The sequence below is a fragment of the Arachis hypogaea genome, chromosome 19, assembly GCF_003086295.3.
Source record: "Arachis hypogaea cultivar Tifrunner chromosome 19, arahy.Tifrunner.gnm2.J5K5, whole genome shotgun sequence".
Lineage (NCBI taxonomy): Eukaryota > Viridiplantae > Streptophyta > Magnoliopsida > Fabales > Fabaceae > Arachis > Arachis hypogaea.
This window is the reverse complement of record NC_092054.1, coordinates 146,711,305-146,783,393: the sequence shown is the minus strand read 5'-3', so window position 1 is coordinate 146,783,393 and position 72,089 is coordinate 146,711,305. Positions and strand designations below refer to the sequence as shown.

Below are 72,089 nucleotides of genomic sequence, written 5' to 3'. Positions count from 1 at the left end.
ATGGTACATTGATCAAATCTAGAATTTTCTAGGGACCAACTTCTGTGAAACAAAGACAAGTCTTATTAACATAGTGAAAAAGTTTTAATTTGGTCAGCAATCACAATTTGTATTATTTGATTAAGAGATAGACTTAAATGGCATGAATGATAACTTGAATGATAAGTTAAATGGCACAAATATATAAGATATGCTTGTTTTATTTGGAGTAAGAGTCACTTGTATAAATACACAGCAACAACAAGGAATTGTAACTATTCTAAAACAGAAAAGAAAAGGAAAGGAAACATAATTCTTTATCATATATATTAACAATTGGACCCTAATAATATCAATAAAGCATAGCAATGATATGATGATTAAAAGAAACAGTTAGTAGTTACCTTGGTAAGAGCACTTCTTGAGCATCTTTTCAAGGATCTTGAGCCATAATGGATCATCATCAACAACTAACACTCTCATCTAAAGGCTATTTTCGGATGTCGTCTTCTTCTTCTTGTATGTTTTTTACTCAGCAAATGTACAATAACAAAAAAAAAAATTCAAAACCTTTAACAAAAGACATCCAAAACACAAAAAAAAAAATATTCAAAACTTACGAAATAGAAACATTCAGAACATATAAAAAAGAAACATGCTATACCAATAGAGGAAGACACATCTGAAACCTCAAAAAACGAAAAATTCACGGCTTAAGGGTGTAAGATTACAAACATAATCAGTGCATTATAGAATGGAGTTTAAGCTAGAAATATTCATGTTTAAGCAACAACACTCACAGCTTTCCTTAGACAAATTTTGTTCTTCAGTAGGTGATACAAGTTAAAATCTTTACTGACTAGTCAAGATTTTAATTTATCTACAAAATAAGTCATGACTTTCAACGAGTAAAAAAAATGGCTCTACTTCTTATTACTCCATGAACACACACAACAGACCAAAATTCCTAAATTGAAAAATAAGAATCCTACTTATGGGATAGACAATCATTGAAAATTTGAAATTGCCCTTACATTGGATTGGAACACCCTCTTCCCTCTTTCTCTCAAATATTTAATATCAAATAAAATAATAAAAAAAGCAATTCTTCAATTCCATTGAGTTGGAATTTACCTAAAAAAACACAGTTTTTCCATAGTTGAACTGTATGCAGCGAGCCACCTTGGTGCGTGGATGAGTTGGGACTTGGGCTTGCAACCTTGCAAAATATTTAAAAATTCAAATACCATGCACATGTGGATTCACATATAACACCAACAAAAATTCCAAAAATAGTGAATAACATACTTGATCAACCAAAATTTAAACACCATAGACATGCACTTGGACAAATCAGAAATTTAGAGAGAGAGATTGAACCATTGAGTAACTGTACCTAGCGGCGGTCTACAACGACGACGGGAGCTCGTGGACTCTGACGGTGCAACGGCAAGGCGGGAATGCATCACAGCTGCGATGGAGGACGTGTGGCGGAAAGGCGACGAGTGGGAGCTTGGCTGCACGCAAGGTAGGGTGGCCGAAGGGACGCGATGACAGTGAAGCAGACGCGCGATGCTGGTTGTCTTCCCTGCACGAACGGCGGATGAAGCGGTGGCAACGGATGCAAGGAGACTAGGATGGAGAAAAGGCGGGAGATTTGGGAGAGAGATTAAGATTTTTAAGTGAAAATAAAAATAAAAGGATAAATTTTGATTAAATCCTGATTATTCAAATTTTATTTTTTAAAAAATTTAAAAAATAATAATTAATTATTATTGTCAAAAGTTGGTAGATAATATCTTAACAACGTATACTTTTCCTTCTTCTAATAATTAAATTCTTGACCTTGACAAAATGGTCATTTTGCTCCTTAATTTAAAATAACAAAAAATTTCTGAATCCGTATCACCTACAAAAATTGGAAACTTGAGAACCTAACACTGCATGGCTCTTCTTTTTTTTTGGGACATGGGCCTATAAAATTGCAAGGCTCCGATGAATTAGCCTGACATTAGGGGTGGCAAGCGGGGAAGCCCATCCCGCCCCGCCAAAAGCCCGCTCTTTGGCGGCTGGCCCGCCTCGTCCCACCTAGTGAGGCGGTCCCAGAATCCTAGCCCGCCCCGCCTAACGGCGGGCTGGCGGACCGGCGGGTTAAGCCCGCCAAATAACCTCTTTTTTTTTTGTATTTTTAACTATTAAATAATATATATAAAGGCATAAAAAAATCTCTCCTATTTTTTACTTTTAACTATTATAATTTCTAAAAGTATAAACAAATTATAATTTTTATTTTCACAAACATTAAAGTCTTTGTAATTATAAATATCTAATAAATATAATTATAAACCAAGTTTTCATCCAAAACATAATTATAAATATTGTTCCCAAAGCAAAATAAACATAATCCAAAACATAATTATAAATATTGTCTCTAAAACAAAATAAATATAATCCAAATACTCAATTTTCATTTTCATTTTCTTGTAAGTTGGGTTGGGGGAAATTGAGTTTTGGTAAAAAAATTGTAAAAATACCCCTTGTTAAAAAAATTCTAAGCCCGGCGGGGAAGCCCGCCCCGCCCCGCCAAAACCCGCGGTTTAAGCGGTGCGGGTTAGGCGGGCTTTTACTGTTTGGCGGTCCCAATTTTTCATCCCTGTCCGCCTTTTTTGGCGGGTTACGCGGGCCGGCTCGGCGAGTTTAGGCCCGTTTGCCACCCCTACCTGACAGTATGCTCAGTGTAAGCAATTTATACTATTTATTTATTACGATTTCTTTATTCTATTATGACAATTTAATTATTATATGTATAAATATATACAAATATTTCGTAATTAATTTAGGAGCTAAACGTTAACGTATATTTTTTTAAAAAAAATATACTTAAAAAGGAAGTAAATTAACACTAAATTTTTTATTAATAGTTTAAAAATGGGTTGGTTTCTAAAAAAATAATATGTTAATTTTAAATGGACAGCTTCAAATTACGTGATACGCCCAATCACCCATTAATTAGTTAGTTAATACCGTTTATTTTTTTTCATTATTTTAAAACCGTCCATCTTCTTATTATTTAAAACCGTCATCTTCGCTGTTATTTGAAACGTTCTTTGGTCCAATTTAAATTATTAATATTTTTTATTATTTTAAAAAATTATGTTTTTATATTTACAAATACAAATATCTCGTTTACAGTGTAAACGAGATAATTATTGTAAATGTATCTCATTTAGATATGTATATCTTTTTAAATTTCATATATCTCATTTACATTGTAAACAAAACTCATTTATAGTGTAAATGAGATAAGATTGGAAGACTTGTTTTTGTAATAATTTTTATAATTATTTATTTTAATAAATAAAATATTTATTTAAATAAAAAATTTCATACTTTAAAACACTAATGACTAACTAATGACTAAAAATAATAAATTTTGATAATGTTCTAGCATTTCTCAATTTATTTATTTATCAGAGCTATATATTTGTAACTAAATGATTACCAAAAACAATAAAATATTGGTAGCTAAATGATGAACAAAAACAATAAATTATGATAATACTCTTACATCTCTCAATTTATTAATATAAAATAATCTTTCGATACCCTAAGACCCTGCTACCAAAGGCTGGAGGCTACAAAAACAGTTCTACTCTTTGGGTGTCGGCTCCAAGAACTCTTAGCTTCGTATTAGCAGCACCGCACTGCAACTCTAGCTCTCTTGGATATAGAAACAGATCGTCACATTTTGAATTCCACTATATAAGAATAGGAAGATAGTTGGAATTTGGTAGCTATAGGATTAATATCCTTGCCTCATAGTCATGCATTCACATACACGTTGCAGACTTGCAGTACAAATAATTAAAAGTAGTTGGTAGTATAAGCATTTATCATCATGGACGACCGATCTAGCTAAACTAGAATGAAGGACTATATTAGCACGGTCTTCTTCTGGTATTAAGGGATCTCACATTGTAATCCTCAATAATTGAATCGAGTAAGTGATAACGCGTAGTATAGATAAGAAGCATTTATGATAGGTGATGAAGCTAGAGGGTGACGCCATATATATTACACTATGGACGTGACGTAGTGTTAAACTGTTAATGGTTGTTAAAGGCCATGCATGTGAAAAACAACGACCTATCTAATATCTTTTGTATTTTGTTTTTGTTGATCATCACTTGCTACACTACCTATTACGTACCTTAAGAAGGAAGCTAAGGTACTTAATTAGACCAATCGCCACACTATAAATACCGAGCTGGTGCAGTAGGCTTGGCATCCCATCCCAAACTCATACAGATCCCTCGCATCTCATTTCATTTCCAAAAACCACAAAATCATAGCCATGGGTGTCTCATTTAACTTGCACAAATTTGACCCTAAGCACTCCAAGGAGATCCAATTCCAAGGAGACGCAACCATTACCGATCACCATATCATTCGACTCACCAATCTGGACGACGATGGCAACCCACTGGGAAACAGAGTTGGCCGAGTCTTATTCTCCGACCCTGTGCACCTCTACGACCACAGTGGCCTCCGAGCAGGATTTGAAACCACCTTCGTCTTTCGCATCTCAAAACCCTATAACACTGAATATACACCTGGACCTGGTGATGGTCTTGCCTTCTTCCTTGCTAGTGCTGACACTGAAATTCCTCCTGAATCTTCTGGAAAGTTTCTCGGCCTCTTTAATGATGCATCTGACAGAATTGTTGCTGTTGAATTCGATACTTTTTCCAACTCCGATATTGGGGATCCCAATTATCCGCACATCGGAATTGATGTTAACTCTATCAGGTCATCAAAAGTTTGTTACTGGAATTTTCATGATGCAGCGATAACTACTGCAAAAATAACATATAACTCTGCTCATAAGAAGTTAACTGTCCATGTCTCTACATATCTCCACAGCCAACCCGACACTCTTACTTATGATGTCGATTTGAGCACTAAGCTGCCTGAAAAGGTTAAGATTGGAATATCTGCTTCCACTGGACAATTCTCGCAGACTACTGAGATTCTGTCTTGGATCTTCAAGTCTAACTGAAAAGGAACATCGATAGATGTTGACTTGTTGCCAAGTTTGTGTTGTGTCTTTTATTTTAATTCAATAAGGACAAGCCTACTCGTCTTTAGTTTGTCTCTGTAAGTGTTATGCCACTACTGATACAGGCAAGACTGTCCATTGTTGTTGTTTGTGTTTGGATTTGTTTCTTGTTTTATGTGATATATGCATGGATGCTTACTTTATTTTCTTAGTTTTTGCCTTTATTTCTTCCTTCTGTCTTTTCAAAAGTGCAAAACATCCCTTCTAGTAACTAATTTCCTAGCTAGTTAACTGCATGGACAAGGGATCGGGATCAAGCACCAAAGGGAAATATGGTTAGAACAACAAATTACCACAACCATGCTTGTTAGTATTTTGTTGTATGTAGTTTTGATTCACAACTAGTTTAATTATGCTTATGTTTTTGGGAGGCTAAAAGTTTTAGCTTTTAGGTTCACTTCTTACGTCCTAGGTTTGATTATTAGTTGAGAAATTATTTTTCAATCCTACTGAAGAGAGAATAAATTAAATAAAAAATTAATCATAAAATAATAATAAAATTATAAGTAATAAAAAATTATACTCTAAAATAGTATTAAATAAATGAGTACGAGAGTACTATAAAAAATATATATTCTATTTTTTTGTTTGATTTTATAAAATTTGTCATTGTAATTTAGGTGTTGATTTATCTTATTAGAAAAAATAAATTAAATAAAAAATTAATTATAAATAACAACAGACATAATTGGTAAAAAATTATAATTTAAAATTGTACTAAAAAATACCGAGAAAGTACTAAAAAAGTACGATGCAAGAAAGAATATTAAAAAAAGACAACTAACATTTTTACGTATATACCTAAAAAATGATAGAATAATAATATAAGAAAGTAATTTTAATTTTAACTATAATGTGAATTGTTGATCCCATTAAGTAGAGTAAATTAAACAAAAAATAACTATAACTAATAATAGTAAAAAATTATAATGTCCTAACAAAGAATGCTAAAAATATTTAAAAAAATACTATATAAAAAATATATTAAAAAATTATAAAAAATTAAATATATTTAAAAAAATAACATTATAATTTAATGTCATATCTATTTTAGTAATTATTTATCTAAATATGGTAGCTCTTGTTTAAATTTAATTACATGCTTTACTTTTTTCTTCATTTATATATAATAAATCTAAAGTATTTTTTTAAGAATAAAAAACCAAAGCAACCTTAATTAATTTTGGAACAAACCAAGATTGATATTATGTTTAATTGATATTACTTTAAGGATTCATTTAATTTGGTACCTTAATATTAGGCATGATAATACATGCTCATTATGTTAGACGTTACAACCTTATTCTATGTAGTCAATTTATCAAAATAGAAACCTACATATCATAACCTTCTTATATGTCAAGATGATATAAAAATTAACTATGTATATAGAAATGGTACAATGTCTAACAAATAAAAGATAAATATTAATTAAAAAAATGAATGAATATATATCAATAATAAGCTACCTAACCGTAGTAACAATCATTTTAACTTTGTTTATTTATGATTTGATTTTTAGATGTATTATTTTGATCCTCAACGTTCTAAACGTTCTATTTCAGCTTCAAAAATTTTCAAACGCTCTACTTTAATTTCAAAAAAAATTTAAACTGATTAAATATTGTTCTATTATTAAATTTAACAGAAACAATTAACAAATTTAAGAGTTAATAGTATTTGATTTTAATATATATGTAAATCGACCTATCAACATAAAAAAAATTCTTTAATTTTAAAGCATTGATGCTCGTTAGGATTTGGATTTTTTTTAAATAAGGAGATCAAGAAGAAGAAATATTACAAAAAAAAATTTTGGTTATATTTTTTCTAACATAAAGAAGAATATATGACTTAACAACAATGTTGTTAATATTTACATTACTCATTTCATTAATTATTCGTGTGAAATTTAATCGTATGACAACATTGAACCAATTTAAATTCTTTTAAGATAAAAATAAGATATTTAAAATGTTAAGAATTAACTTAGAATGACCCAAAGATGATAAAAAGGTATATATACTAACTAACACAAAAGATGATAAAAGGTATGCAGAGCTAAAATAAAAGACTAGAGTATATATAAGCAAAAGGTAAAGAGTCCGGTAAACTAAAGAGTATTCAAAGCAACAAATATATACAAAAGTCCAAAAACATACTAAAATAGAGATGCAAGTACTGAAATTTGAAATAAAAGTTCCTGGAATTAGAACAATTCACCACAAAATAATCTGGCCGATGTATGACGATCTCCCCACACTTAAAAATTAGCATCGTCCTCGATGCTCATCAAATCAAGCTGAGTGGAAGGAGTCGTCGCCGTCATCTCCACTGTCTCCTGCTGGGGCTTGGGGCTCTTCCGCCTCATTGGCCTGGGCCTCCTCTTCATCAATATCAGTGCCGCCCTCATAACGTTGCTTGTTGCGATGTTGTATCTCGTCAATCCTCTCAAAGAGACGCTGCACATGACGGTAAATTAGCTGCGAAGTAGATGATGGTGCTGTTGGTATAGATGGTGCTGAAGGTGTTGAACGTAGTGCTGAAGGTCTTGCTACTGCTGAGGATGTGGCTGCCTTTGTAGTGGTGGTGGGTGCCCTACGACCTTGGTGTCTGGTGGATGACTGAGGTCCGAACCAGTTGCCATGTGGAATGACTTTCTTCGCACCAACAACTACTGGCCTCTCATCCCCATCCTCCCAGGGTACCTCAGCCTGGTGACCCATCTGCATGATCAAGCAAGGGAATGCCAGATTGCCCTTGACATGGGTCTGGACTAGGGGTGGCAAATTGGCCTAAACCCACCAGACGGGCCCGCGTAACCCGCCAAAAAAGGCGGCTGGGCTGAAAAATTGAGACCGTCAAATAACAAAAGCTCGCCTAACCCACACTGCTTAAACTGCAGGCTTTGGCGGGCTTTGGCGGGCTTTGGCGGGCTTCCCCGCTGGGTTTAGTATTTTTTTGGCAAGGGGTATTTTTATAATTTTTTTTGTCAAAACCCAACTTCTCCCAAGGCCCCAACCCAACTTACAAGAGAATGAAGATGAAAATTGAGTGTTTTGGATTATGTTTATTTTGCTTTGGGAACAATAGTTATAATTATGTTTTGGATAAAAATTTGGTTTATAATTATGTTTATTAGATATTTATAATTACAAAGACTTTAATATTTGTGAATATAAAAATTATAATTTGTTTATACTTTTAGAAATTATAATAGTTAAAAGTAAAAAACATAAGAGATTTTTTATGCCTTTATATATATATTATTTAATAGTTAAAAGTTAAAAAAAAGGATATTTGGCGGGCTTAGCCCGCCGGCCCGCCGGCCCGCCTCACTAGGCAGGGAGGGCTTCTGGCAGGGTGGGGCGGGCATTCCTGCTTGCCACCCCTAGTCTGGACCATATACCACCTGATGAGTCTTGGAAGGTATAGTTGCTTTTATTTCAAGATACACCAGAGAAATACTGCCATATCTGTTGGAATCTCTGTCTCATGAGTGTTGGGAATTACATAGTTACTCATAATCTACTGCCATAGCCTAGCCTCGACGGTAAGATACTTGACCTTTATGCCCTTCGGACTCAGCTTTGACGGTCCATATGCCCATAGACTGTCAGGGTGGATAGCTATAGTTTGGAGGATGGCATCCCAATCAAACTCCATGAGGTAGAGATTGCCTCTTCAACCTTGTAAAAATCATCTTTATTAGTTACTTTGGGCTGAAAGTGGAGGATCTCTTCAATTGCTTCCTCTATGACTAGAATCTGCCTGCCTTGGAGTTGAACTACATCAAGGGTCACTCGGTAAAAGTTATAATAAAATTCTTTGACCTAAGATGCATTTAGCCCGACTAAGTCTCGGTCCAAAAATACCCAACCCCGCTGCTCAATCTGGTGTGTAATGCATTCCGCAGCTTGGGTGGTATTTGCAGCTTTCTCTCAACATGGAGGCTCCGCTTTTTCAGAAAATGCAGAAACCTCAGCTTGCAGTAGAGGTTGGCAAACTTGATTGCATCAGAAGAAGGGGTATTCTGATCAGCCTTCTCCTTCTCACTGAGTTGCCTTTCAGATAACAACTCATCCACTATTTTCAGCGGCTGGTTGTGTACGTTTCCTCTTGCTCGAGCTGGCCTTAGCCTTGCCTTTTCCTTTCCTGTCAGTCATCCTAAAAAATTACAGAAAATGGGGTATGAAATATAATCTAAGGCATACAAGGCAAAAACAATATAATAAGCAGGCAAGAAACAGAAAGACAGAGAAAAGAATAGCTTATTGTAATACCCGGTCTAACCGAAATTAATTAAATAATAAGTTAAATAAGAGCGAATATGGTTGGAAGATTTGGCAATTGGAATTTGATAATTCAAATATGATATTTGGATTCAGTGAATTTTTCCGAGTCGGAAAACATAGTTTTCTGCGTAAAAGCGCGCAGTGAAATTTTGACCGGCAGTACCGGCTGAGATCTGTCTGGTACTACAGCTGAGGAAATTGATTATGGGTAAATAAGATTAATAAATGAGGAACTATAATTAGGGAAGGTAGAAATATTTAAAGTGCAATTTAGAGCGCTAATCTTAAAGGTTTTGGCCCAAAATTGGGCCAATGGGCAAAAATAAGTGAATCGGGCCTAAGTAGGCCCAAGACCCAACATATATAAATATTAGTTATGAGTATTTCAGCTCATTTTGCCCTAAAGAAGGGGTGTTGGGCGCTGAAATTAGGAAGAGAGAAGAGAAGAGAGAAAACCTAACTCTCTTTGATCTTCAAACCACCATAACTTGAGCTACGGAGCTCCGATTGACGAGCCGTTTGCGGCCACGCATCGCTCTTCTCATCCTCTACAATTCTATCTAAGTTTTATGGTGAGTATTCCATTCATCTCTGCCCAGTTTTCGAAATTTCCCACTGTTACACGTTTTTGGGTAATTAGTGTTGAAATCTTGTGATTTTGGGTGTTTAGGGATACTCCAACATGGATTCTAAGTGGGTTCTATCCCTACTTCATATGGGCTGAGGTAAGAAGTGCTCAAACCCTTGTAACTTGTCATTTTTATGAGCCCTAGGTTGATGTATGTATGTGATATTGGTTATGTTAGTGTATTTGGTGATGTTGGTGCACAATTGGGAGATTGGTATTGCTTGAGGAGCTTTGGTGAGGCTTGGAGCTAAGGTTGGTGAAGACTTCCAAAGAAGAGGCTCAATTGGTTTGGCTACAAGAGGTACGGTTTAAGTTTCATTTAAGTACCGTGTGTTGTGATGAGAATTCCTAGGCTAGATGCCCCTAGGATTAAGTTTGGATTGTGTAAATGGTTGGTGCTAATATGCATAGTTGGTATGTAATGTGAATTAATGATTTGGGTTGAGAATTGTGTGGCCTTGTATGCTTGGTGTATTGAGAATTTGATGTACTGGGTAATGAGTATTGATTTGTAGTTTATGCATTTAAATTATGATATTGGGCCGGAGGCCGTGGATTTTGGGCCGGAGGCCGAAAAAAGGTGAGAAAGGTAAGTTGATGTGTGCATTGTATGATAACACAAGTGATTGGATGAATTTCAGATAATGAATATATGAATGATTGGGTTGGTTATTGAATAATAAGGTTTGAGGAGTTGAGGTGTGGGATTTGGTAAATTTGGGTGCAATTATATAGATGAGGTATGTTTGGTTTTGGTTGAGATATATTATATGGTCATATATGTGATTATGATTATTGATGCCTTGATGGTATGATGATGCATTAGAGATATGTTTGTCGTGATATATGCTTGAGGAATGATTAAGGTTGATTTGTGGGTAAAGCCACGTGATAGTGAGTACGATATTGATTATGTATAATGATGGTTGATTGGAAATAGTGTTGTTGAAATTTGGCATGAGAAAGAGTATATGATATGTAAATGTGTTTGAGTTTGAGAAAGTGTCAACGTGCGAGTTGAGGAGGCTTGATGTTGATTTTGGTATATTTTGATTGATTTCAAAGAAAAGGCTGAAATTGGCATGTTTTGATTGATTTTGAAAAGAGTTGAAAATGGCTTGTTTTGAAAATGGCACTTTGTGGTTTTGTATGGAAACATGGTTTTGGGGCATACTTTGACGGGATATAACCTGGACTACGGATCTCTGTTTTCTGCCAAATCTGTTTAGAAATGAAATTGGATCCGGGATGTCCATGCCGTTCGAAGGACGGGTGAAAAACGATTTAAAATGAGAGAGTTATGTCCGTCGGAAGATTGGGGGTTGAATCTGTAAATTCTGCAGCTTTTAACTTAGAAAATTTTTAGCAGAACGACCCTACGCGCGTAGGCGCACCTGGCGCGTGCACGCCGTTCTTCCAGAAAGCACCATCCACGCGTGCGCGTGGTGTGCGCGGGCGCGTCGATGCGCTGTACCAAATGCCCAGCTATTTTCCAGAGAGTTGTGCCAGGGTGGTGCCAGTTTTGTGCCTGGGCGCAAGAGCACCCACGCGTACGCGTGGCTGACGCTTGCGCACCGTTTGGATATTTTTCAACCCGCGCGTTCGCGCGTATGACGCTTGCGCGTCGATGAGTTTTTGGCCATCCACGCGTGCGCGTACGCGTGGCCCTGTTTTCATGCCAAAGTTGATTTTTGAGTTTTTAAAGCCAAACCTCATACTTTTAAGCCTTCGATCTCACCCCTTATGTATCAAATCATTATGGTATGCCTAGCAATGAGGAAGGAGCTAGGGGATGTGGTAACTTGCGAGTGAAGCAAGGGAAAAGGTTACGATCAATGATGATCAGATATGATTATATGAGATATGGAGGATGGCGGTGGAAGTACCGTGTATGCCATGAGCCGAAGGGCTATATTTATTAATAAATGGTTGGTTCTTGATTGGACCATGAGCCGGATGGCTGAGTTCTTGCCGGATACGGCGGAGCCATGTTGATAAATTGGCTAGTTCTGGATTGAATTGTGAGCCGGGTGGCTGAGTTATTGCCGAGTTACGGCAAAGCCGTTATGGATTATGGCTGAGTATAAAGGCATATATGATAAATTAACGAATATGATAAATGAATAATGATGAAAAATGTTGAATGTAAGCATGCTTGTGTTTTCTCTCTGGTTGTAAGGGTGACAGGGCACCGATACCCTCTAATGGCGACAGGGCGCAGATACCCTCTAATGGCGACAGGGCGCAGATACCCTCTAATGGTGACAGGGCACATATTCCCTCTAATGATATTAATACGCAACAGAGAGACTGTGCCCGGGTTAGCTACCGGACATGTCGGGTTGGCTTGATAACCGACAGATGATATCATCAGCCATAGGGCAGGCATTCATCATTTGCATATGTTTGAATTGTTTGGGTTTGCCTATTTGTTTTGGATTTCTACATTATATATGCTAAGTTACCTGATTATGTGCTACTTGTTCTACTTGTACCCTAATTGTGTATTACTTGCCTGTATTTCTTGTGTTTGTACAACTGAGAGGCCCCTCATGTTGGTGTCGGTGGAGGTTGAGGGCTGTTCTTGATGAGATGAATTGATGATGCGATTGCATGATGATGGTGATCATTAGTTGAGATAATTTGAGCTCCCTGGGTAGACGCAGTGATGTGGTTTCACTAGTTCCAGGGAGGGCATGATATATTGATATAGAATTGCTGAGACAGCACGACTGATGATGGGTTTGTTTATGATTCTGAAATCTGATTCGTGGGAGAGTCAGCGAGTTGGGAGTCATATGAGATGTGATCTAGATTTAGTATTCCCTTACGACAGATGCCTATTTATAGATTAGTGAGAATCTAGGCTGGATACTTGGTGAAAAGGAGTTTAGGATTTTTATTGCAGTGCATTGTATTTATTTGGCACTTTTACCGTACTGGGAACCCATGGGCCCGGGGTTCTCATTCCGTATATATCTCTTGTTTTTCAGATACAGGTCCAGGTGCTCAGAAGTGAGTTGTGGGTCGTCTGAGAGACGGCGAAGATCTTTATTTCCTCTACTTTGTGTTTGATTAGAATCTCTCCACCTATGTTTTGAAAAGATTATATTATGTATTGAACTCTTTTGGAACTTGCCTATAGAGGCTCTTATGTTTCCTTTGGGAGAGATTAGGATATACTATTGTCATCTACTTTCATACTGTACCCTAGCCGGCCTAAACTTCGCGGGTCGCGACTAGTGGCTATTTACTTATGTTATATATATCTATCTGTTATCTATCTTTTAATCTCCTCTACGCCTTGTCCGTATATCATTTTCGGCTTCACGGTTTATCTTTTGTTGTCGAAACGTGAGTGATACGTCTTCGCGATTTTATTTCTACTCTTTTCAGGCTTCTCGATTAATACTCTTTTCGAAATTACCTATATTTATATATTAAAAATCCACCTGAGAGTCGTACCACCGTAATATCATTGACTTATGACTCGAGCATAAGGATTTGAATATTAGGGTGTTACACTTATGTGTGAAATGAGCTCATACAAGTGGAATTGACTTGGAATGTGAATGCAAATAAGAATAAAAATCAGTTAGAATTCTGATTCCAAGCAATCTTATTCAAGGAAAATTAGGTTACTTGTCCGTTAAGAAACAATGTTGCTATGCGTTAAAGAAAAGAGAAAAAAGAGTTAGTTGGAAAGGAAAATTGAAAAAAAAAAATAAAAGAGTTAGTTAAAAATGAAAAGTTAGGAAAAAGAAAGTTAGTTGTTATTTTCATAGCAAGCATGGTTCTTAAACTATGAAGATCTTTAAAAAGTTCCAACAGACAAGCAAGCTCACATTCACGTTATCACAATGCACTATGCCAACGTGATACAAATGTATGTGTAGAACACATAAGCAAATGAATGGTGGTCTCAAGTCACTTGGCATAAGCTTATGCAATTGGTGTTAAAAGGGTTAAAGCATTGATGAACAAAGCAGTTAGGGTGATGTCAAACACCAAAATGCAATTAAGTAGGAAAGTCATAAGATTGAAAGAAACAAATAATTCATGTTCTATGTAACTTGAAGTATTTAAGCATGATAAAAATGGATGAAGCTAGTTACATGGTTCAAATTTCTCAATTTTGTGAATTCATGCAAAGAGGCTTTAATTACAAAAGAATCCAAGTTTTGGTCAATTTGAAAATCAGTTTAAACCTTTCCATGCATATGAGTAAATCACTATTCAAAACAGGCAAATAAGATAAGGGTATGACCAAAAGTTGCAAGAAAACTCCTTTGAGGTAGTTTCCAAAAACCATGTAGCACAAGGGTCTATTTGACACAGAAATTCGTCCAATAGAGCTTCGGTGCACCATATCCAACAATGCAGCTTAAGGAAACAAAATTACTGAAATCTCAGCTTTCAGCAACAAAATAGTAAAACAATAAGCCGGATAATTGATTAATCGAGCTTAGAAACATTCAAAACAAAAGCAACTCAACACTAAACTCAGTTAATCAATTGCATAAAAAATGAGTAGTAAAAACATATTTAAACAATTTTCGGCAGTGGTTCAGTAGTAAACTAGCACATTTTCCAAATTCGCTCAATTAATTCAACTTCCATATGAATGCAACAATAATTAAACACAATTCACACTTCTATTCATATGAAATAAGCAAACAAACAACTTGGGTAAGCCAACAGCAGCAGTAACGATTCAATCAATAAACCAAGAGATTATCATCATTCAACAAACAAGATTCAGAAAAGATAATCCATTCCAAACAGTAGCAGCAACATTAAACAGACCTAGAAAATCCACTACGACTAAATTTTAACTACCTAACAACCTAAATCAACTAAAGCAGGCATTTCTAACTAATGCTAATTAAGCTAAATTAAACTAACTAACATAATTAATTGAACAAAAATAAAAGGGCCAAATGGGGGTCGCGTGTATGCTTAAGTCACGCGTACGCGCGACATGATGCTCTGTTTTTTAAGATTTTTCAACTTTATACACCCAATCGAGCATTCCAACCATCCCAAAAAGTCACATAAATACTAGTAAACCTTATTGAGCATATTTAACTATCAAACAACCGTAGCAAAACTAAAATAAAGTGAAATTTAAGCTTAGGTACCAATATATACAAAACGAAAAGTGGAAAGAATTTACCATGGTGGGGTGTCTCCCACCTAACACTTTTGTTTATTGTCCTTAAGTTCGACATTTGGGAAGCTCCTTGTCATGGTGGCTTGTTCTTATACTCATCCTTGAACTTCCAACAATGCTTGAATCTCCAAAATGATCCAACATTCCAAATCAATTGCACCAAAATTTGATGGAGTTTCGAACAAGCTATGAGCTCCCAAAATTGCACTTCATGTCTTCCAAGGTCCCAAATCTTTTTCCTACACCTGAATTCTAGTTGATCCTCAAAATTCCAACTGGGCGACAAGCAATCCGAATTCTCATTGGAGTTCACAAACATCTTCCTAGACCCAAGCAATTGGACTCTACACAACCTTTGAATTTCAACTTTGACCTCTCAACCATAATGAACCTTGAATGGTATTTCCAACCACTAACCATCATTCTTTTGCTCTTAAATCTACAAAGAGCTCTAAGTTGACTATCTGTCTCAAGCAACCCATATTCAAGCGGAATAAGAAAGCTAAGAGATATGAATTTTATCCACTTGAATGAAAGAATGGATGGTGGTTGCTTAGGGAGAGATGTCTCCAACGGTCTTGACAAAGCTATTTCCACTCCCATCCATCCTTTTTGAGAGACTTCCACCACTTGACAAGATTCTTCAATTTCAATTTTTTCCTCACCAATTTCTTCTAACTCGTTCCCGTCGCTCAAGTCATAAGTTGGAGGTTGAGTAAACTCTATCTCAACATCAGCCTCAAATTCAATGGGAGAAGATTCCTCCAACTCGAGGAAATCATACGCGGATACGAAATCATCATCACTAAGAGAACTAGTTGCTTGCTCCATTTCTTCCAATTCTTCATTCATAATATGCTTTGGAGCTTGCACACCCTCCTCAGCAGCACTTTCAAACTCAACAGAAAAAGATTCTACAACTCTAGATTCCTCTTTGCATTCAACATCTCCTAAATCTTCAACCACTTCTTTCTCTACAACAATTTTGGCTTTCTCCACTTGTTCCAATACAAAAGTCCATTCCTCATCATCCACTTGAGTTTTTAATATCTCTTTCATACTACGCCCTTTAATTGATTCTCCACATTCGGCCATGGGAGTGTCTTGATTGCATGAGCATTGTGAGGCTAAGATACTTACTACCTTGGTCAAGGTAGCCATGAATTCTTCTTGCCTCCTTTGAGCTTCACGTTGCTCTTGAAGAATGATACGAAATTCTCTTTGCTCTTGGAGAATGGTGCGAAGGATGTCATCCATTGGTGCTTGAGGTAGAGAGGAGGGTTTATTGTTTGGTAGAAAGGGTTCACAATTGGAAGGCGGTTCATATTGGTGGAGGTATTAAGGTGGTATATATGAAATTGGTGGTTCTTGGGAGTATATGTGTTGGAACGGTGGTGCCTCTATCGGTCTTTGTTCATAGTAGTCACAAGAGTGTAGTATAAAAGGTTGGCAATATAATGGAGATGGATTATGGGGAGGAGTTTGGTGGTATGAGGCTAATTAGTATGGTAATTGAAGGCTATGTTGAGGAGGGTGTTCATAGGCATATGATGGTTGTAGTTGATAATCACAAGAAGAATTACCATAACCATTGGATTGGTATGCACCACGGGACGGATTATGCTAGTATGCCGGAGGAGGTTATTGCCATGAAGATTGTTTATATGCTTGAGGCCCCTTCCACCTTTGATTTTCCCATCCTTGATGCAAATCTTCATTGAAATTTCCATTTCCTACAACATAGTGAGAACCAAACTCATAGCTAAAAGGGTGACAAATTCATAGTAACAAGAGAAAACAAAAGCAAAAGCTAATAAGAACAAAGAGAACTGAATCCTATAACTAGCGAAAACCAACAAAGAAACTAAAGCAACTATTCACAATATTAACATATATACAACTAACCAATAACAAGCGCACATTTGCAATTTTCCGGTAACAACGCCAAAAACATGATGGAGGGAAATCGTCGGTTCGGAATTTTCACAAAATAATCACGTTGCCAGTATAGATCCAAACCAACAAACAACTCTCAATCAAAGTTTAATTTGTTTGTCACAATGCAAACCAATGAAAACCGAGAGTATTTAAACCTTGGGTCGTCTCTCAAAGGAATTACAGAAAAGTGTGCATATTATTGGTTATGAGAATTTTGGGGGATTTTTAGTATGATGAACAAGCAAGTAAAGCTACAACTAAGGAACTATAAATACTAAAAAACACTCATGGAAATGATTAAGAGTCAAGGTTTCTTATCCTAGATCATTGACCACAACATGGTAATTACAAAGGGTCACTACAAGATACACGACAAATAGCGGCCGCAAATTACCAGTCGTTTCTAGAATCGCCACCAATTAACGGAATAGCAGTGGTGATGGTAGTGTGCACCTGAAGCGTTGCTGACTGATGAGATCAGTGGCGTTTTCGTCTCCCAACCGCCTCAAAGAACATATTTTTGGACTGTTTAATAAAATGTTTGGCAAAAAATAGAAGGCGCCATTCTTTCACTTTTCGCTCAAACCCTAGGAGAGGAAAGGCGCCAATCACCTTCTCTAAGATACACTCCTGCCGTGACTCATTCCCTCCGTCAGTTCCAGCAACTTTGTCCTTGTCGTCGTACTTCTCTTTTACTGGTATGCTCCCTACGCCGTCTATCTCGGTCATGCGAAAGGAAAGTAAAAGTGGTCATCCAAGTCTCCTCAATCCGCGGTGCATGTCTGTGTCATCGTCGGCGTCCGTCCCAGTGTCGTCGTCGGCACCCTCCCCACTCCCCTGTTGTGTGCTGCTCGATCGCTCCCTCTCCCCTCTCTCTGGTTCGTTCTTCCCCTTTCTCCTTTTTTCCTAATTTAATTCTGCCCCAATTTTGATGCTCCCAATTTTTCCCCAATCGTATAACTATACAGAATCAAGAAAAAAAATTAAGCTTCTATCTACATCATCTAACATGGTGCTGTTGTTAGATTCTGTGTATAACATGGTGGTGGTGTTAGATTCTGTGAATGGAAAGCTTTTTGAAATGCGTCAAATTTGAGGTTCCTAGTTTGAACTTTGAACCAGAGTAATATTTTCTATTCTTACGTGTTTTTTTTTGTATTAAAATTATTAGCTGGAAAGAGAATTTTGTTACATTAAGCAGGAGCTAGATGCTGGATCTCAATTTCAATAATAGTAGTTATCATTGCAACATGTTCTAGCTCAATGTTTTGAGTTTACTAGCAAAGATATAATTGACTTAGGTCAACCCATGTCAGTTTTCAAGGATTTCAGTTCAGCATGCAAGTTAGATAAGATGGTATTAATGAATTCTTGAAACAAAGAACTCTCTTTGATAGAAATCTGCATTGCTGGGTCTAAGGTGTAAGCAAGGAAGCACAGAGCATAAGGAAATAGTGACTACTCTTCATCGTTTAGCATTCTTAAAGAAAATCAACGGGGCCAATTAATAGGCTTAGCACTCTGCATTCATCTTTGGAAACCCTGTTAAGTGAATGTCAGCATGTTCAAAAGAATGTACGAGTCCTATAGTTCAGGTGATGGGATTAAAATTATTTTATAAAAGGTTATAAAGAAGGGAGAGTGGATGTATGGTTATATTAATTTGTTAGTTCTTTGCTTTACTCTCAATCCCTGTTTGTGCATAATTTCTTCAGCTCAAGTGTCATTCATCTTTGTTACTTTGCAATTTGATATTGGAATCTTTTGCACTTTCAAAATCAGTTTATGGATTTTCCTGTGCTCAATGAAAGTTTTATAGGAGTTAAGAATAAATACGCATACACCCAAGTGGTGGATCCCAATGCAAGCTTTTCTGCAGGTATCTATTTATTTATTTATAAATTATTAAAGCTTAATTTTTGTGTTTAAAAATGCTGGGTTTGTGTGTTTGAGTTGTTAGATATGCCAAAATACAGAGGTCTAGCTAAGTTATACTTTGAAGAACAACTATCATCTGAGGTACAATTAATAATTATATATGCATTGAGTATTGTTTAATTTGATGAATTAAAAAATTGAATAATGTGTAAATAAAATTAGGAAAAGGTTATAAGAATGGAATATCATGCATTTGAAAGCAGTAATGTGTTCTGCACTGGACTTGCCTTTGTCCCTAAAGAAGAAGGTCGAAATGGAAGAAAAAAAAGATGATGGTTGGATCATTGCTTTTGTTCACAATGATGACATTAACTTATCACAAGTAGGAACTACTTCTTCTTAATTATGTTCCATGCAATGTATAATAATAATAATAATAATAATAATAATAATAATAATAATAATAATAATAATAATAATAATAATAATAATAATAATAATAATAATTGCATGAATGGAGGTTCACATAATTTTTGCAAAGAAGTTAAGTGGTGAGGCAATTGGCAAGATTACATTGCCATGTAGAGTTCGTTATGGCTTTCATGGAGCTTTCATGCCAATCTCTTTTCAGCCCCCGACTCCCTCACTATAGCTTTATTCATATTATGTATATATGTCATTGTTATTTAGTCATCATATTATACATTTAATATAACAAGGCCAACACAATGCAATGCTTGAATATCATTATATTTCAATCATTATAATGTAAAGATCAGAATAGTTGAGGTTCCATTCCGAGTTGTTAAAGAGAGATGAAAGAGTCAAAGTTAGTTAGAGTAATAGCAAGTTAGTTAAGAATTCTGTTTTCAGTTAGTGCTAAAGTAGTAAACTTTTCTCTTTGGTCCTTTGAGTATATATACTCTTACAGAGTAGATCACCTTGTTTTTTACTAGAAATTTATCTTTAACTTATTATGATATTATTGAATCCAGAGGATCAGAGATTTTGAGTTTTCACTTTTTAGATGATCTTTTTTGTAAACTTATACTTTAAGTAATTAGTATTAGTCTTGTCTAGCTCTACTGTGTTGTATGGTAGTACTTGAAATATGTTTATTGCTTATATCAGTCTAGTTTAAATGCAGCCATCATCAATTCCTCATCTTCTCTTTTTTTTCCTTCCACGTTCCCCAGCTCCCTCTCTTATCTATTTCTTTCTTTTTTTTTGTTGAGTGTGTGAGGATTAGTAGGTGGGTGGGTTTAAAACTAGGATAGAATTAGGGTTAGGGTTTAAAAATTAGGATTAGGGTTTGTATTAGGATAGTATAAGAATTTAAATAAAATTAGAAGATAAAATAGTAATTGAAAATCAACCATAATTTATTTAAATTATTTTAAAGTATAATATTTATTGTCAATTTATTAATTATTTTTAAGTTTTAAATAATTTTTTAATTTAAAATTAAAAGTATTTTATTTAAGTTTTTTATTTATAAAATTAAATTTAAAATTTTAATATTTAAATTAAATCATATAAAATTCTCATTAATTTTTAATTATTAGAATTTTTAAATTTTAAATATATGAAATACCCAAAATCATTAAAAAGTATATAAGAACCTTAATTAATTTAAATTCAAATTATCAAAACCTGATTTAGTTACAAAAACATTATTGAATAGTAATTAAGGTTAGGATTAGGCTTGGGACTACGCTAGTGTAAAAATTTTAATAAATTTAGAAGGTAGAATAGTAATTAAACATCAACCATAATTTATTTAAATTATTTTAAAAATATAATACTTATTTGTTAACTTATTAATTAGTTTTAAGTTTTAAATAATTTTTAATTTAAAATTAATAGTATTCTACTCAAATTTTTATTTATAAAATTAGATTTAAAATTTTAATATTTAAAGTAAATCATATAAAATTCTCGTTAGTTTTTTATTATTAAAATTTTTAAATTTTAAATATATAAAATATTCAAAATCATAAAAAATATATAAGAACCTTAATTAATTGAAACTCAAATGATCAAAACCTAATTTAGTTTAAAAAAATTCATTTTCAAAAACTGTGACCACAAACCCTTTTAAGGTCATCCTTTTGTAAAACTATACACCCTTTTAGGTCCGCCACTAAAATCGTCACTATAGATCCTTTTAGGTCACTACTCAAAACCGTGGCCATAGACTCCTTTTAGGTCACTCTTTTTCAAAAAATCGTGACCATAGACCTTTTTAGATCACCCCCAAAACTGTGACTGTACATACCTTTAGGTCACTCTCCGAAATCGTGACCATAGACTCCTTTAAGTCACCCACAAAAACCGTGACCAAAGACCCTTTTAGGCCACTCTTTCATAAAACCTTGACCATAGACCCCTTTTAGGTCACCCCCAAAATTGTAACAATAGATATCTTTATGTCACCCTCAAAATCGTGACCATAGACCCTTTTAGGTCACCCTTTCGAAAAACTGTAACCATAGACCCTTTTAGGTCATCCCCCAAAATCATGACCATAGATACCTTTATGTCACCTCCTAAAACCGTGATCATAGAACCTTTTAGGTCACTCCTCAAAACAGTGACCATAGACTCCTTCAGGTCACCCCCTAAAACCGTAACCATAGACCCTTTTAGGTCACCTTTTTTTGAAAAATCGTGACCATAGACTCTTTTAGGTCACCTCCAAAAATCGTGACCATAGATCTTTTTAGCCCACCTTTTTTTTATAAAACCGTCATCGTAGGTACTCTATGGTCACTCTTTTTTAAAAAAACGTGACCATAGGTTTCATTTTTTTGTCATGGCAAAAAATTGTGACCATAAAAAAAACCGTGGCCATAGACCAAAAATGTTGTAGTGGTTATTAGTTTATTTTAATGTATTTTGATTTTTATTTATTTAGTTACTAGATTGGAGTTTATGTTTGTAGGCTTTAGGATTTTCTTTGTTTTAACCTAATAATCTAAGAGGTTATAAATACCTCTTTAGCTATTGTAGTCGCAGTATTGAGTGATTAGAGGTGCCAAAGCATTTTTTTGTTTCGTGATAAAACTATGGTGTGGACAAGTGAGGTTGAGTGGGTTCCTCTCTTATTGCACGGGAAATTGGGTAGAAGGTTGCGGAGTCCCTTTAATTCAATTTTCAAACTATGATGTGGACAAGTTAGGTTGAAGAGTCCTTTTCTTGTTACATAAAAAAATTGGATAGAAAGTAGAGTGATTCTCTTTGTATTCAATTTCAACCTATCTTTTTTTCTTTCTATTTCAGTTTTAATGTATCTTTCTTATTCAATTTCAATTCATGACATTTTGTTTATCTTTTTTCATATCACCTTAGGCTGCTTTGGTATGCGATACTGAAATTGAGATTGGGGAATTAAGACTCAGTATTGTTTTTGGTAGTTAAAGATTAGAACTAAAATTTTAGTCTCCGGACACAAAATTTCAGTCTCTTCAATACTTTTAGAAAGTGGAGACATAGAAAATTGAAATTTTTTGGGAACAATAATTGAAATATTTCTAAAATTACCCAAATCTAATTTCTCAAATTTCAAATCTAACTCCACATTCTCTTTTCCTTTCAAACCAAGCCTACTTCTCCTCCAACTTCCATCACCACTACCACCGCCAACACAGCCTCCACGTCCACCTGCATCCCTCTCCCAATGATGACCACCATGTTTTTAGGTAGCACCAACTACACAAATGCTTCAACAAAGTGATTCTTCACACACACCATTGATTTCAATGGTCTGAATCACCGGTGGTTCTTGTTCGTGTTGCATCCCTCGAATAGGCACCTGAACCGAGCATATGGATACGAAGGTGAAGGTTCTCTGCAAGAGTTTCTATGGTGTCAAGCTCTACTATCTCGCTGACAACAACTTTGCCTCCTCTTGCCACATCCTCCTCCCATCCGACCTAGTCTTCAAAAGTACTAGGTTACGACAACTTCCTAAATTTTAATTTTAATCTCCGTTTTCTTGCAAAATAATGTTTACCTCCTCTATTAAATTTAGCATATGTAATTCTTCTAACAATCCCGCTACGTTACCAACAGCATTTTTGCCAACATCTGCCAACTTTAAATGGGCTGGACTCCAAGCCCACTTAATTCCAAAAGCGACATCCCAAATTAACACAGATTAATTCCTAATTTCACTAGTTTACCACACTAACCCTAATTTATCCTATACCCACATTTTCTTACCATGGACACACTCCCTTAACCCCTATATCCTTCTCCAGTGCAGCATAGCCATCAGAGTTGTCGTCTCCGCCAGTCGCCGCCGCCAACCTAATTCATATTGATTTTCACCGTGTAGAACACCTCCACCCCCCAAACCCCTGATGGCTATGTCTTCAAATAGTCAACCTCCAACGTGTTCTTGTCACCGGCGTCAACTCAGGTCAGCGCCGCCAGCGATTCTGCCTACAATTGCATCATCCATTATAGCATCCGCCGGCAAGCTTCCATCAACAGCGACACAGGTCTTCCGTTGGCAAGCTTCGATCGAAGGTCACCACGTAGTCGTGCGATTGAAATTGCATCGTCTTCGCTACTCATCCAGATGATGGTGCCCCACCTATGCATGGTCGGCTCTGCAGTCTGCACGCACGTTGCTTCGGTTCACCGTGCACTGCTGTGAATTTGCTATTGAGTTACCTCCTTGGTTAGTACTTATTTATGTATCTTGCATGATCTTATTATAAGTATAATATCATATGGATTTTATTTGATGAAATTAGAATCTTTGGCTAGAACGTGTTTAGGTCTTTAAAGTTAAATTTGTTTTTATGCTATGTTCCATTGTTTATGTTATATGGATACTTGTTAGTTATTGAGTTTAATTTATTTTGTTCATGTTAAGTATGTTGATTGTCACTTCTACATAATTTTTGCTAGATTAGTATATGTTGAAGTTGAAATATTTCATGGGTGTATCTTTTGAGTGAAAACTCATCTAAAAGTGTCTTTGCTGGATTAATGTGTCTAATCTTAAAATTGCTTGTCATGAACTGAATTTAATTGTGATTTGGTCAATGTTTCATCATTTTTGTTTGTTTAATGGAGGCTGCTATTGAAAGAATTTATCTCTTCTTATGTTTGGTAACGAAAAAGTTGAAACCTATACTATTTTCTGATGTGGAAAGTATTTATGATTATGTCTTTTGACTAAATAATTCTTTAGATGTATCTTTATTGGACTAATGTGTTGTTCGTATAAACTTACTTGGAAGTGTCTGTAAAATTCATAAAGTACTGGACTAAAGGCGGTAAAATGCAACAATGGGATAATGTGGGCTTCCAAATCCTTGATGTTTGAATAAATGATTTCTGCGAAAGTCTCATGGGTATTAGTAACTAATGCCATTACACAATGTTGATTTTTACATACAGGACACCTTGAGGGAATATAGGAAGGAAATAATGCTCGAAATCATTGTGGATCCTAATAATTCGGCCCTTGCGCAAGCACTGAAGCTCCTTGACAAAAGTCCTCAAACTGCTGTGCGCCGCAATCATCCCAGGAACAAACTTAAGGAGGTTAGGACAACGTTCACAGTACTGAGCACGAAGAGCATGATTCGGAGGACCAACGGAACACCCAAAAAAATTTACAAAGGAGAGAAACATGATAAGAAGAAAGTTGCATAGAACATTCTTGATTAATTAGCTTATGATACCCCCTTATGTTTTATCACTTTTGTTTCATCCTGATATTTTCCTTGTGTTACACATGTTGATTGTCTTACTTGCTAGTAGGCATTTCTAGTTAGACTATGGAAAAAAATTTTTTGGCTACTTCATAAAAGTTCTGTCTATTATGGATGTGAATCCTATATTGGGGCATTGATGTGTCTTTTGGTTTCCGACATACAGTTGGTTTGTTTTAACAAGGTAATGTTTTGAAGCGACTTTAATGGAAATGTATTCTACTTATAACTTCATTGGACGTGTCTAATTTAATGCATGTCATTATATGAAGGCGCCCTTTGTAAATGTGACTTCAGAGGATATGTCTTCACATGCATGTGCCTTTTTAATGGACATGTTTTCTATGAATGTGTCTTCTTAACTGAGGTGTCTTTTGTGAATGCGTCTTCAGAGGATATGTCTTTTTAAATGATGTGTCTTTTTAATGGAGGTGTCTTCTATTGGAAATGTCTTCAGAGGATAAGTGTTTTTAATGGAGGTACCTTTTTATGCATGTGTTTTTAAAGGGATGTGTCATTGGTGGTTATGTCTTTGTATGATATGTCTTTTTTATGTATGTGTCTTTTTAATGGAAGTATCCTTTGTAAATGTGTCTTTAGATGATATGTCTTTTTAAATGACGTGTCTTTTGAATAGAGGTGAAGGATAAGTCATTTTAATGGAGGTGTCTTTTAATGCATGTGTTTATGGATATGTCTATTTATGGAAGTGTCTTAACAAGAAGTGTCTTGAGAGGATATGATTTTTGCACCTGAGTTTACGTAATAAAAATTTCGTGGAGATTCTTTTAGTAAACAAGAAAAAAAAACAAAATATTTCTTTAAAAATTTGAAAATATAAACTTGCAAAATTGACTTCTGCTAACCAGAACCTCCTAAGTTGTTTCCTCCATAAATAGAACTCATATAACTAGTGCTGATTCGCTTTAAAGTTTGCACCTGGAAAACTTATAACAGTAGAATAACATGTACTTATGAAGATGACTCACTCATTCTGAATGCCTTATAATAATAGAATAACATGTACTTATGAAGATGACTCGTCATTCTCAATGCTTTAAAAGTATCAATGTATCACACAAAAAAGAATACTATAATAATATAGGTGTATTACGCACAAAAACACGTATGCTACAACAATTGTGTAAAAAAATAAGGTAAAAATCATTCATTCGCTCTAACAATAGAATCAACCTCTCCATTTTGAGTGGCTGCTACATCATTTTTCTGAGAAAAATCACCACGCAAAGAGTAAATTAGTCAATTATATACACAAAACAATTTGAAAAAAATAATGTGCATCAATGCATGCGTAGTGTTGAATTGAAGCATAAATCATGCAAAATAATTAATTTAAGCACACAAATGTAGTGTGGATCATATTGCTGTGGAGCCATATATACATATTCCATCAAGCTAATTAAGCAACTAGCAAGGCTTAAGCTGATAATCATCCACTGATTTACGTACTACTATATTGCAGAAAATAAAAAAAAATGCACAAAATTATTACTATTGCTACCTACAAGACAAAAATTAGAACAAATTTGAAAGGAAACATGCAACTTGCATAAAAGAATTCCACCAAAAACACACCATACATTATAGTTGGAAGATCCAATTTGCATTAAAAAATAATCCACACCAAATATACTACTAAACCACCACTTACTAATATTTTCTCTGGTAAGTCATGGTACATTCATCAAATCTAGAATTTTCTAGGGACCAACTTCTGTGAAACAAAGACAAGTCTTATTAACATAGTGAAAAAGTTTTAATTTGGTCAGCAATCACAATTTGTATTATTTGATTAAAAGATAGACTTAAATGGCACGAATGATAACTTGAATGATAACTTAAATGGCACAAATATATAAGATATGCTTGTTTTATTTGCAGTAAGAGTCACTTGTATAAATACACAGCAACAACAAGAAATTGTAACTATTCTAAAACAGAAAAGAAAAGGAAAGGAAACATAATTCTTTATCATATTAATAATTAGACCCCTAATAATATCAACAAACCATAGCAATGATATGATGAGTAAAAGAAACAGTTAGTAGTTACCTTGGTAAGAGCACTTCTTGAGCATCTTTTCAAGGATCTTGAGCCATAATGGATCATCATCAATAACCAGCACTCTCATCCAAAGGCTATTTTCGGATGTCGTCTTCTTCTTCTTGTATGTTTTTTACTCAGCAAATGTACAATAACAAAAAAAATTCAAAACCTTTAACAAAAGACATCCAAAACACAAAAAAAAAATATTCAAAACTTACGAAATAGAAATATTCAGAACATATAAAAAAGAAACATGTTATACCAATAGAGGAAGACACGTTTGAAACCTCAAAAAATGAAAAATCTATAGCTTAAGGGAGTAAGATTACAAACATAATGAGTGCATTATAGAATGGAGTTTAAGCTAGAAATATTCATGTTTAAGCAACAACACTCACAGGCTTTCTTTAGACAAATTTTGTTCTTCAGTAGGTGATACAAGTTAAAATCTTTACTGACTAGTCAAGATTTTAATTTATCCACAAAATAAGTCATGACTTTCAACGAGTAAAAAAAATGGCTCTACTTCTTATTACTCCATGAACACACACAACAGACCAAAATTCCTAAATTGAAAAATAAGAATCCTACTTATGGGATAGACAATCATTGGAAATTTGAAATTGCCCTTACATTGGATTGGAACACCCTCTTCTCTCTTTTTCTCAAATATTTAATATCAAATAAAATAATAAGAAAAGCAATTCTTCAATTTCATTGAGTTGGAATTTACCTGAAAAAACACAGCTTTTCCATAGTTGAACTGTATGCAGCGAGCCACCTTGGTGTGTGAAAGAGTTGGGACTTGGGCTTGCAGCCTTGCAAAATATTTAAAAATTCAAACACCATGCACATGTGGATTCACATATAACACCAACAAAAATTCCAAAAATAGTGAATAACATACTTGATCAACCAAAATTCAAACACCATAGACATGCACTTAGACAAATCAGAAATTTAGAGAGAGAGATTGAACCATTGAGTAACTGTACCTAGCGGCGGTCTGCAACAACGACGGGAGCTCGCGGACTCTGACGGTGCAACGGCAAGGCGGGAATGCATTACATCTGTGATGGAGGACGCGTGGCGGAAAGGCGACGAATGGGAGCTCGGCTGCACGCGAGGTAGGGTGGCAAAAGGGACGCGATGACGGTGAAGCAGACGCACGATGCTAGTTGTCTTCTCTGCACGAACGGCGGATGAAGCGGTGGCAACGGATGCAAGGAGACTAGGATGGAGAAAAGGCGGGAGATTTGGGAGAGAGATTAAGATTTTTAAGTGAAAATAAAAATAAAGGGATAAATTTTGATTAAATCCTGATTATTCAAATTTTATTTTTTAAAAAATTTAAAAAATAATAATTAATTATTATTGTCAAAAGTTGGTAGATAGTATCTTAACAACGTATACTTTTTCTTCTTCTAATAATTAAATTCTTGACCTTGACAAAATGGTCATTTTGCTCCTTAATTCAAAATAACAAAAAATTTCTGAATCCGTATCACCTACAAAAATTGGAAACTTGAGAACCTAACGCTGCATGGCTCTTCTTTTTTTTTTTTGGGACATGGGCTTATAAAATTGCAAGGCTCCGATGAATTAGCCTGACAGTAGGGGTGGCAAGTGGGAAGCCCGCCCCGCCCCGCAGAAGCCCGCCCTTTGGCGGGCTGGCCCACCCCGCCCCGCCTAGTGAGGCGGTCCCAAAATCCTAGCCCGACCCGTCTAACGGCGGGCTAATAACCTCTTTTTTTTTTTTTTTTTTAACTATTAAATAATATATATAAATGCATAAAAAATCTCTCCTATTTTTTACTTTTAACTATTATAACTTCTAAAAGTATAAACAAATTATAATTTTTATATTCACAAACATTAAAGTCTTTGTAATTATAAATATCTAATAAATATAATTATAAACCAAGTTTTCATCCAAAACATAATTATAAATATTGTTCCCAAAGCAAAATAAACATAATCCAAAACATAATTATAAATATTGTCTCTAAAACAAAATAAATATAATCCAAAATACTCAATTTTCATCTTCATTCTCTTGTAAGTTGGGTTGGGAGAAATTGGGTTTTGATAAAAATATTGTAAAAATACCCCTTGCTAAAAAAATTCTAAGCCCGGCGAAAAAGCCCGCTCTGCCCCGCCAAAGCCCGCGGTTTAAGCGATGCGGGTTAGGCGGGCTTTTATTGTTTGACGGTCCCAATTTTTCATCCCTGTCCGCCTTTTTTGACGGGTTACGCGGGCCGGCCCGGCGGGTTTAGGCCCGTTTGCCACCCCTACCTGACAGTATGCTCAGTGTAAGCAATTTATACTATTTATTTATTACGATTTCTTTATTCTATTATGACAATTTAATTATAATATGTATAAATATATACAAATATTTCGTAATTAATTTAGGAGCTAAACGTTAACGTATATTTTTTTTTAAAAAAATATACTTAAAGGGAAGTAAATTAACACTAAATTTTTTATTAATAGTTTAAAAATGGGTTGGTTTCTAAAAAAATATGTTAATTTTAAATGGACAGTTTCAAATTACGTGATACGCCCAATCACCCATTAATTAGTTAGTTAATACTGTTTATTTTTTCTATTATTTTAAAACCGCCCATCTTCCTATTATTTAAAATCGTCCATCTTCGCTGTTATTTGAAACGTTCTTTGGTCCAATTTAAATTATTAATATTTTTTATTATTTTAAAAAATTATATTTTTATATTTACAAATACAAATATCTCGTTTACAGTGTAAACGAGATAATTATTGTAAATGTATCTCGTTTAGATATGTGTATCTTTTTAAATTTCATATATCTCATTTACATTGTAAACAAAACTCATTTATAGTGTAAATGAAATAAGATTGGAAGACTTGTTTTTGTAATAATTTTTATAATTATTTATTTTAGTAAAATATTTGTTTAAATAAAAAATTTCATACTTTAAAATATTAATGGCTAACTAATGACCAAAAATAATAAATTTTGATAATGTTCTAGCATTTCTCAATTTATTTATGAGTAATTACCCAAATCAGTCCCCGAGGATTTTAGAATCGGACATTTTAGTCCCCAAGAAAAATTAATACATGGATCAGTCCCCAAGGTTTTACTCCGGCAGATAAATCAGTCCCCAATTCATTTTTCGGTAGAGTAATTATTCAGATCAGTCCCCAAAGATTTTAAAAACGGACATTTTAGTCCCTAAGTAAAACTAATGTACAAATCAATCCTCAACTTTTTTCTTTATTAGACATAATAGTCCCCCGTCCAAAAATAAAATAAAATAAAATAATAATAATTATTAATTACACAATAATATTGTACTATATTTTTTGTATTTTTTAGACAAAAATAATGATAAATTTATTCATTAGATTTTTTTATATATATATATATATATAATCACTCAATAACAATAATAATAATAATAATAATAATAATAATAATAATAATAATAATAATAATAACAATAATAATAATAATAATAATAATAATAAATTATTAGAGATTATTTTACAAGAAATTCAAAGTTAAAATTATTTGATATTTTTGTATTTAATATAATCAAAAGATGTCCTATGTAAAAAAAATTATATATGTTTATATTAAAAAATATGTATTAAAACAAAATATTTTAATTTGAATTTATATTAAATACATATTTTTTTAATACAAACATATTTTTTAAAATAGTACATCTTTTGATTATATTATATACAAAAATATCAAATGGTTTTAACCTTAAATTTTTTATAAAATAATCTCTAATAATTTTATTGATTATTATTATTATTATTATTATTATTATTATTATTATTATTGAGTGACTATATATATATATATATATAAATACATATATAAGAATCTAATGAATAAATTTATCATTATTTTTATTTATAAAATACAAAAAATCATGGTATAATATTATTATGTAATTAATAATAATAATAATAATAATAATAATAATAATAATAATAATAATAATAATAATAATAATAATAATAAATAAAATTATTAGAAATTATTTTACAAAAAAATCAAGGTTAAAATCATTTAATATTTTTGTATTTAATATAATCAAAAGATGTACTATTTTAAAAAATATGTTTGTATTAAAAAATATGTATTTAATATAAATTCAAATTAAAATATTTTGTTTTAATACATATTTTTTAATATAAACATATATAATTTTTTTTACATAGGACATCTTTTGATTATATTAAATACAAAAATATCAAATAATTTTAACTTTGAATTTCTTGTAAAATAATCTCTAATAATTTATTATTATTATCATTATTATTATTATTATTATTATTATTATTATTATTATTATTGAGTGACTATATATATATAAGAATCTAATGAATAAATTTATCATTATTTTTGTCTAAAAAATACAAAAAATATAGTACAATATTATTGTGCAATTAATAATAATTATTATTTTATTTTATTTTATTTTTGGACGGGGGACTATTATGTCTAATAGAAAGAAAAGTTGGGGATTGATTTGTACATTAGTTTTTCTTAGGGACTAAAATGTCCGTTTTTAAAATCTTTGGGGACTGATCTGGGTAATTACTCTACCGAAAAATGAATTGGGGACTGATTTGTCTGCCGGAGTAAAACCTTGGGGACTAATCCATATATTAATTTTCCTTGGGGACTAAAATGTCCAATTCTAAAATCCTCGGAGAGTGATTTGGGTAATTACTCTTTATTTATTTATTTATTTATCAGAGCTGTATATTTGTAACTAAATGATTACCAAAAACAATAAAATATTGGTAGCTAAATGATGAACAAAAACAATAAATTATGATAATACTCTTACATCTCTCAATTTATTAATATAAAATAGTCTTTCAGATACCCTAAGACCCTACTACCAAAGGCTGGAGGCTACAAAAACAGTTCTACTCTTTGGGTGTCGGCTCCAAGAACTCTTAGCTTCGTATTAGCAGCACCGCACTGCAACTCTAGATCTCTTGGATATAGAAACAAATAGTCACATTTTGAATTCCACTATATAAGAATAGGAAGATAGTTGGAATTTGGTAGTTATAGGATTAATATCCTTGCCTCATAGTCATGCATTCACATACACGTTGCAGACTTGCAGTGCAAATAATTAAAAGTAGTTGGTAGTATAAGCATTTATCATCATGGACGACCGATCTAGCTAAACTAGAATGAAGGACTATACTAGCACGGTCTTCTTCTGGTATTAAGGGATCTCACATTGTAATCCTCAATAATTGAATCGAGTAAGTGATAACGCGTAGTATAGATAAGAAGCATTTATGATAGGTGATGAAGCTAGAGGGTGACGCCATATATATTACACTATGGACGTGACGTAGTGTTAAACTGTTAATGGTTGTTAAAGGCCATGCATGTGAAAAACAACGACCTATCTAATATCTTTTGTATTTTGTTTTTGTTGATCATCACTTGCTACACTACCTATTAGGTACCTTAAGAAGGAAGCTAAGGTACTTAATTAGACCAATCGCCACACTATAAATACCGAGCTGGTGCAGTAGGCTTGGCATCCCATCCCAAACTCATACAGATCCCTCGCATCTCATTTCATTTCCAAAAACCACAAAACCATAGCCATGGGTGTCTCATTTAACTTGCACAAATTTGACCCTAAGCACTCCAAGGAGATCCAATTCCAAGGAGACGCAACCATTACCGATCACCATATCATTCGACTCACCAGTCTGGACGACGATGGCAACCCACTGGGAAACAGAGTTGGCCGAGTCTTATTCTCCGACCCTGTGCACCTCTACGACCACAGTGGCCTCCGAGCAGGATTTGAAACCACCTTCGTCTTTCGCATCTCAAAACCCTATAACACTGAATATACACCTGGACCTGGTGATGGTCTTGCCTTCTTCCTTGCTAGTGCTGACACTGAAATTCCTCCTGAATCTTCTGGAAAGTTTCTCGGCCTCTTTAATGATGCATCTGACAGAATTGTTGCTGTTGAATTCGATACTTTTTCCAACTCCGATATTGGGGATCCCAATTATCCGCACATCGGAATTGATGTTAACTCTATCAGGTCATCAAAAGTTTGTTACTGGAATTTTCATGATGCAGCGATAACTACTGCAAAGATAACATATAACTCTGCTCATAAGAAGTTAACTGTCCATGTCTCTACATATCTCCACAGCCAACCCGACACTCTTACTTATGATGTCGATTTGAGTACTAAGCTGCCTGAAAAGGTTAAGATTGGAATATCTGCTTCCACTGGACAATTCTCGCAGACTACTGAGATTCTATCTTGGATCTTCAAGTCCAACTGAAAAGGAACATCGATAGATGTTGACTTGTTACCAAGTTTGTGTTGTGTCTTTTATTTTAATTCAATAAGGACAAGCTTACTCGTCTTTAGTTTGTCTCTGTAAGTGTTATGCCACTACAGATACAGGGCAAGGGCTGTCCATTGTTCTTGTTTGTGTTTGGATTTGGTTTCTTGTCTTATGTGATATATGCATGGATGCTTACTTTATTTTCTTCGTTTTTGCCTTTATTTCTTCCTTCTGTCTTTTCAAAAGTGCAAAACATCCCTTCTAGTAACTAATTTCCTAGCTAGTTAACTGCATGGACAAGGGATCGGGATCAAGCACCAAAGGGAAATATGGTTAGAACAACAAATTACCACGACCATACTTGTTAGTATTTTCTTGTATGTAGTTTTGATTCACAACTAGTTTAATTATGCTTATGTTTTTGGGAGGCTAAAAGTTTTAGCTTTTAGGTTCACTTCTTACGTCCTAGGTTTGATTATTAGTTGAGAAATTATTTTTCAATCCCACTGAAGAGAGGATAAATTAAATAAAAAATTAATCATAAAATAATAATAAAATTATAAGTAATGAAAAATTATACTCTAAAATAGTATTAAATAAATGAGTACGAGAGTACTATAAAAAATATATATTCTATTTTTTTTGTTTGATTTTATAAAATTTGTCATTGTAATTTAGGTGTTGATTTATCTTATTAGAAAGAATAAATTAAATAAAAAATTAATTATAAATAACAACGGACATAATTGGTAAAAAATTATAATTTAAAATTGTCCTAAAAAATACGTAAAAAGTACTAAAAAAGTACGATGCAAAAAAAATATTAAAAAAAGACAACTAACATTTTTACGTATATACCTAAAAAATGATAGAATAATAATATAAGAAAGTAATTTTAATTTTAACTATAATGTGAATTGTTGATCCCATTAAGTAGAGTAAATTAAACAAAAAATAACTATAACTAATAATAGTAAAAAATTATAATGTCCTAACAAAGAATACTAAAAATATTTAAAAAAATACTATATAAAAATATATTAAAAAATTATAAAAAATTAAATATATTTAAAAAATAACATTATAATTTAATGTCATATCTATTTTAGTAATTATCTATCTAAATATGGTAGCTCTTGTTTAAATTTAATTATATGCTTTACTTTTTTCTTCATTTATATATAATAAATCTAAAGTATTTTTTTTAAGAATAAAAAACAAAAGCAACCTTAATTAATTTTGGAAGAAACCAAAATTGATATTATGTTTAATTGATATTACTTTAAGGATTCATTTAATTTGGTACCTTAATCTTAGGCATGATAATACATGCTCATTATGTTAGACGTTACAACCTTATCTGTCTTCGCGTATGTAGTCAATTTATCAAAATAGAAACCTACATATCATAACCTTCTTATATGTCAAGATGATATAAAAATTAACCATGTATATAGAAATGGTACAATGTCTAACAAATAAAAGATAAATATTAATTAAAAAAAATGAATGAATATATATCAATAGTAAGCTATCTAACAGTAGTAACAATCATTTTAACTTTGTTTATTCATGATTTGATTTTTAGATGTATTATTTTGATCCTCAACGTTTTAAATGTTCTATTTCAGCTTCAAAAATTTTCAAACGCTCTACTTTAATTTCAAAAAAAATTTAAACTGATTAAATATTGTTCTATTATTAAATTTGACGGAAACAATTAACAAATTTAAGAGTTAATAGTGTTTGATTTTAATATATATGTAAATCGACCTATCAACATAACAAAAATTCTTTAATTTTGAAGCATTGATGCTCGTTAGGATTTGGATTTTTTTTTTAAATAAGGAGATCAAGAAGAAAAAATATTACAAAAAAAAATTTGGTTATATTTTTTCTAACATAAAGAAGAATATATGACTTAACAACAATGTTATTAATATTTACATTACTCATTTCATTAATTATTCGTGTGAAATTTAATCGTATGACAACATTGAACCAATTTAAAATCTTTTAAGATAAAAATAAGATATTTAAAATGTTAAGAATTAAATTAGAATGACCCAAAGATAATAAAAAGGTATATATACTAACTAACACAAAAGATGATAAAAGGTATGCAGAGCTAAAATAAAAGACTAGAGTATATATAAGCAAATGGTAAAGAGTGCGGTAAACTAAAGAGTATTCAAAGCAATAAATATATATAAAAGTCCAAAAACATACTAAAATAGAGATGCAAGTACTGAAAATTGAAATAAAAGTTCCTGGAATTAGAACAATTCACCACAAAATAATCTGGCCGATGTATGACGATATCCCCATACTTAAAAATTAACATCGTCCTCGATGCTCATCAAATCAAGCTGAGTGGAAGGAGTCGTCGCCGTCATCTCCACTGTCTCCTGCTGGGGCTTGGGGCTCTTCCGCCTCATTGGCCTGGGCCTCCTCTTCATCAATATCAGTGCCGCCCTCATAACGTTGCTTGTTGCGATGTTGTATCTGGTCAATCCTCTCAAAGAGGAGCTACACATGACGGTAAATTGGCTGCAATGTAGATGATGGTGCTGCTGGTATAGATGGTGCTGAAGGTGTTGAAGGTAGTGCTGAGGGTCTTGCTACTGCTGAGGATGTGGCTGCCTCTGTAGTGGTGGTGGGTGCCCTACGACCTTGGTGTCTGGTGGATGACTGAGGACCGAACCAGTTGCCATGTGGAATGACTTTCTTCGCACCAATAACTACTGGCCTCTCATCCCCATCCTCCCAGGTACCTCAGCCTGGTGACCCATCTGCATGATCAAGCAGGGGAATGCCAGATTGCCCTTGACATGGGTCTGGACTAGGGGTGGCAAATGGGCCTAAACCCACCGGGCGGACCCGCGTAACCCCACCAAAAAAGGCGGATTGGGCTGAAAAATTGGGACCGTCAAATAACAAAAGCTCGCCTAACCCACACCACTTAAACTGCGGGTTTTGGCGGGCTTCCCCGCTGGGTTTAGTATTTTTTTGGCAAGGGGTATTTTTACAGTTTTTTTTGTCAAAACCCAACTTCTCCCAAGGTCCCAACCCAACTTACAAGAGAATGAAGATGAAAATTGAGTGTTTTGGATTATGTTTATTTTGCTTTGGGAACAATATTTTTAATTATGTTTTGGATAAAAACTTGGTTTATAATTATGTTTATTAGATATTTATAATTACAAAGGCTTTAATGTTTGTGAATATAAAAATTATAATTTGTTTATACCTTTAGAAATTATAATAGTTAAAAGTAAAAAATATAAGAGATTTTTTTATGCCTTTATATATATTATTTAATAGTTAAAAGTTAAAAAAAGGGATATTTGGCGGGCTTAGCTAGCCGGCCCGCCAGCCGGCTATTAGGCGGGGCGGGCTGGGATTTTGGGACCGCCTCACTAGGCAGGGTGGGCTTCTGGCGGGATGGGGGCGGGCATCCCTGCTTGCCACCCCTAGTTTGGACCATATACCACCTGATGAGTCTTGGAAGGTATAGTTGCTTTCCTTTCAAGATACACTAGAGAAGTATTGCCATATCTGATGGAATCTCTGTCTCATGAGTGTTGGGAATTACATAGTTACTCATAATCTGCTGCCACAGCCTAGCCTCGACGGTAAGATACTTGACCTTTATGCCCTTCGGACTCAGCTTTGACGGTCCATATGCCCATGGACTGTCAGGGTGGATAGCTATAGTTTGGAGGATGGCATCCCAATCAAACTCCATGAGGTAGAGATTGCCTCTTCAACCTTGTAAAAATCATCTTTATCAGTTACTTTGGGCTGAAAGTGGAGGATCTCTTCAATTGCTTCCTCTATGACTAGAATCTACCTGCCTCGGAGTTGAACTACATCAATGGTCACTCGGTAGAAGTTACAATAAAATTCTTTGACCTAAGATGCATTCAGCCCGACAAAGTCTCGGTCCAAAAATATCCAACCCCGCTGCTCAATCTGGTGTGTAATGTATTCCGCAGCTCGGGTGGTATTTGCAACTTTCTCTCAACATGGAGGCTCCGATTTTTCAGAAAATGCAGAAACCTCAGCTCGCAGTAGAGGTTGGCAAACTTGATTGCATCAGAAGAAGGGGTATTCTGATCAGCCTTCTCCTTCTCACCGAGTTGCCTTTCAGATAACAACTCATCCACTATTTCAGCGGCTGGTTGTGTACGTTTCCTCTTGATCGAGCTGGCCTTAGCCTTGCCTTTCCCTTTCCTGTCAGTCATCCTAAAAAATCACAGAAAACGGGGTATGAAATATAATCTACGGCATACAAGGCAAAAACAATATGATAAGCAGGCAAGAAACAGAAAGACAGAGAAAATAATAGCTTATGTGTGAAATGAGCTCATACAAGTAGAATTGACTTGGAATGTGAATGAAAATAAGAATCAAAATCACTTAGAATTCCGATTCCAAGCAATCTTATTCAAGGAAAATTAGGTTACTTGTCCGTTAAGAAACAATGTTGCTATGCGTCAAAGAAAAGAGAAAAAAGAGTTAGTTGGAAAGGAAAATTGAAAAGAAAAAATAAAAAAGTTAGTTAAAAATGAAATGTTAGGAAAAAGAAAGTTAATTGTTATTTGCATAGCAAGCATGGTTCTTAAACTATGAAGATCTTTAAAAGGTTCCAACAGACAAGAAAGCTTACATTCACGTCATCACAATGCACTATGCCAAAGTGATACAAATGTATGTGTAGAACACATAAGCAAATGAATGGTAGTCTCAAGTCACTTGGCATAAGCTTATGCAATTGGTGTTAAAAGGGTTAAAGCATTGATGAACAAAGCAGTAAGGTGATGTCAAACACCAAAATGCAATTAAGCAGGAAAGTCATAAGATTGAAAGAAACAAATAATTCATGTTCTATGTAACTTGAAGTAGTTAAGCATGATAAAAATGGATGAAGCTAGTTACATGGTTCAAATTTCTCAATTTTGTGAATTCATGCAAAGAGGCTCTAATTACAAAAGAATCCATGTTTTGGTCAATTTGAAAATCAGTTTAAACCTTTCCATGCATATGAGTAAATCACTATTCAAAACAGGCAAATAAGATAAGGGTATGACCAAAACTTGCAAGAAAACTCCTTTGAGGTAGTTTCCAAAAACCATGTAGCACAAGGATCTATTTGACACAGAAATTCGTCCAATAGAGCTTTGGTGCACCAAATCCAACAATGCAGCTTAAGGAAACAAAATTACAGAAATCTCAGCTTTCAGCAACAAAATAGTAAAACAATAAGCCGGATAATTGATTAATCGAGCTTAGAAACATTCAAAACAAAAGCAACTGAACACTAAACTCAATTAATCAATTGCATAAAAAATGAGCAGTAAAAACATATTTAAACAATTTTTGGCAGTGGTTCGGTAGTAAACTAGCACATTTCCCAAATTCGCTCAATCAATTCAACTTCCATATGAATGCAACAATAATTAAACATAATTCAGACTTTTATTCATATGAAATAAGCAAACAAACAACTTGGGTGAACCAACAGCAGCAGCAACGATTCAATCAATAAACCAAGAGATTATCATCATTCAACAAACAAGATTCAAAAAAGATAACCCATTCCAAACAACAGTATCAACATTAAACAGACCTAGAAAATCCACTACGACAAAATTTTAACTACCTAACAACCTAAATCAACTAAAGCAGGCATTTCTAACTAATGCTAATTAAGCTAAATTAAACTAACTAACATAATTAATTGAACAAAAATAAAAAGAGCAAAATGGGGGTCGCATGTACGCTTAAGTCACGCGTACGCGCGACATGATGCTCTGTTTTTTAAGATTTTTCAACTTTATACACCCAATCGAGCATTCCAACCATCCCAAAAAGTCACATAAATACTAGTAAACCTTATTGAGCATATTAAACTATCAAACAACCATAGCTAAACTAAAAGAAAGTGAAATTTAAGCTTAGGTACCAATATATACAAAACGAAAAGTGGAAAGAATATACCATGGTGGGGTGTCTCCCACCTAACACTTTTGTTTATTGTCCTTAAGTTCGACATTTGGGAAGCTCCTTGTCATGGTGGCTTGTTCTTATACTCATCTTTGAACTTCTAACAATGCTTGAATCTCCAAAATGATCCAACATTCCAAATCAATTGCACCAAAATTTGATGGAGTTTCGAACAAGCTATGAGCTCCCAAAATTGCACTTCATGTCTTCCAAGGTCCCAAATATTGTTCCTACACCTGTCTTCTAGTTGATCCTCAAAATTCCAACTGGGCGACAAGCAATCCGAATTCTAATTCGAGTTCACAAACATCTTCCTAGACCCAAGCAATCGAACTCTACATGTAACACCCTAACTTTCAGCACGTCATGATCGTACCAAAAGCAAGGCGTTACTGACTTGTTTTCCTTATTTACTATTTAATATTGAGCCTTTAGTTTGATACCGCATTTCGATTTTTAAGAAAATGCCGGAAAATATTGTTTCTCATTAATCAAAATCATTCATCAAAGAACACACAGGTAATAGTAATCACTTAATTAGTAACAATGATAAATATTATACAAAAAAACTCAAAAGAAATTCAGATACAATTTTAATTCCTCGGTATAAAATAAAATCTTAAATAACAAAGGTGAGGGAATTCTATGAAAATAACTTGACACATAAACTTAACTTAAATAAAACTCCTAATCGCCCGCGGCTTCAAACTGAGTCTCCGAGCCTGTCACTGAAAGGGTGGAAGATTTTGGGGTGAGAACAAACCACTAGTTCTCAGTAGGGAATAGGAATGCCGCACTAAACAGAGTAAATACAAATAGCTAATTCATATCATAAAAACAATTTCACTTAAAATAGTTTCAAGTTCCTTCCTTTAATTCACGTTAATTAAACAAAATTCCAATCACATTAACAATTCCTTATCCATAAACATCATTCCTAAATACATTATTAAGACCACAACACAAACAAGTAAAATATCCATAAAGCACGTAAGCACATCACCAAAACAACAGCACAAACAAAAATAAATAAAATAAAGCAAACACAATCAAATGTAAATGCGCAAACAAGATGATGCATGCCTGTTTCTAGTGCAGGCCATGAGCTCATGCGTCGGTTGTCTACCCGCAACCTGACGTTACTCGGAGTGAACCCCGAATATGGTCCCTTTACTGTGTCAATTAGACACCTTGGCATCATGGTTACCCGTGTCAATTAGGCCTCATTATAATAACAGTTCAATGTGTATCACAGTAACGAACAGTGCTATCAATTAGGCGAACATTCCCGCATTAGCAATCTCAGGCTATCCGTTAGGCGGGCAATTTTGCATTAGCAGTTTGGCACAGGGCCCGTTTAACATACAATTCTCATTTATTTATTTCATTCATGACTTTTTATTTTCTTTCATTTTATTATACCTCCACATCACCAATTACATACTCATACCTTCACATCACCATATTATTAAACATGCTACCGCATCACCGCTTAACTATACATACTTCCGCATCACCAATTAACTTTAAACCCTTCCTAGTTGTTATAGTACTACTGGTTTAAAAGCAAAACTTGGTGTTGAGGTAATTTGGTTACAATTAAAACTTGTACCATCTCTCTTAAAATTCTGTTATTGTTTTCTAAGAAAATGCAGAAAAACAGCAGGAAGTAGTAAGTTTGATAAATTCCTTAAAAATCCAATTTTCACCCATTTCCTTTCAAAATTCATGACCTCAAACAAGACTCTTTTAGCTTTCCATTGAATCAAATTCCAGATTAATACCATGTCATATGAAAAAGTTATGAAGTGAGAAACACAGCCATGCCTTTTAGAATTCGATTTCCAAAATCCAGTGAGCTACCCATACTCTTTTCAACATATCTACTTGGTTAAGTAGGGTATCGACATGAAATTTAAAATGAAGATTGTGAACACAGGAAGATTAAAATGCCGTTGGTTTCAGCTCAAATACTTACCAGAATTGAAAGTTAAGGGAGTTGGAAGTTGGTGCTAACAGAATTTTCTGCAGAAACCATCAATCTTCAAAAATTCATTTCTCCCAAACCACTCATTAATAAATTCTGAATTTTTTAGGAGATGCTCAAAACACATTAAAGTTTCATGCAAAAATAGTTTCATTCAAATATATGACCTGGGATGCTCCCAGAAATTGATTCTTTCTACTGTCATGTATGCAGAAATTTTGCCTTAAGCATTTTCAACAACCTTACTTATCAAAAACCACATTTGAACTTATAACCCTTCCAAAATCACACGTTTAACCTCTTTCCAGTTATTCAAAATTGTCTTCATTGCCAACACAGCCCAAGAACCCAGAATTAATAATTCACTCGATATCAAGTACTTAAGCATCATCAAACCTTTTCTTTTCTACACTATGCCCAGCATAATTTTCCATATAGACTCATCATCATTCAAACACATAATAACTCATCAATTCATACAAGCAAGCTCAGCAACAAAAGTAACACCATTTATTCTATCCCTTACAACATTCAGTACGCACAATCATCAAATCAATCACCAACTACAGTTATAATTCAACTCAATTCCGTCAATTATTCACACAAAGCAACCATAAACCATTTGCAGTTACTCTTTTAATTTTAGTACATTCATAAGTTAAAACCTTTACTTTTAAAACAAATTCCCTACCTCAGTTAGTCGAAACCCACAAGGTTAGACGTGACTCCAACTTCGTTCTAACTCGTAGCAGCAGCAGCAGCAACAGCTTTAAACCGAATCATTAATAGCAATGCCATCGAACAATTTGTAGTGGTATTGGCATAACCCTAACATATTAACATCTCAACATTCTCAATCAACCATGGAAGCAGAATGGTAATAATGAGGGTTTGGGAACAAGGACAACTTACTAAAACTTGAAAAGAACAGAGGAATGGAGCAGCAGTAGTAACAGCTTTGTTTAAGCACATGCAACCCCACGGCCACCATCACGGCAGCAGCGACTTCGGCACATAAAAGGGGAACCAAAATCAGAGACAAGGCTGAGCAACTAACGGAGACGGTGGCTTTGCAATAGCTGCGCGGCTTTCCTCCTCCCTTGGACAGCGATGCGGCACGGCAGCAAGGGCTGGCACGGCTTCTCTCTCTCTCTCCTCGCGTTCGCCTCTTTCTCTCTCCTCTGTTGTTGGCGACGATGGCGGCTACTGGCAGTGGGTTGGACGCAGCTGGGCGACAACGTGACGGGCATGAACGGCGAGCCCAAGGCCCGCAGTGGTGGCGCAGCTCCTCCCTCTCCTCTTCTCCCTTCCCTGTCACAGCTTCACTCTCAGATCTCTCTCTTTTCTTTCTTGCTTTTTATTTCTATTGCTGTATGGTAGCATTTTAGAAGAAAGGGGAAGCGGTGTGGTGGTGAGAAAGAGTAAATTGTGGCTTATTGAAGAATGAACAGGTGGTTGGAGGGGTTTACATGTGTGGGTGTTTTAGAAATTAGGATTAGGATTAGTGGATTAGGCATTAGGGTTTCGAATTGGGAATTTAGGATTTGAGTAGAGTTTTAATTTAAAACCAAATTTAATCAATATAATAATTAATTTTAAAAACACTATTTATTTTTCAAATTACAAATTATTTTTAATTAAATACTCTAATTTACAATTTAGAGATAAATAAATAATATTAATCAAAATTTTTAATTATTTAATTTAAATTATATACAAAACTCTCTTTTATTTCCAATTACTAAAACTTTAAATTTTAATTTAGCAAGAACCATTAATTTCAGTAAATCAAAAGTATCTAATTATAATTGAAATTTATATAAAACCAAATTAATTTAAAACATGAAGTCTCATAATCTTTCTAAAAAGAAAATCATATATATAATTATAAATAATTCATTATTTATTTTCTAAAAATCCGAGGGTTTACATCCCACTCTACTTATAAAAATTTTCGTTCTCGAAAATTAGCATATTGCATAAAACATTATATAATTTTAACATTTTACCTTTTTAAAAAACCTTGTGGAAAAGTAAAAAGTCTCTACTCATATAGATACATATACAGTTTCATGTATTTGGGTTTTCATAAGATATAGAGAAGATAAGATAGAAGTTTGATTGCAGAGCAGAAGTTACAAGATAGGCTTGGTATCCCAGAAAATTCAAATAAACATACGCAGTTAAGAGCAAACGAAAATGCACATGAACAAGGAGCGGGATTGAAGAATAATTAGTTCACTTTCTCAAGAAAGAAACCTCAGAAAAAACTTCAAGACAAACCATGGAGGGACAAGATACGAAATCAAGCAATTCCGAGATGTAACTTCTAAAGTTCCCAATCCCCGTGATTTGCATTACCTATTATTTCTAATTCGTCCATGACAACCCATTAGTGTTCCCATATACATAAATCATTAGTGTTAAGTTGGCCAGACTTAATACCATGAGGTATGCAATGGTAGACTAACAGCGTTAATCATCAGACAGTCATGCATATCAAATCTGAATTCTTGTTATCAGAACAAGTCACTAAGCATGACAGACACTCAAAATATGCAATGAAGCATAGTTAGTCCAATCCCAAGGCTCTAACGGGAACGAACTGCTCTGATACCATAATGTAACACCCTAACTTTCAGCACGTCATGATCGTACCAAAAGCAAGGCGTTACTGACCTGTTTTCCTTATTTACTATTTAATATTGAGCCTTTAGTTTGATACCGCGTTTCGATTTTTAAGAAAATGCCGGAAAATATTGTTTCTCATTAATCAAAATCATTCATCAAAGAACACACAGGTAATAGTAATCACTTAATTAGTAATAATGATAAATATTATACAAAAAACCTCAAAAGAAATTCAGATACAATTCCTATCCCTCGGTATAAAATAAAATCTTAAATAACAAAGGCGAGGGAATTCTATGAAAATAACTCGACACATAAACTTAACTTAAATAAAACTCCTAATCGCCCGCGGCTTCAAACTGAGTCTCCGAGCCTGTCACTGAAAGGGTAGAAGATTTTGGGGTGAGAACAAACCACTAGTTCTCAGTAGGGAATAGGAATGCCGCACTAAACAGAGTAAATATAAATAGCTAATTCATATCATAAAAACAATTTCACTTAAAATAGTTTGAAGTTCCTTCCTTTAATTCACGTTAATTAAACAAAATTCCAATCACATTAACAATTCCTTATCCATAAACATCATTCCTAAATACATTATTAAGACCCCAACACAAACAAGTAAAATATCCATAAAGCACGTAAGCACATCACCAAAACAACAGCACAAACACAAATAAATAAAATAAAGCAAACACAATCAAATGTAAATGCGCAAACAAGATGATGCATGCCTGTTCCTAGCGCAGGCCATGAGCTCATGCGTCGGTTGTCTACCCGCAACCCGACGTTACTCGGAGTGAACCCCGAATATGGTCCCTTTACTGTGTCAATTAGACACCTTGGCATCATGGTTACCCGTGTCAATTAGGCCTCATTATAATAACAGTTCAATGTGTATCACAGTAAGGAACAGTGCTATCAATTAGGCGAACATTCCCGCATTAGCAATCTCAGGCTATCCGTTAGGCGGACAATTTCGCATTAGCAGTTTGGCACAGGGCCCGTTTAACATACAATTCTCATTTATTTATTTCATTCATGACTTTTCATTTTCTTTCATTTTATTATACCTCCACATCACCAATTACATACTCATACCTTCACATCACCATATTATTAAACATGCCTCCGCATCACCGCTTAACTATACATACCTCCGCATCACCAATTAACTTTAAACCCTTCCTAGTTGTTATAGTACTACTGGTTTAAAAGCAAAACTTGGTGTTGAGGTAATTTGGTTACAATTAAAACTTGTACCATCTCTCTTAAAATTCTGTTATTGTTTTCTAAGAAAATGCAGAAAAACAGCAGGAAGTAGTAAGTTTGATAAATTCCTTAAAAATCCAATTTTCACCCATTGCCTTTCAAAATTCACGACCTCAAACAAGACTCTTTTAGCTTTTCATTGAATCAAATTCCAGATTAATATCATGTCATATGAAAAAGTTATGAAGTGAGAAACACAGTCATGCCTTTTAGAATTCGATTTCCAAAATCCAGTGAGCTACCCATACTCTTTTCAACATATGTACTTGGTTAAGTAGGGTATCGACATGAAATTTAAAATGAAGATTGTGGACACAGGAAGATTGAAAATGCTGTTGGTTTCAGCTCAAATACTTACCAGAATTGAAAGTTAAGGGAGTTGGAAGTTGGTGCTTCTGCAGTAAAGAAACAGAATTTTCTGCAGAAACCATCAATCTTCAAAAATTCATTTCTCCCAAACCACTCATTAATAAATTCTGAATTTTTTACGAGATGCTCAAAACACATTAATGTTTCATGCAAAAATAGTTTCATTCAAATATATGACCTGGGATGTTCCCAGAAATTGATTCTTTCTACTGTCATGTATGCAGAAATTCTGCCTTAAGCATTTTCAACAACCTTACTTATCAAAAACCACATTTGAACTTATAACCCTTCCAAAATCACACGTTTAACCTTTTTCCAGATATTCAAAATTTTCTTCATTGCCAACACAACCCAAGAACCCAGAATTAATAATTCACTCGATGTCAAATACTTAAGCATCATCAAAACTTTTCTTTTCTACACTATGCCCAGCATAATTTTCCATATAAACTCATCATCATTCAAACACATAATAACTCATCAATTCATACCAGCAAGCTCAGCAACAAAAGTAACACCATTTATTCTATCCCTTACAACATTCAGTACGCACAATCATCAAATCAATCACCAACTACAGTTATAATTCAACTCAATTCCGTCAATTATTCACACAAAGCAACCATAAACCATTTGCAGTTACTCTTTTAATTTTAGTAGCATTCATAAGTTAAAACCTTTACTTTTAAAACAAATTCCCTACCTCAGTTAGTCGAAACCCACAAGGTTAGACGTGACTCCAACTTCGTTCTAACTCGCAGCAGCAGCAGCAGCAACAGCTTTAAACCGAATCATTAATAGCAATGCCATCGAACAATTTGTAGTGGTATTGGCATAACCCTAACATATTAACATCTCAACATTCTCAATCAACCATGGAAGCAGAATGGTAATAATGAGGGTTTGGGAACAAGGACAACTTACTAAAACTTGAAAAGAACAGAGGAATGGAGCAGCAGCAGTAACAGCTTTGTTTAAGCACATGCAACCCCACGGCCACCATCACGGCAGCAGCGACTTCGGCACACAAAAGGGGAACCAAAATCAGAGACGAGGCTGAGCAACTAACGGAGACGGTGGCTTTGCAATAGCTGCGCGGCTTTCCTCCTCCCTTGGACAGCGATGCGGCACGGCAGCAAGGGGCTGGCACGGCTTCTCTCTCTCTCTCCTCGCGTTCGCCTCTTTCTCTCTCCTCTGTTGTTGGCGACGATGGCGGCTACGGCAGTGGGTTGGACGCAGCTGGGCGACAACGTGACGGGCATGAACGGCGAGCCCAAGGCCCGCAGTGGTGGCGCAGCTCCTCCCTCTCCTCTTCTCCCTTCCCTGTCACAGCTTCACTCTCAGATCTCTCTCTTTTCTTTCTTGCTTTTTATTTCTATTGATGTATGGTAGCATTTTAGAAGAAAGGGGAAGCGGTGTGGTGGTGAGAAAGAGTAAATTGTGGCTTATTGAAGAATGAACAGGTGGTTGGAGGGGTTTACATGTGTGGGTGTTTTAGAAATTAGGATTAGGATTAGTGGATTTGGCATTAGGGTTTAGAATTGGGAATTTAGGATTTGAGTAGAGTTTTAATTTAAAACCAAATTTAATCAATATAATAATTAATTTTAAAAACACTATTTTATTTTTCAAATTACAAATTATTTTTAATTAAATACTCTAATTTACAATTTAGAGATAAATAAATAATATTAATCAAAACTTTTAATTATTTAATTTAAAATATATACAAAACTCTCTTTTATTTCCAATTACTAAAACTTTGAATTTTAATTTAGCAAGAACCATTAATTTCAGTAAATCAAAAGTATCTAATTATAATTGAAATTTATATAAAACCAAATTAATTTAAAACATGAAGTCTCATAATCTTTCTAAAAAGAAAATCATATATATAATTATAAATAATTCATTATTTATTTTCTAAAAATCCGGGGGTTTACATCCCACTCCACTTATAAAAATTTTCGTCCTCAAAAATTAGCATATTGCATAAAATATTACATAATTTTAACATTTTACCTTTTTAAAAAACCTTGTGGAAAAGTAAAAAGTCTATACTCATATAGATACATATACAGTTTCATGTATTTGGGTTTTCATAAGACATAGAGAAGATAAGATAGAAGTTTGATTGCAGAGCAGAAGTTACAAGATAGGCTTGGTATCCCAGAAAATTCAAATAAACATACGCAGTTAAGATCAAACAAAAACGCACATGAACAAGGAGCGGGATTGAAGAATAATTAGTTCACTTTCTCACGAAAGAAACCTCAGACAAAACTTCAAGACAAACCATGGAGGGACAAGATACGAAATCAAGTAATCCCGAGACGTAACTTCTAAAGTTCCCAATCCCCGTGATTCGCATTACCTATTATTTATATTTCGTCCATGACAACCCATTAGTGTTCCCATATACATAAATCATTAGTGTTAAGTTGGCCAGACTTAATACCATGAGGTATGCAATGTTAGACTAACAGCGTTAATCATCAGATAGTCATGCATATCAAATCTAAATTCTTGTTATCAGAACAAGTCACTAAGCATGACAGACACTCAGAATATGCAATGAAGCATAGTCAGTCCAATCCCAAGGCTCTAACGGGAACGAACTGCTCTGATACCATAATGTAACACCCTAACTTTCAGCACGTCATGATCGTACCAAAAGCAAGGCGTTACTGACCTGTTTTCCTTATTTACTATTTAATATTGAGCATTTAGTTTGATACCGAGTTTCGATTTTTAAGAAAATGCCGGAAAATATTATTTCTCATTAATCAAAATCATTCATCAAAGAACACACAGGTAATAGTAATCACTTAATTAGTAATAATGATAAATATTATACAAAAAAACTCAAAAGAAATTCAGATACAATTCCAATCCCTCGGTATAAAATAAAATCTTAAATAACAAAGGCGAGGGAATTCTATGAAAATAACTCGACACATAAACTTAACTTAAATAAAACTCCTAATCGCCCGCGGCTTCAAACTGAGTCTCCGAGCCTGTCACTGAAAGGGTGGAAGATTTTGGGGTGAGAACAAACCACTATTTCTCAGTAGGGAATAGGAATGCCGCACTAAACAGAGTAAATACAAATAGCTAATTCATATCATAAAAACAATTTCACTTAAAATAGTTTCAAGTTCCTTCCTTTAATTCACGTTAATTAAACAAAATTCCAATCACATTAACAATTCCTTATCCATAAACATCATTCCTAAATACATTATTAAGACCCCAACACAAACAAGCAAAATATCCATAAAGCACGTAAGCACATCACCAAAACAACAGCACAAACACAAATAAATAAAATAAAGTAAACACAATCAAATATAAATGCGCAAACAAGATGATGCATGCCTGTTCCTAGCGCAGGCCATGAGCTCATGCGTCGGTTGTCTACCCGCAACCCGACGTTACTCGGAGTGAACCCCGAATATGGTCCCTTTACTGTGTCAATTAGACACCTTAGCATCACGGTTACCCGTGTCAATTAGGCCTCATTATAATAACAGTTCAATGTGTATCACAGTAAGGAACAGTGCTATCAATTAGGCGAATATTCCCGCATTAGCAATCTCAGGCTATCCGTTAGGCGGGCAATTTCGCATTAGCAGTTTGGCACAGGGCCTGTTTAACATACAATTCTTATTTATTTATTTCATTCATGACTTTTTATTTTCTTTCATTTTATTATACCTCCACATCACCAATTACATACTCATATCTTCACATCACCATATAATTAAACATGTCTCCGCATCACCGCTTAACTATACATACCTCCGCATCACCAATTAACTTTAAACCCTTCCTTGTTGTTATAGTACTACTGGTTTAAAAGCAAAACTTGGTGTTGAGGTAATTTGGTTACAATTAAAACTTGTACCATCTCTCTTAAAATTTTGTTATTGTTTTCTAAGAAAATGCAGAAAAACAGCAGAAAGTAGTAAGTTTGATAAATTCCTTAAAATTCCAATTTTCACCCATTGCCTTTCAAAATTCATGACCTCAAACAAGACTCTTTTAGATTTTCATTGAATTAAATTCCAGATTAATACCATGTCATATGAAAAAGTTATGAAGTGAGAAACACAGCCATGCCTTTTAGAATTCGATTTCCAAAATCCAGTGAGCTACCCATACTCTTTTCAACATATCTACTTGGTTAAGTAGGGTATCGACATGAAATTTAAAATGAAGATTGTGAACACAGGAAGATTGAAAATGCCGTTGGTTTCAGCTCAAATACTTACCAGAATTGAAAGTTAAGGGAGTTGGAAGTTGGTGCTAACAGAATTTTCTGCAGAAACCATCAATCTTCAAAAATTTATTTCTCCCAAACCACTCATTAATAAATTCTGAATTTTTTACGAGATGCTCAAAACACATTAAAGTTTCATGAAAAAATAGTTTTATTCAAATATATGACCTGGGATGTTCCCAGAAATTGATTCTTTCTACTGTCATGTATGCAGAAATTTTGCCTTAAGCATTTTCAACAACCTTATTTATCAAAAACCACATTTGAACTTATAACCCTTCCAAAATCACACGTTTAACCTATTTCCAGTTATTCAAAATTGTCTTCATTGCCAACACAGCCCAAGAACCCAGAATTAATAATTCACTCGATATCAAGTACTTAAGCATCATCAAACCTTTTCTTTTCTACACTATGCCCAGCATAATTTTCCATATAGACTCATCATCATTCAAACACATAATAACTCATCAATTCATACCAGCAAGCTCAGCAACAAAAGTAACACCATTTATTCTATCCCTTACAACATTCAGTACGCACAATCATCAAATCAATCACCAACTACAGTTATAATTCAACTCAATTCCGTCAATTATTCACACAAAGCAACCATAAACCATTTGCAGTTACTCTTTTAATTTTAGTAGCATTCATAAGTTAAAACCTTTACTTTTAAAACAAATTCCCTACCTCAGTTAGTCGAAACCCACAAGGTTAGACGTGACCCCAACTTCGTTCTAACTCGCAGCAGCAGCAGCAGCAACAGCTTTAAACCGAATCATTAATAGCAATGCCATCGAACAATTTGTAGTGGTATTGGCATAACCCTAACATATTAACATCTCAACATTCTCAATCAACCATGGAAGCAGAATGGTAATAATGAGGGTTTGGGAACAAGGACAACTTACTAAAACTTGAAAAGAACAGAGGAATGGAGCAGCAGCAGTAACAGCTTTGTTTAAGCACATGCAACCCCACGGCCACCATCACGGCAGCAGCGACTTCGGCACACAAAAGGGGAACCAAAATCAGAGACGAGGCTGAGCAACTAACGGAGACGGTGGCTTTGCAATAGCTGCGCGGCTTTCCTCCTCCCTTGGACAGCGATGCGGCACGGCAGCAAGGGGCTGGCACGGCTTCTCTCTCTCTCTCCTCGCGTTCGCCTCTTTCTCTCTCCTCTGTTGTTGGCGACGATGGCGGCTACGGGCAGTGGGTTGGACGCAGCTGGGCGACAACGTGACGGGCATGAACGGCGAGCCCAAGGCCCGCAGTGGTGGCGCAGCTCCTCCCTCTCCTCTTCTCCCTTCCCTGTCACAGCTTCACTCTCAGATCTCTCTCTTTTCTTTCTTGCTTTTTATTTCTATTGATGTATGGTAGCATTTTAGAAGAAAGGGGAAGCGGTGTGGTGGTGAGAAAGAGTAAATTGTGGCTTATTGAAGAATGAACAGGTGGTTGGAGGGGTTTACATGTGTGGGTGTTTTAGAAATTAGGATTAGGATTAGTGGATTTGGCATTAGGGTTTAGAATTGGGAATTTAGGATTTGAGTAGAGTTTTAATTTAAAACCAAATTTAATCAATATAATAATTAATTTTAAAAACACTATTTTATTTTTCAAATTACAAATTATTTTTAATTAAATACTCTAATTTACAATTTAGAGATAAATAAATAATATTAATCAAAACTTTTAATTATTTAATTTAAATTATATACAAAACTCTCTTTTATTTCCAATTACTAAAACTTTAAATTTTAATTTAGCAAGAACCATTAATTTCAGTAAATCAAAAGTATCTAATTATAATTGAAATTTATATAAAACCAAATTAATTTAAAACATGAAGTCTCATAATCTTTCTAAAAATAAAATCATATATATAATTATAAATAATTCATTATTTATTTTCTAAAAATCCGAGGGTTTACATCCCACTCTACTTATAAAAATTTTCGTCCTCGAAAATTAGCATATTGCATAAAACATTATATAATTTTAACATTTTACCTTTTTAAAAAACCTTGTGGAAAAGTAAAAAGTCTCTACTCATATAGATACATATACAGTTTCATGTATTTGGGTTTTCATAAGATATAGAGAAGATAAGATAGAAGTTTGATTGCAGAGCAGAAGTTACAAGATAGGCTTGGTATCCCAGAAAATTCAAATAAACATACGCAGTTAAGAGCAAACGAAAATGCACATGAACAAGGAGCGGGAGTGAAGAATAATTAGTTCACTTTCTCAAGAAAGAAACCTCAGAAAAAACTTCAAGACAAACCATGGAGGGACAAGATACGAAATCAAGCAATTCCGAGATGTAACTTCTAAAGTTCCCAATCCCCGTGATTTGCATTACCTATTATTTCTAATTCGTCCATGACAACCCATTAGTGTTCCCATATACATAAATCATTAGTGTTAAGTTGGCCAGACTTAATACCATGAGGTATGCAATGGTAGACTAACAGCGTTAATCATCAGACAGTCATGCATATCAAATCTAAATTCTTGTTATCAGAACAAGTCACTAAGCATGACAGACACTCAAAATATGCAATGAAGCATAGTTAGTCCAATCCCAAGGCTCTAACGGGAACGAACTGCTCTGATACCATAATGTAACACCCTAACTTTCAGCACGTCATGATCGTACCAAAAGCAAGGCGTTACTGACCTGTTTTCCTTATTTACTATTTAATATTGAGCCTTTAGTTTGATACCGCGTTTCGATTTTTAAGAAAATGCCGGAAAATATTGTTTCTCATTAATCAAAATCATTCATCAAAGAACACACAGGTAATAGTAATCACTTAATTAGTAATAATGATAAATATTATACAAAAAACCTCAAAAGAAATTCAGATACAATTCCTATCCCTCGGTATATAATAAAATCTTAAATAACAAAGGCGAGGGAATTCTATGAAAATAACTCGACACATAAACTTAACTTAAATAAAACTCCTAATCGCCCGCGGCTTCAAACTGAGTCTCCGAGCCTGTCACTGAAAGGGTAGAAGATTTTGGGGTGAGAACAAACCACTAGTTCTCGGTAGGGAATAGGAATGCCGCACTAAACAGAGTAAATATAAATAGCTAATTCATATCATAAAAACAATTTCACTTAAAATAGTTTGAAGTTCCTTCCTTTAATTCACGTTAATTAAACAAAATTCCAATCACATTAACAATTCCTTATCCATAAACATCATTCCTAAATACATTATTAAGACCCCAACACAAACAAGTAAAATATCCATAAAGCACGTAAGCACATCACCAAAACAACAGCACAAACACAAATAAATAAAATAAAGCAAACACAATCAAATGTAAATGCGCAAACAAGATGATGCATGCCTGTTCCTAGCGCAGGCCATGAGCTCATGCGTCGGTTGTCTACCCGCAACCCGACGTTACTCGGAGTGAACCCCGAATATGGTCCCTTTACTGTGTCAATTAGACACCTTGGCATCATGGTTACCCGTGTCAATTAGGCCTCATTATAATAACAGTTCAATGTGTATCACAGTAAGGAACAGTGCTATCAATTAGGCGAACATTCCCGCATTAGCAATCTCAGGCTATCCGTTAGGCGGACAATTTCGCATTAGCAGTTTGGCACAGGGCCCGTTTAACATACAATTCTCATTTATTTATTTCATTCATGACTTTTCATTTTCTTTCATTTTATTCTACCTCCACATCACCAATTACATACTCATACCTTCACATCACCATATTATTAAACATGCCTCCGCATCACCGCTTAACTATACATACCTCCGCATCACCAATTAACTTTAAACCCTTCCTAGTTGTTATAGTACTACTGGTTTAAAAGCAAAACTTGGTGTTGAGGTAATTTGGTTACAATTAAAACTTATACCATCTCTCTTAAAATTCTGTTATTGTTTTCTAAGAAAATGCAGAAAAACAGCAGGAAGTAGTAAGTTTGATAAATTCCTTAAAAATCCAATTTTCACCCATTGCCTTTCAAAATTCACGACCTCAAACAAGACTCTTTTAGCTTTTCATTGAATCAAATTCCAGATTAATATCATGTCATATGAAAAAGTTATGAAGTGAGAAACACAGCCATGCCTTTTAGAATTCGATTTCCAAAATCCAGTGAGCTACCCATACTCTTTTCAACATATGTACTTGGTTAAGTAGGGTATCGACATGAAATTTAAAATGAAGATTGTGGACACAGGAAGATTGAAAATGCTGTTGGTTTCAGCTCAAATACTTACCAGAATTGAAAGTTAAGGGAGTTGGAAGTTGGTGCTTCTGCAGTAAAGAAACAGAATTTTCTGCAGAAACCATCAATCTTCAAAAATTCATTTCTCCCAAACCACTCATTAATAAATTCTGAATTTTTTACGAGATGCTCAAAACACATTAATGTTTCATGCAAAAATAGTTTCATTCAAATATATGACCTGGGATGTTCCCAGAAATTGATTCTTTCTACTGTCATGTATGCAGAAATTCTGCCTTAAGCATTTTCAACAACCTTACTTATCAAAAACAACATTTGAACTTATAACCCTTCCAAAATCACACGTTTAACCTTTTTCCAGTTATTCAAAATTGTCTTCATTGCCAACACAGCCCAAGAACCCAGAATTAATAATTCACTCGATGTCAAATACTTAAGCATCATCAAACCTTTTCTTTTCTACACTATGCCCAGCATAATTTTCCATATAGACTCATCATCATTCAAACACATAATAACTCATCAATTCACACCAGCAAGCTCAGCAACAAAAGTAACACCATTTATTCTATCCCTTACAACATTCAGTACGCACAATCATCAAATCAATCACCAACTACAGTTATAATTCAACTCAATTCCGTCAATTATTCACACAAAGCAACCATAAACCATTTGCAGTTACTCTTTTAATTTTAGTAGCATTCATAAGTTAAAACCGTTACTTTTAAAACAAATTCCCTACCTCAGTTAGTCAAAACCCACAAGGTTAGACGTGACTCCAACTTCGTTCTAACTCGCAGCAGCAGCCGCAACAACAACTTTAAACTGAATCATTAATAGCAATGCCATCGAACAATTTGTAGTGGTATTGGCATAACCCTAACATATTAACATCTCAACATTCTCAATCAACCATGGAAGCAGAATGGTAATAATGAGGGTTTGGGAACAAGGACAACTTACTAAAACTTGAAAAGAACAGAGGAATGGAGCTGCAGCAGTAACAGCTTTGTTTAAGCACATGCAACCCCACGGCCACCATCACGGCAGCAGCGACTTCGGCACACAAAAGGGGAACCAAAATCAGAGACGAGGCTGAGCAACTAACGGAGACGGTGGCTTTGCAATAGCTGCGCGGCTTTCCTCCTCCCTTGGACAGCGATGCGGCACGGCAGCAAGGGGCTGGCACGGCTTCTCTCTCTCTCTCCTCGCGTTCGCCTCTTTCTCTCTCCTCTGTTGTTGGCGACGATGGCGGCTACTGGCAGTGGGTTGGACGCAGCTGGGCGACAACGTGACGGGCATGAACGGCGAGCCCAAGGCCCGCAGTGGTGGCGCAGCTCCTCCCTCTCCTCTTCTCCCTTCCCTGTCACAGCTTCACTCTCAGATCTCTCTCTTTTCTTTCTTGCTTTTTATTTCTATTGCTGTATGGTAGCATTTTAGAAGAAAGGGGAAGCGGTGTGGCGGTGAGAAAGAGTAAATTGTGGTTTATTGAAGAATGAACAGGTGGTTGGAGGGGTATACATGTGTGGGTGTTTTAGAAATTAGGATTAGGCATTAGGGTTTAGAATTGGGAATTTAGGATTTGAGTAGAGTTTTAATTTAAAACCAAATTTAATCAATATAATAATTAATTTTAAAAAACACTATTTTATTTTTTAAATTACAAATTATTTTTAATTAAATACTCTAATTTACAATTTAGAGATAAATAAATAATATTAATCAAAACTTTTAATTATTTAATTTAAATTATATACAAAACTCTCTTTTATTTCCAATTACTAAAACTTTGAATTTTAATTTAGCAAGAACCATTAATTTCAGTAAATCAAAAGTATCTAATTATAATTGAAATTTATATAAAACCAAATTAATTTAAAACATGAAGTCTCATAATCTTTCTAAAAAGAAAATCATATATATAATTATAAATAATTCATTATTTATTTTCTAAAAATCCGGGGGTTTACACTACACAACCTTTGAATTTCAACTTTGACCTCTCAACCATAATGATCCTTGAATGGTATTTCCAACCACTAACCATCATTCTTTTGCTCTTAAATCTACAAAGAGCTCTAAGTTGACTATCTGTCTCAAGCAACCCATATTCAAGCGGAATAAGAAAGCTAAGAGATATGAATTTTACCCACTTGAATGAAAGAATGGATGGTGGTTGCTTAGGGAGAGATGTCTCCAACGGTCTTGACAAAGCTATTTCCACTCCCATCCATCCTTTTTGAGAGACTTCCACCACTTGACAAGATTCTTCAATTTCAATCTTTTCCTCACCAATTTCTTCTAACTCTTTCCCATCGCTCAAGTCATAAGTTGGAGGTTGAGTAAACTCTATCTCAACATCAGCCTCAAATTCAATGGGAGAAGATTACTCCAACTCGAGGAAATCATACGTGGATACGAAATCATCATCACTAAGAGATCTAGTTGCTTGGTCCATTTCTTCCAATTCTTCATTCATAATATGCTTTGGAGGTTGCACACCCTCTTCAGCATCACTTTCAAACTCAACGGAAAAAGACTCTACAACTCTAGATTCCTCTTTGCATTCAACATCTCCTAAATCTTCAACCATTTCTTTCTCTACAACAATTTCGGCTTTCTCCACTTGTTCCAATACAAAAGTCCATTCCTTATCCTCCACTTAAGTTTCTAATATCTCTTTCATATTACGCTCTTTAATTGATTCTCCACATTCGGCCATGGAAGTGCCTTGATTGCATGAGCATTGTGAGGCTAAGATACTTACTACCTTGGTCAAGGTAGCCATGAATTCTTCTTGCCTCCTTTGAGATTCACGTTGCTCTTGAAGAATGATACGAAATTCTCTTTGCTCTTGGAGAATGGTGCGAAGGATGTCATCCATTGGTGCTTGAGGTAGAGAGGAGGGTTCATTGTTTGGTAGAAAGGGTTCACAATTGGAAGGCGGTTCATATTGGTGGAGGTATTAAGGTGGTATATATGAAATTGATGGTTCTTGGGAGTATATGTGTTGGAACGGTGGTGCCTCTATCGGTCTTCGTTCATAGTAGTCACAAGAGTGTAGTATAAAAGGTTGGCAATATAATGGAGGTGGATTATGGGGAGGAGTTTTGTGGTATGAGGCTAATGAGTATTGTAATTGAGGGCTATGTTGAGGAGGGTGTTCATAGGCATATGGTGGTTGTAGTTGATAATCACAAGAAGAATTGTCATAACCATTGGATTGGTATGCACCACGGGACGGATTATGCTAGTATGCCGGAGGAGGTTATTGCCATGAAGATCGTTTATATGCTTGAGGCCCCTCCCACCTTTGATTTTTCCATCCTTGATGCAAACCTTCATTGAAATTTTCATTTCCTACAACATAGTAAGAACCAAACTCATAGCTAAAAGGGTGACAAATTCATAGTAACAAGAGAAAACAAAAGCAAAAGCTAATAAGAACAAAGAGAACAGAATCCTATAACTAGCAAAAACCAACAAAGAAACTAAAGCAACTATTCACAATATTAACATATATACAACTAACCAATAACAAGCGCACATTTGTAATTCCCCGGTAACGACACCAAAAACATGATGGAGGGAAATCATCGGTTCGGAATTTTCACAAAATAATCACGTTGCCAGTATAGATCCAAACCAACAAACAACTCTCAATCAAAGTTTAATTTGTTTGTCACAATGAAAACCAATGAAAATCGAGAGTATTTAAACCTTGGGTCGTCTCTCAAAGGAATTGCAGAAAAGTGTGCATATTATTGGTTATGAGAATTTTGGGGGAAGTATGACGAACAAGCAAGTAAAGCTACAACTAAGGAACTATAAATACTAAAAAACACTCATGGAAAGGATTAAGAGTCAAGGTTTCTTATCCTAGATCATTGACCACAACATGGTAATTACAAAGGGTCACTACAAGATACATGACAAATAGCGGCCGCAAATTACCAGCCGTTTCTGGAATCGCCACCAATTAACGGAATAACAGCGGTGATGGTAGTGTGCACTTGAAACGTTGCTGACTGATGAGATCCGTGGCATTTTTGTCTCCCAACCACCTTAAAGAACATATTTTTGGACTATTTAATAAAATGTTTGGCAAAAAACAGAAGGCGCCATTCTTTCACTTTTCGCTCGAACCCTAGGAGAGGAAAGGCGCCAATCACCTTCTCTAAGATACACTGCTGTCGTGACTCATTCCCTCCATCAGTTCTAGCAACTTTGTCCTTGTCGTCGTACTTCTCTTTTACTGGTGTGCTCCCTACGCCATCTATCTCGGTCACACGAAAGGAAAGTAAAAGTGGTCATCCAAGTCTCCTCAATCCGCGGTGTATGTCCGTGTCATCGTCGGCGTCCGTCCTAGTGTCGTCGTCGGCACCCTCCCCACTCCCCTGTTGTGTGCTGCTCGATCGCTCCCTCTCCCCTCTCTCTGGTTCGTTCTTCCCCTTTCTCCTTTTTTCCCAATTTAATTCTGCCCCAATTTTGCTGCTCCCAAATTTTCCCCAATTGTATAACTATACAGAATCAAGAAAAAAAAATTAAGCTTCTATCTACTTCATCTAACATGGTGTTGTTGTTAGATTCTGTGTATAACATAGTGGTGGTGTTAGATTCTGTGTATGGAAAGCTTTTTGAAATGCGTCAAATTTGAGGTTCCTAGTTTGAACTTTAAACCAGAGTAATATTTTCTGTTCTTACGCGTTTTTTTTTGTATTAAAATTATTAGCTGAAAAGAGAATTTTGTTACATTAAGCAGGAGCTAGATGCTAGATCTTAATTTCAATAATAGTAGTTATCATTGCAACATGTTCTAGCTCAATGTTTTGAGTTTACTAGCAAAGATATAATTGACTTAGGTCCACCCATGTCAGTTTTCAAGGATTTCAGTTCAGCATGCAAGTTAGATAAGATGGTATTAATGAATTCTTGAAACAAAGAACTCTCTTTGATAGAAATCTGCATTGCTGGGTCTAATGTGTAAGCAAGGAAGCACAGAGCACAAGGAAATAGTGACTACTCTTCATCGTTTAGCATTCTTAAAGAAAATCAACGGGGCCAATTAATAGGCTTAGCACTCTGCATTCATCTTTGGAAACCCTGTTAAGTGAATGTCAGCATGTTCAAAAGAATGTACGAGTCTTATAGTTCAGGTGATGAGATTAAAATTATTTTATAAGAGGTTATAAAGAAGGGAGAGTGGATGTATGGTTATATTAATTTGTTAGTTCTCTACTTTACTCTCAATCCCTGTTTGTGCATAATTTCTTCAGCTCAAGTGTCATTCATCTTTGTTACTTTGCAATTTGATATTGGAATCCATTTTTTGCACTTTCAAAATCAGTTTATGGATTTTCCTGTGCTCAATGAAAGTTTTATAGGAGTTAAGAATAAATACGCATACACCCAAGTGGTGGATCCCAATGCAAGCTTTTCTGCAGGTACCTATTTATTTATTTATAAATTATTCAAGCTTAGTTTTTGTGTTTAAAAATGCTGGGTTTGTGTGTATGAGTTGTTAGATATGCCAAAATACAGAGGTCTAGCTAAGTTATACTTTGAAGAACAACTATCATCTGAGGTACAATTAATAATTATATATGCATTGAGTATTGTTTAATTTGATGAATTACAAAATTGAATAATGTGTAAATAAAATTAGAAAAAGGTTATAAGAATGGAATATCATGCATTTGAAAGCAGTAATGTGTTTTGCACTGGACTCGCCTTTGTCCCTAAAGAAGAAGGGGGTATCGAAATGGAAGAAGAAAAAGATGATGGTTGGATCATTGCTTTTGTTCACAATGATGACATTAATTTATCACAAGTAGGAACTACTTCTTAATTATGTTCCATGCCATGTATAATAATAATAATAATAATAATAATAATAATAATAATAATAATAATAATAATAATTGCATAAATGGAGGTTCATATAATTTTTGCAAAGAAGTTAAGTGGTGAGGCAGTTGGCAAGATTACATTGCCATGTAGAGTTCGTTATGGCTTTCATGGAGCTTTCATGCCAATCTCTTTTCAGCCCCCAACTCGCTAATTATAGCTTTATTTATATTATGTATATATGTCATTGCTATTTAGTCATCATATTATACATTTAATATAACAAGGCCAACACAATGCAATGCTTGAATATCATTATATTTCAATAATTATAATGTAAAGATCAGAATAGTTGAGGTTCCATTCTGAGCTGTTAAAGAGAGATGAAAGAGTCAAAGTTAGTTAGAGTAATAGCAAGTTAGTTAAGAATTCTATTTTCAGTTAGTGCTAAAATAGTCAACTTTTCTCTTTGGTCCTTTGAGTATATATACTCTTACAGAGTAGATCACCTTGTTTTTTACCAGAAATTTATCTTTAACTTATTATGATATTACTGAATCCAGAGGATCAGAGTTTTTGTGTTTTCACTTTTTAGATGATCTTTTTTGTAAACTTATACTTTAAGTAATTAGTATTAGTCTTGTCTAGCTCTACTGTGTTGTATGGTAGTACTTGAAATATGTTTATTGCTTATATCAGTCTAGTTTAAATGCAGCCATCATCAATTCCTCATCTTCTCTTCTTTTTCTTTCCACGTTCCCTAGCTCCCTCTCTTATCTATTTCTTTCTTTTTTTTTGTTGAGTGTGTGAGGATTAGTAGGTGGGTGGGTTTAAAACTAGGATAGAATTAGGGTTAGGGTTTAAAAATTAGAATTAAGGTTTGTATTAGGATAGTATAAGAATTTAAATAAAATTAGAAGATAAAATAGTAATTGAAAATCAACCATAATTTATTTAAATTATTTTAAAATATAATATTATTGTCAATTTATTAATTATTTTTAAGTTTTAAATAATTTTTTAATTTAAAATTAAAAGTATTTTATTTAAGTTTTTTATTTATAAAATTAAATTTAAAATTTTAATATTTAAATTAAATCATATAAAATTCTCATTAGTTTTTAATTATTAGAATTTTTAAATTTTAAATATATGAAATACCCAAGATCATTAAAAGGTATATAAGAACCTTAATTAATTTAAATTCAAAATATCAAAACCTGATTTAGTTACAAAAATAATCTTAAATAGTAATTAAGGTTAGGATTAGGCTTGGGACTACGCTAGTGTAAAAATTTTAATAAAATTAGAAGGTGGAATAGTAATTAAACATCAACCATAATTTATTTAAATTATTTTAAAAATATAATACTTATTTGTTAACTTATTAATTAGTTTTAAGTTTTAAATAATTTTTTAATTTAAAATTAATAGTATTCAACTTAAATTTTTATTTATAAAATTAGATTTAAAATTTTAATATTTAAAGTAAATCATATAAAATTCTCGTTAGTTTTTTATTATTAAAATTTTTAAATTTTAAATATATAAAATATTCAAAATCATAAAAAATATATAAGAACCTTAATTAATTGAAATTCAAATAATCAAAACCCGATTTAGTTAAAAAAAATTCATTTTCAAAAACTGTGACCACAAACTCTTTTAAGGTCATCCTTTTGTAAAACTATACACCCTTTTAGGTCAGCCACTAAAATTGTCACTATAGACCCTTTTAGGTCACTACTCAAAACCGTGACCATAGACTCCTTTTAGGTCACTCTTTTTCAAAAAATCGTGACCATAGACCTTTTTAGATCACCCCCAAAACTGTGACTGTACATACCTTTAGGTCACTCTCCAAAACCGTTACCATAGACTCCTTTAAGTCACCCACAAAAACCGTGACCAAAGACCCTTTTAGGCCACCCTTTCGTAAAACTGTGACCATAGATCCCTTTTAGGTCACCCCCAAAATTGTAATAATAGATATCTTTACGTCACCTTCAAAACCGTGACCATAGACCCTTTTAGGTCACCCTTTCGAAAAACTGTAACCATAGACCCTTTTAGGTCACCCCCCAAAATCATGACCATAGATACCTTTATCTCACCCCCAAAATCGTGACTATAGAACCTTTTAGGTCACTCCCCAAAACAGTGACCATAGACTGCTTTAGGTCACCCCCTAAAACCGTGACCATAGACCCTTTTAGGTCACCCTTTTTTGAAAAATCGTGACCATAGACTCTTTTAGGTCACCTCCAAAAATCGTGACCATAGATCCTTTTAGGCCACCTTTTTTTATAAAACCGTCATCATAGGTACTCTATGGTCACCCTTTTTTAAAAAACCGTGACCATAGGTTTCATTTTTTTTTTCACGGTAAAAAATTGTGACCATAAAAAAAATCGTGGCCATAGACCCAAAATGTTGTAGTGGTTATTAGTTTATTTTAATGTATTTTGATTTTTATTTATTTAGTTACTAGATTGGAGTTTATGTTTGTAGGCTTTAGGGTTTTCTTTGTTTTAACCTAATCATCTAAGAGGTTATAAATACCTCTTTAGCTATTGTAGTCGCAGTATTGAGTGATTAGAGGTGCCAAAGCATTTTTTTGTTTCGTGATAAAACTATGGTGTGGACAAGTGAGGTTGAGTGGGTTCCTCTCTTATTGCACGGGAAATTGGGTAGAAGGTTGCGGAGTCCCTTCAATTCAATTTTCAAACTATGATGTGGACAAGTTAGGTTGAAGAGTCCTTTTCTTGTTACATAAAAAAGTTGGATAGAAAGTAGAGTGATTCTCTTTCTATTCAATTTCAACCTATCTTTTTTCTTTCTATTTCAGTTTTAATGTATCTTTCTTATTCAATTTCAATTCATGACATTTTGTTTATCTTTTTTCATATCACCTTAGGCTGCTTTGGTATGCGATACTGAAATTGAGATTGGGGGATTAAGACTCAGTATTGTATTTGGTAGTTAAAGATTAGAACTAAAATTTTAGTCTCCGGACACAAAATTTCAGTCTCTTCAATACTTTTAGAAAGTGGAGACATAGAAAATTGAAATTTTTTGGGAACAATAATTGAAATATTTCTAAAATTACCCAAATCTAATTTCTCAAATTTCAAATCTAACTCCACATTCTCTTTTCCTTTCAAACCAAGCCTACTTCTCCTCCAACTTCCATCAACACTACCACCGCCAACACAGCCTCCACGTCCACCTGCATCCCTCTCCCAATGATGACCACCATGTTTTTAGGTAGCACCAACTACACAAATGCTTCAACAAAGTGATTCTTCACACACAACATTGATTTCAATGGTCTGAATCACCGGTGGTTCTTGTTCGTGTTGCATCCCTTGAATAGGCACCTGAACCGAGCATATGGATACGAAGGTGAAGGTGCTCTGCAAGAGTTTCTATGGCTCAAGCTCCACTATCTCGCTGACGACAACTTTGCCTTCTCTTGTCGCATCCTCCTCCCATCCGACCTAGTCTTCAAAAGTACTAGGTGACGACAACTTCCGAAATTTTAATTTTAATCTCCGTTTTCTTGCAAAATAATGTTTACCTCCTCTATTAAATTTAGCATATGTAATTCTTCTAACAATCCCGCTACTTACCAATAGTATTTCTACCAACATCTGCCAACTTTAAATGGGCTAGACTCCAAGCCCACATAATTCCAAAAGTGACATCCCAAATTAACCCAAATCAATTCCTAATTTCACTAGTTTACCACACTAACCCTAATTTATCCTATACCCACATTTTCTTACCGTGGACACACTCCCCCAACCCCCATATCCTTCTCCAGTGCAGCATAGCCATCAGAGTTGTCGTCTCCGCCAGTCGCCGCCGCCAACCTAATTCATATTGATTTTCACCGTGTAGAACACCTCCACCCCCCAAACCCCTGATGTATATGTCTTCAAATAGTCAACCTCCAACGCGTTCTTGTCACCGGCGTCAACTCAGGTCAGCGCCGCTAGTGATTCTGCCCTCAATTGCATCAACCATTATAGCATCCGCCGGCAAGCTTCCATCAACGGCGACACAGGTCTTCCGTTGGCAAGCTTCGATTGAAGGTCACCACGTAGTCGTGCGATTGAATTTGCATCGTCTTCGCTACTCGTCCAGATGACGGTGCCTCACCTATGCATGCTCGGCTCTGCAGTCTGCACGCACGCTGCTTCGGTTCACCGTGCACTGCTGTGAATCTGCTATTGAGTTACCTCCTTGGTTAGTACTTATTTATGTATCTTGCATGATCTTATTATAAGTATAATATCATATGGATTTTATTTGATGAAATTAGAATCTTTGGCTAGAACGTGTTTAGGTCTTTAAGTTAAATTTGTTTTTATGCTATGTTCCATTGTTTATATTATATGGATACTTGTTAGTTATTGAGTTTAATTTATTTTGTTCATGTTAAGTATGTTAATTGTCACTTCTACATAATTTTTGCTGGATTAGTATATGTTGATGTTGAAATATTTCATGGGTGTATCTTTTGAGTGAAAACTCATCTAAAAGTGTCTTTGCTGGATTAATGTGTCTAATCTTAAAATTGCTTGTCATGAACTGAATTTAATTGTGATTTGGTCAATGTTTCATCATTTTTGTTTGTTTAATGGAGGCTGCTATTGAAAGAATTTATCTCTTCTTATGTTTGGTAACGGAAAAGTTGAAACCTATACTATTTTCTGATGTGGAAAGTATTTATGATTATGTCTTTTGACTAAATAATTCTTTAGATGTATCTTTATTGGACTAATGTGTTGTTCGTATAAACTTACTTGGATGTGTTTGTAAAATTCATAAAGTACTGGACTAAAGGCGGTAAAATGCAACAATGGGATAATGTGGGCTTCCAAATCCTTGATGTTTGAATAAATGATTTATGCGAAAGTCTCATGGGTATTAGTAACTAATGCCATTATACAATGTTGATTTTTACATACAGGACACCTTGAGGGAATATAGGAAGGAAATAATGCTTGAAATCATTGTAGATCCTAATAATTCGGCCCTTGCGCAAGCACTGAAGTTCCTTGACAAAAGTCCTCAAACTACTGTGCGCTGCAATCATCCCAGGAACAAACGTAAGGAGGTTAGGACAACATTCACAGCACTAAGCACGAAGAGCATGATAAGAAACTTGATAAGAAGAAAGTTGCATAGAACATTCTTGATTAATTAGTCTTATGATACCCCTATTATGTTTTATCACTTTTGTTTCATCCTGATATTTTCCTTGTGTTACACATGCTGATTGTCTTATTTGCTAGTAGGCATTTCTAGTTAGACTATGGAAAAAAATTTTTTGGCTACTTCATAGAAGTTCTATCTATTATGGATGTGAATCCTATATTGGGGCATTGATGTGTCTTTTGGTTTCCGACATACAGTTGGTTTCTTTTAACAAGGTAATGTTTTGAAGCGACTTTAATGGAAATGTATTCTACTTATAACTTCATTGGACGTGTCTAATTTAATGCATGTCATTATATGAAGGCGCCCTTTGTAAATGTGACTTCAGAGGATATGTCTTCACATGCATGTGCCTTTTTAATGGACATGTTTTCTGTGAATGTGTCTTCTTAACTGAGGTGTCTTTTGTGAATGCGTCTTCAGATGATATGTCTTTTTAAATGATGTGTCTTTTTAATGAAGGTGTCTTCTATTGGAAATATCTTCAGAGGATAAGTGTTTTTAATGGAGGTACCTTTTTATGCATGTGTTTTTAAAGGGATGTGTCATTGGTGGTTATGTCTTTGTATGATATGTCTTTTTTATGTACGTGTCTTTTCAATGGAAGTATCCTTTGTAAATGTGTCTTTAGATGATATGTCTTTTTAAATGACGTGTCTTTTGAATAGAGGTGAAGGATAAGTCATTTTAATGGAGGTGTCTTTTAATGCATGTGTTTATGGATATGTCTATTTATGGAAGTGTCTTAACAAGAAGTGTCTTGAGAGGATATGATTTTTGCACCCGAGTTTACGTAATAAAACTTTCGTGGAGATTCTTTTAGTAAACAAGAAAAAAAAAACAAAATATTTCTTTAAAAACTTGAAAATATAAACTTGCAAAATTGACTTCTGCTAACCAGAACCTCCTAAGTTGTTTCCTCCATAAATAGAACTCATATAACTAGTGCTGATTCGCTTTAAAGTTTGCACCTGGAAAACTTATAACAGTAGAATAACATGTACTTATGAAGATGACTCGCTCATTCTGAATGCCTTATAATAATAGAATAACATGTACTTATCCTACTTCTCTTATTCTGAACGGGAATTGCTCCATATTCGCTGTAGGTGGAAGCCAAGGACCAATGGAAAGTTGGACCTGACATTGGGAGTTTCCATAGCACTTTTTTTTTGCCGTGCCGTGAAGTTAAATTGTATCGTATGTTAGTTTTTGGAGAGTAAGAGAGAGGAATGGTCGGGTGAGCACTAACTGAACATAGACCGAATTGGAGTTGGTAGGGAAGGTTGGTTCGAGGACCCGTTGGTCAAAGGAAAGGGGGGTCCTTCTTCCGGGGCTTTGCGGGGGGGGGGGGGGTTCCTTAAGTTAAGGGAGGGGGCAGCATTCTCAATGCTTTAAAAGTATCAATGTATCACACAAAAAAGAATACTATAATAATATTGGTGTATTACGCACAAAAACATGTATGCTACAACAATTGTGTAAAAAAATAAGGTAAAAATCATTCATTCGCTCTAGCAATAGAATCAACCTCTCCATTTTGAGTGGCTGCTACATAATTTTTCTGAGAAAAATCACCACGCAAAGAGTAAATTAGTCAATTATATACACAAAACAATTTGAAAAAAAAAATGTGCATCAATGCATGCGCAGTGATGAATTGAAGCATAAATCATGCAAAATAATTAATTTAAGCACACAAATGTAATGTGAATCATATTGCTGTGGAGCCATATATACATATTCCATCAAGCTAATTAAGCAACTAGCAAGGCTTAAGCTGATAATCATCCACTGATTTACGTACTACTATATTGCAGAAAATAAAAAAAAATGCACAAAATTATTACTATTGCTACCTACCAAGACAAAAATTAGAACAAATTTGAAAGGAAACATGCAACTTGCATAAAAGAATTCCACCAAAAACACACCATACATTATAGTTGGAAGATCCGATTTGCATTAAAAAATAATCCACACCAAATATACTACTAAACCACCACTTACCAATATTTTCTCTGGTAAGTCATGGTACATTCATCAAATCTAGAATTTTCTAGGGACCAACTTCTGTGAAACAAAGACAAGTCTTATTAACATAGTGAAAAAGTTTTAATTTGGTCAGCAATCACAATTTGTATTATTTGATTAAGAGATAGACTTAAATGGCACGAATGATAACTTGAATGATAACTTAAATGGCACAAATATATAAGATATCCTTGTTTTATTTGCAGTAAGAGTCACTTGTATAAATACACAGCAACAACAAGAAATTGTAACTATTCTAAAACAGAAAAGAAAAGGAAGGAAACATAATGGATCTTTTCAAGGATCTTGAGCCATAATGGATCATCATCAATAACCAGCACTCTCATCCAAAGGCTATTTTCGGATGTCGTCTTCTTCTTCTTGTATGTTTTTTACTCAGCAAATGTACAATAACAAAAAAAAATTCAAAACCTTTAACAAAAGACATCCAAAACACAAAAAAAAAAATATTCAAAACTTACGAAATAGAAACATTCAGAACATATAAAAAAGAAACATGCTATACCAATAGAGGAAGACACGTTTGAAACCTCAAAAAACGAAAAATCCACAGCTTAAGGGAGTAAGATTACAAACATAATGGGTGCATTATAGAATGGAGTTTAAGCTAGAAATATTCATGTTTAAGCAACAACACTCACAGGCTTTCCTTAGACAAATTTTGTTCTTCAGTAGGTGATACAAGTTAAAATCTTTACTGACTAGTCAATATTTTAATTTATCCACAAAATAAGTCATGACTTTCAACGAGTAAAAAAATGGCTCTACTTCTTATTACTCCATGAACACACACAACAGACCAAAATTCCTAAATTGAAAAATAAGAATCCTACTTATGGGATAGACAATCATTGGAAATTTGAAATTGCCCTTACATTGGATTGGAACACCCTCTTCTCTCTTTTTCTCAAATATTTACTATCAAATAAAATAATAAGAAAAGCAATTCTTCAATTTCATTGAGTTGGAATTTACCTGAAAAAACACAGCTTTTCCATAGTTGAACTGTATGCAGCGAGCCACCTTGGTGCGTGGAAGAGTTGGGACTTGGGCTTGCAGTCTTGCAAAATATTTAAAAATTCAAACACCATGCACATGTGGATTCACATATAACACCAACAAAAATTCCAAAAATAGTGAATAACATACTTGATCAACTAAAATTCAAACACCATAGACATGCACTTGGACAAATCAGAAATTTAGAGAGAGAGATTGAACCATTGAGTAACTATACCTAGCGGCAGTCTGCAACGACGACGGGAGCTCGTGGACTCTGACGGTGCAACGACAAGGCGGGAATGCATCACAGCTGCGATGGAGAACGCGTGGTGAAAAGGCGATGAGTGGGAGCTCGGCTGCACGCGAGGTAGGGTGGCTGAAGGGACGCAATGACGGTGAAGCAGACGCGCGATGCTGGTTGTCTTCTCTGCACGAATGGCGGATGAAGCGGTGGCAACGGATGCAAGGAGACTAGGATGGAGAAAAGACGGGAGATTTGGGAGAGAGATTAAGATTTTTAAGTGAAAATAAAAATAAAAGGATAAATTTTGATTAAATCCTAATTATTTAAATTTTATTTTTTAAAAAATTAAAAAAATAATAATTAATTATTATTGTCAAAAGTTGGTAGATAGTATCTTAACAACGTATACTTTTCCTTCTAATAATTAAATTCTTGACCTTGACAAAATGGTCATTTTGCTCCTTAATTTAAAATAACAAAAAATTTATGAATCCGTATCACCTACAAAAATTGGAAACTTGAGAATCTAACGCTGCATGGCTCTTCTTTTTTTTTTGGGACATGGGCCTATAAAATTGCAAAGCTCTGATGAATTAGCCTAACAGTATGCTTAGTGTAAGCAATTTATATTATTTATTTATTACGATTTCTTTATTTTATTATGACAATTTAATTATTATATGTATAAATATATACAAATATTCCGAAATTAATTTAGGAGCTAAATGTTAACGTATATTTTTTTAAAAAAAATATACTTAAAAATGAAGTAAATTAATACTAAATTTTTTATTAATAATTTAAAAATGGGTTGGTTTCTAAAAAAATAATATGTTGAATTTAAATGGACAGTTTCAAGTTACGTGATACGTCCAGTCGCCCATTAATTAGTTAGTTAATACCGCTTATTTTTTTATTATTTTAAAACTGCCTATCTTTCCATTATTTAAAACCGTCCATCTTCGCTGTTATTTGAAACATTCTTTGGTCCAATTTAAATTATTAATATTTTTTATTATTTTAAAAAATTATATTTTTATGTTTATAAATACAAATATCTCGTTTACAGTATAAACAAGATAATTATTGTAAATGTATCTCGTTTAGATATGTGTATCTTTTTAAATTTCATATATCTTATTTACATTGTAAATAAAACTCATTTATAGTGTAAATGAGATAAGATTGGAAGACTTGTTTTTGTAATAATTTTTATAATTATTTATTTTGGTAAATAAAATATTTATTTAAATAAAAAATTTCATACTTTAAAACATTGATGGCTAACTAATGACCAAAAATAATAAATTTTAATAGTGTTCTAGCATTTCTCAATTTATTTATTTATCAGAGCTGTATATTTGTAACTAAATGATGACCAAGAACTCTTAGCTTCGTATTAGCAGCACCGCACTGCAACTCTAGCTCTCTTGGATATAGAAACAGATCGTCACATTTTGAATTCCACTATATAAGAATAGGAAGATAGTTGGATTTGGTAGCTATAGGATTAATATCCTTGCCTCATAGTCATGCATTCACATACACGTTGCAGACTTGCAGTACAAATAATTAAAAATAGTTAGTTGGTAGTATAAGCATTTATCATCATGGACGACCGATCTAGCTAAACTAGAATGAAGGACTATATTAGCACGGTCTTCTTCTGGTATTAAGGGATCTCACATTGTAATCCTCAATAATGGAATCGAGTAAGTGATAACGCGTAGTATAGATAAGAAGCATTTATGATGGGTGATGAAGCTAGAGGGTGACGCCATATATATTACACTATGGACGTGACGTAGTGTTAAACTGTTAATGGTTGTTAAAGGCCATGCATGTGAAAAACAACGACCTATCTAATATGTTTTGTATTTTGTTTTTGTTGATCATCACTTGCTACACTACCTATTACGTACCTTAAGAAGGAAGCTAAGGTACTTAATTAGACCAATCGCCACACTATAAATACCGAGCTGGTGCAGTAGGCTTGGCATCCCATCCCAAACTCATACAGATCCCTCGCATCTCATTTCATTTCCAAAAACCACAAAATCATAGCCATGGGTGTCTCATTTAACTTGCACAAATTTGACCCTAAGCACTCCAAGGAGATCCAATTCCAAGGAGACGCAACCATTACTGATCACCATATCATTCGACTCACCAATCTGGACGACGATGGCAACCCACTGGGAAACAGAGTTGGCCGAGTCTTATTCTCCGACCCTGTGCACCTCTACGACCACAGTGGCCTCCGAGCAGGATTTGAAACCACCTTCGTCTTTCGCATCTCAAAACCCTATAACACTGAATATACACCTGGACCTGGTGATGGTCTTGCCTTCTTCCTTGCTAGTGCTGACACTGAAATTCCTCCTGAATCTTCTGGAAAGTTTCTCGGCCTCTTTAATGATGCATCTGACAGAATTGTTGCTGTTGAATTCGATACTTTTTCCAACTCCGATATTGGGGATCCCAATTATCCACACATCGGAATTGATGTTAACTCTATCAGGTCATCAAAAGTTTGTTACTGGAATTTTCATGATGCAGCGATAACTACTGCAAAGATAACATATAACTCTGCTCATAAGAAGTTAATTGTCCATGTCTCTACATATCTCCACAGCCAACCCGACACTCTTACTTATGATGTCGATTTGAGTACTAAGCTGCCTGAAAAGGTTAAGATTGGAATATCTGCTTCCACTGGACAATTCTCGCAGACTACTGAGATTCTGTCTTGGATCTTCAAGTCCAACTGAAAAGGAACATCGATAGATGTTGACTTGTTACCAAGTTTGTGTTGTGTCTTTTATTTTAATTCAATAAGGACAAGCTTACTCGTCTTTAGTTTGTCTCTGTAAATGTTATGCCACTACGGATACAGGGCAAGGGCTGTCCATTGTTGTTGTTTGTGTTTGGATTTGGTTTCTTGTCTTATGTGATATATGCATGGATGCTTACTTTATTTTCTTCATTTTTGCCTTTATTTCTTCCGTCTGTCTTTTCAAAAGTGCAAAACATCCCTTCTAGTAACTAATTTCCTAGCTAGTTAACTGCATGGACAAGGATCGGGATCAAGCACCAAAGGGAAATATGGTTAGAACAACAAATTACCACGACCATGCTTGTCAGTATTTTCTTGTATGTAGTTTTGATTATGCTTATGTTTTTGGGAGGCTAAAAGTTTCAGCTTTTAGGTTCACTTCTTACTTCCTAGGTTTGATTATTAGTTGAGAAATTATTTTTCAATCCCACTGGAGAGGATAAATTAAATAAAAATTAATTATAAAATAATAATAAAATTATAAGTAATGAAAAATTATACTCTAAAATAATATTAAATAAATGAGTACGAGAGTACTATAAAAAATATATATTCTATTTTTTGTTTGATTTTATAAAATTTGTCGTTGAAATTCTGGTGTTGATTTATTTTATTAGAAAGAATAAATTAAATAAAAAATTAATTATAAATAACAACATAATCATAATTAGTAAAAAATTATAATTTAAAATTGTACTAAAAAATACCGAAAAAGTACTAAAAAAGTGCGATGCAAAAAAGAATATTAAAAAAGAAGACAACTAACATTTTTATATATATACCTAAAAAATGATAAAATAATATAAAAAAGTAATTTTAATTTTAACTATAATGTGAATTGTTGATCCCATTAAGTAGAGTAAATTAAACAAAAAATAACTATAAATAATAATAGTAAAAAATTATAGTATCCTAAAAAAGAATAC

At 34.3% G+C, this 72,089-nt stretch overlaps 3 protein-coding genes across 3 annotated transcripts; all 3 read left to right on the top strand.

The window, feature by feature from the left end:
- The first annotated feature begins 3,948 nt into the window (after positions 1-3,948).
- LOC112778994 (lectin-like) lies at positions 3,949-5,241 on the top strand. Its single transcript, XM_025823254.2, has one exon. It carries the CDS (start codon positions 4,334-4,336, stop codon positions 5,036-5,038), a length of 705 nt encoding a protein of 234 aa, XP_025679039.1. The 5' UTR covers positions 3,949-4,333; the 3' UTR covers positions 5,039-5,241.
- Positions 5,242-32,206: 26,965 nt separating this feature from the next.
- On the top strand, positions 32,207-33,366 carry LOC112778993 (lectin-like). The gene has a single exon (XM_025823253.2). It carries the CDS (start codon positions 32,456-32,458, stop codon positions 33,158-33,160), a length of 705 nt encoding a protein of 234 aa, XP_025679038.1. The 5' UTR covers positions 32,207-32,455; the 3' UTR covers positions 33,161-33,366.
- Positions 33,367-70,192: 36,826 nt separating this feature from the next.
- LOC112778992 (lectin-like) lies at positions 70,193-71,304 on the top strand. The gene has a single exon (XM_025823252.2). It carries the CDS (start codon positions 70,394-70,396, stop codon positions 71,096-71,098), a length of 705 nt encoding a protein of 234 aa, XP_025679037.1. The 5' UTR covers positions 70,193-70,393; the 3' UTR covers positions 71,099-71,304.
- Positions 71,305-72,089: the final 785 nt, after the last annotated feature.

What these genes read in the sequence shown, in the direction of transcription:
- LOC112778993 (XM_025823253.2), top strand. Translation starts at nt 32,456, where the DNA reads ATGGGTGTCTCATTTAACTTGCACAAATTTGACCCTAAGCACTCCAAG.
- LOC112778992 (XM_025823252.2), top strand. Translation starts at nt 70,394, where the DNA reads ATGGGTGTCTCATTTAACTTGCACAAATTTGACCCTAAGCACTCCAAG.
- LOC112778994 (XM_025823254.2), top strand. Translation starts at nt 4,334, where the DNA reads ATGGGTGTCTCATTTAACTTGCACAAATTTGACCCTAAGCACTCCAAG.